General features: G+C 38.2%; 1 long non-coding RNA gene across 1 annotated transcript; it reads left to right on the forward strand.

The window, feature by feature from the left end:
• The first annotated feature begins 23,912 nt into the window (after positions 1-23,912).
• On the forward strand, positions 23,913-57,196 carry LOC139197887 (uncharacterized). Its single transcript, XR_011583265.1, has 3 exons — positions 23,913-23,968; positions 26,209-26,714; positions 56,746-57,196. It is a non-coding gene; the product is annotated as an uncharacterized lncRNA (long non-coding RNA).
• The last annotated feature ends 14,893 nt before the right edge of the window (positions 57,197-72,089 follow it).

The raw sequence follows: 72,089 nt of genomic DNA on the forward strand, positions 1-72,089 counted from the left end.
AACTCCTCATATGGCTGCCAATATCCTTCGTGTTGAGCTTGTTGAGATTCCCACCACATAGAAGTTGAATGATCACTCCAATCTCTTTGTGGACATTGATTGGCTTGATATCCTTGCCCATAAGATGCACCAAATGTAGGGACACTTTGCATTGTGGTCCTTTCGGCATACTGCGACAATTGAGAAGTAAGAGTTGCCAATTGAGCTTGAATGCTAGCAAAATCCATGTCCTACTTCTCTAGTACCTAAAATCAAAGAAACAAAACTATATCAAATATCAAAAGTAAATAAAACAAAGCAAAACAAAATCAGTAACTAAGATAGAAAACAAACGAAAATAAAAATAAAAAGAAACAACGAGGGATTAGCAAAATTGCTAATCCCCGGCAACGGCGCCAAAATTTGATGCGTAAAATAACTAAACACACAAATTAAACCCTCTTGTTGACAATTGTAGTATGGATAAGTAGGGATCGTTCTTAAACCGGGGATTAGGAGGGATTGCTAAAACACTCTAAACTGACTCAAATATGTAAAACTAGGTTTAAAACACTCAACTAGACTCAAAGAATGCAAAACTAAACTCTAAAACACTAAAACAAATCAAAAGATTCAAAACAGCACCAAAAACACTCAAAACTGCCTTAAAACACTTTCTGGGCAGTTTTGGGACTCTAATGCAAACTTGGACGAATTTTGGTTTTCTAATGACCTAAAACACTTAAAAACATAATCTAAGACAAGTTCTAACTAATATAACTCAAAGAAATAAAGTGGGGTTGATTTTTGACGAATTTAAATTAAATGGCAGATTGTAAAGAAAACAGTAGACAAAATTGTGATGAATTAATGAATGATGGAAGAGCTAAGGGGTTCTTCTCCACACATGAAATATATGCAACGTAAATCAATTTCCAGTTATCAATTCAATAAGTTGTGAACCTCGACACTCCAAGTTAATTAGGTCCGCTTAAATTAACCTTCAGATTTCCCTAGAATCATTGAATTGGATGAATATGCATCGCAAACAAATTATTCCTAACAAGTTCTCTATATGAACAGCATGATAAAGATACAAGTTAGAATCATTACGTTCTTTGGAAATCATAAGCATCGACAAGGCATTCGTAACTATGAAAAGCATGATACTCTTGCCAGGAATCTACTTAACACGATCGTGACTAGCGACCTTCACTACTTGCGAATATAAATTCATAACGATTAGGTGAAATAAACTTATATCCTAGCACCAAATTCAAGCATGCAAATTAAGCGTGCACTCTCAATCAACATACAAGAATAAGTTTTGAATTAAACGGTTAAGCAAATTGTATTCACGACTTATGCAACGATAACTGGAAGTAATCAACTTATTTCACATAAATAAACATGGTTTCGAATACACCCTTAGCCAAAACGAATTTAGCCAATCATACTCAATGAAAAACAAAGATTACAAGAAGTAGACATTGAAATATAAGATAGAATACACCTAAAATTGTTCAACAACTCAGATTGAAGAGCCAAACAATTTTCATGAACTGGCTCCTTCTCTTCTCCTTGCGGCATATTGGGTGAGGATGATTTCTGGGGGTTTGTGTGATGTAGAATGGATTATGGATGGTGTAGGGGCACGGCAAGGCTTGGGGGTAGTGTATGGGTGTTGTGTGGAAGGTGTGGAGATGAAGAATGGTGGTTGAATTCTGGCGTGAATGGAGTTGTATGGATGTGTGTGGAATGTTTTGTGGCTGCACAAGGAGGTTTATTTAAAGGAAAACAGAAATTAAAAACCCTAGGCTAATTAGGTAAACAGAAATTTAAGTCAAAAGCTTCTAGAAATAGGAAACAAAATCAGAAAATTAAAGGAAAGGGCAAGGGAAATTCGGCTAGGGTTTAAAAGGTGCAAGAGATGTGTATTTCATGTCCTAGAATGCTTAGGAAGTCTTCATAATTGCTGGAACTTTTAGGGACATTTAGGAAAAATCAAACCAAAGTAGGAAACTTTGGCTTAACTTTCCTATTTCAAGTAGGAATCCTTGTTCTTCTAGGAATCCTCATGTGATTAGGAATCCATCTTCCATTAGGAATCCTCATGTGATTAGGAATCCATCTTCCATTAGGAATCCTTCTTGGAGTAGGAATCCTTCGTCGATTAGGAATCCTTCTTCAATTAGGAATCCTTCTTCAATTAGGAATCCTTCGTCAATTAGGAATCCTTCGTTGATTAGGAATCCTAATTTCTTCAAGTCTTCAATTCATCCATTCCTTTTGCTCCAAAACGCTCCAAATTACATCATTTTGCACACTTCGGCCTTGGAATCTGAAAACACACAAAAGTAACTTTAAACACTAAAATAGCTAACGAAACATAACATAAATGCACGAGAACAAGCCAATTAAGTCGCATAAATATGCTCCTATCACAGGTACAGATCCTATATCTCTGACTCCTTATAGAATGGCTCCTGCTGAGTTGAGAGAATTGAAAATTCAGTTGCAAGAATTACTTGATAAAGGTTTCATTCAACCTAGTTCATCACCGTGGGGAGCTCCAGTATTATTTGTGAGGAAGAAAGATGGAACCCTGAGATTGTGTATTGACTATAGGCAACTAAACCGGGTGACGATTAAAAACCGTTATCCATTGCCTCGCATTGATGATTTATTTGATCAGTTGAAAGGTGCGTGTGTATTTTCTAAGATTGATTTGAGATCTGGGTATTATCAATTGAAGATTAAGGAAGATGATGTACCTAAGACGGCTTTCCGAACTCGGTATGGACATTATGAATTTTCGGTTATGCCGTTTGGGTTGACTAATGCACCTGCAACTTTTATGAGACTGATGAATGAGGTATTCCAGAAATATCTTGATAAATTTGTTATTGTTTTTATTGATGATATTCTGGTATACTCTAAATCCCAATCAGATCATATCCGACATCTTAACTTGGTGTTAAGGAAATTAAGGGAGCATCAGTTGTATGCAAAGTTATTAAATGTCAGTTTTGGTTGTCTGAAGTGGCATTTTTGGGGCATGTGGTATCGGCTCAAGGAATTCAAGTTGATCCTCAAAAGATAGCAGCGGTGGAGAATTGGGAGCAACCTCGAACCGTCACTGAGGTACGCAGTTTTCTGGGTTTAGCAGGTTATTATCGACGGTTCGTTCAGGATTTCTCTATGATTGCTTTACCGTTGACAAAGTTGACCAGGAAGGATGTTAAATTTGAGTGGGATGAGAAATGTGAGCGGAGTTTTCAACAATTGAAGTATTGCCTAACCCATGCACCGGTGTTGGTACTTCCTGATGATAGCGGTAATTTTGAGATCTATAGTGATGCTTCATTAAATGGTTTGGGATGTGTTTTGATGCAGCATAATAAGGTGATTGCCTATGCTTCTAGGCAGTTGAAAAATCATGAAAGAAACTATCCTACTCACAACCTTGAATTGGCAGCAATTGTTTTTGCTTTAAAGATTTGGAGGCATTATTTGTATGGTGAGAAGTGTAAGATCTTCACTGATCACAAGAGTCTTCAGTATTTGTTTACTCAGCATGATCTTAATCTTCGTCAGCGAAGGTGGATGGAATTGCTAAGTGATTATGATTGTACTATTGAGTATCATCCAGGTCGTGCTAATGTGGTAGCGGATGCACTGAGTAGGAAACCTCAAGGTAGGCTTAATGCCTTGTATGCTAGTCGTGTCCCTCTTCTTGCTGAATTGAGGACAGCGGGGGTAAGGTTGGAATTTGAAAACCAAAATGGAGCATTTCTTGCTAGTTTTCAAGTCAGGCCAGTTTTGGTTGATCGTATTCTTACAGCTCAGATGGTGGATGAGGAAATTCAGGAGTTGGTTCAGTTAAGAAGTGAAGGGAAAAAGAAAGACCTCAGAATCCGGGAATCAGATGGTATGCTCATGCAGGAAAACAGAATGTATGTTCCGAATAATGAGGAATTGAAGAAGGAAATTCTGGATGAAGCACATTGTTCAGCTTATGCGATGCACCCGGGAGGAACAAAAATGTATCATACCATTCGACCATTTTATTATTGGCCGGGTATGAAAAGAGAAATTGCAGAATATGTGAGCAGGTGTATTATTTGCCAACAAGTGAAAGCAGAAAGAAAGAAGCCTTTTGGGCGAATGCAGCCACTTCCCGTTCCCCAGTGGAAATGGGAAAATATAACCATGGATTTCGTGTATAAACTTCCTCGTACACGAAATGGGTTTGATGGTATTTGGGTGATTGTGGATCGACTCACCAAATCGGCGCATTTCATTCCAGTGAGGGAGAAATACCCTCTGAATAAATTGGCTAAGTTGTTTATCTCGAAGATTGTCAAGTATCATGGAGTTCCAGTAAATATTATCTCTGACAGAGACCCAAGGTTTACTTCTAAATTCTGGGTGGCCTTTCAGGAAGCCCTGGGTACACAATTGCTTTATAGCACAGCTTATCATCCTCAAACTGATGGGCAATCAGAGAGGACCATTCAGACATTAGAGGATATGTGGAGATCTTCAGTACTGCAATTTGGTGATTCCTGGCATGATCGTCTAGACCTGATGGAGTTTGCTTATAATAACAGTTTTCACTCAAGTATCGGTATGTCACCATTTGAGGCGCTTTATGGTAGGGCGTGTCAAACGCCATTATGTTGGTCTGAGGTTGGTGAAAGGGTATTAGAAGGCCCAGAGATTGTAAATGAGACTACTTAAAATGTTCAGGTAATTAAGTCAAACCTGAAAGAAGCCCAGGATCGACAGAAGAGTTTAGCGGATCGACATACTACTGATAGAGTGTATGATGTGGGTGATTGGGTGTTTTTGAAATTGTCACCTTGGAGAGGTGTGGTACGCTTTGGAAAAAGAGGAAAACTAAGTCCGAGATACATTGGACCTTATGTGATCATTGAAAGAGTTGGTGAAGTTGCCTACCGGTTGGAGCTGCCTCCGGAGTTATCTAAGGTCCATAATGTGTTTCATGTCTCTATGCTTCGGCATTATATTTCTGATCCTTCTCATGTGATCCCTCCTCAACCGCTAGAGATTAATCCGGATTTGACTTATGATGAGGAACCAATCACAATATTGGATTGGAAGGATAAGGTTCTAAGAAACAAGACGGTGAGTTTGGTGAAGGTGTTGTGGAGGAACCATTCTATTGAAGAAGCTACCTGGGAAACGGAAGATCGGATGAGGGAGATGTACCCAAGACTATTTTATGAATATTAAATGGATTATCTGGTTCTGGGAATTTCGGGGACGAAATTCTATAAGGAGGGAAGATTGTCACAGCCCGTCCCGGAGGTACTGTTGACGGGAATGTGAAATGACGGAAGTGCCCTTGGCGTTATTAAGGTGCGTATGTTGTGGCGTTATTTTGGTCCAAATATTAATTTAGCTAGAAGAAATATTAGTGAGTTGGAAATATTGAAGGTTTGATTTCTTTTGTTATGTATGGCTAGGATGAAATGGAGGGTGTGGGTTAATCTGGACCACACAAGACCTTTCCTTCCCTCTCCTTCCCCCGTGCCTTCCCTGTCTCTCCCTCTCCCTCACGAACTCACGCACACACACCCATTGTACGGCACACACCCAAAATCCTTCAAAACTCGACGGATCGAGGCAAATAAGGTATGTATCTTCATCCTTTTGACGTCCTGAGTTCATTGGTGCTAGTTTTAGGAAGTGAAACCTTCGATTTCGCGTGGAATCCGAAACCTCCATTTTTGGGTACTGTTCATGCGAACGTAAAATGTTGTGTTTCAGGGGAATTCAACCTTATAGCAAGCTTAGTGAGGTCCTAAGGAAGCTCGGGGACGTTCGTTTGAAGGATTTGGACGTCGGGATCGTGGGTTTCAAAGTTTGCCGAATTCTTGGATTTTGTTCGGTGAGATTTCTTGATTTTTAGACCCTAAGACTAGTCCAACGCGATAGTGCACTCTTAGGGCTTCAATTTGGTATAAAATACGAAGAAATTGGGTGAAAAACGAAGGAGAACAAGAAGTTTGAAAACTGGCCGGAATTGGGTCGCCGGAAAAACCAGTCCGGCGAACCCTGGGGAAGACGATGACACGTGCCGCGCGTGGCTGCGCGTGACCTGCGCGTAGGGCCGAGCCCTAGCCGGCGCGTGAGGGCGCGTGGGGAGTCCAAATCAGTTTCTAAAAATTTCTCGACGCTCGTGACGTCGAGTAGGTCGATGTGGTATATTCATATACCCAAATTGAGCATCGTATGAGAAGTTATTTCGAAATATTGGTGATGTGTTTAAAATTAACGTTTTTATAGTTATTTCGCATATAGGTGAGACGTATCCCGAGGACGACCGCATCCAGGGACGCCACGGGGGTTACGACCCGTCGACTTACCAGTGAGTGGGCAGTTTTGTTTTCGTATTACCTTTATACTATTAATTTTTCCCAGAAAATTGAATTTATACGAATTTATGTTTTAAAAATGCCATGCATAGAATTATTTGATAAATATGAATTTCACATGAGATATATGATTGATATATGATGCATACATGTTGCATGGTGCTGTGGAGGCACAGGTAAGTCAGGTGAGTTCATTTATTCATTGAATTGTTGTTGTTGAGATGTTTTGAGCTCATAACCTGCACCCTAGGTGTTAGTGCTTATATTATTCACCACACCGCACGCTCGCCTTGGATCCAAGTAGGTGGATGTCGTACAGACCATGTGAGGGTTCCGACATGCTAGTCGTATAGATCACTAGGCGTGATTCCGACTAGTGGGTGATCTTAGTTATGCGCGCTGATGATATGATGAGAGAAGCACTAGAGCGTATTTTTACACCTTTCATCGTATAGACTACCTTACGTAGTTCCGAGTGATGTGCAGAGTAGGGCCGTACAGGTCACTGTGGTGACTCCGGCTTAGTGGGATTTTGAGCTATTGAATTAATCGTATAGGACCAACTGCAGGGTCTCCGATTGATTCCTCATTTCACCTGATTTATATTTTGATTTATGGCATGGCATGTTTTCTTGAAAATGTTAAAGATTTGGGATTTAAGTTTTGAGATTTTATATGGTTATATATATATTTCTGGGAAAGTATACAGGTTTTTACGGCGAGGGGATATAATTGTTTTAATGAACTGTTTGGAAAACTAATTTGTTTTACTGACCCACTCATTTTGTTTTGCGCCCCTCCAGGTTCTAGTTTAGCGGTGGTTGGCTCACAAGGTCCTTTTTCCGGCTTTCTGACAGACCTTGGACATGTAGGACTCACCTGAGGGTGATGTATTCTTATTTTAGTCCTACTTGACTGCAGTTAACCTATGCTCTGAACTTATGTGTTTACTTGTCAACTCGTATGGTTATGTTCGTAGGTGGTTATGTTTGATTTTTGTTTGAAATTCTGCTGATTTATGTTGCTTTTCCGCTTCCGTGTCGTGCTTATGGCTACGTCACGCCCACGTGACGGCCAGCACACCTGGATCCTCCGGATCGGGGTGTGTCATATATAACTCACAATGTAACTACTAGTTATGTTTTGTGGTTGGTTCTAGCATGCATGTCGGGTAACAAAATTCACATGTTTATTGTAAAAAAAAAAATTAGGTTTGTCAGTTTTATATAACTCACAATGTAATTGCTAAAGTTGTTGTGGTGGGTCCGACATGCATGTCAGATAGTGAAATTTACATGTTTATTGTGAGAACAATAATATATTTTTGAGTTATATGTAAGTTCTCAATGTAATTGCTAGGTCTGTCGTTGTGGTGGGTCTGATATGCATGTCAAGTAGTGAGATTCTCATGTTTACTGTGAGAACAAAAATATGTTTTTCAATTATATGTACTCTGAGAATTTATGTTTAACATTATATATATTTTAATGCTATTAGGGCCCAACATGCATGCCATGTAGCGAATTTTTACATGTTTATTGTGAAGATAACATTGTCTTTTAGTTATATATATTTACAATGTAAATACTAGTGATGGATCTAACATGCATTTGATGGAGCGAATTTCACATGTTTATAAGAACAAAGTTATAATTGTCAGTTTATATACTTCACATGAACAAACTATCACATATATATTTGTAAATAATGTTAAAACTTGTTTCCTGTATGCATGTAAGTTTATGTTGTTATGAGGGAAAACGAAAAAAATGTGTCATGATGAGTCCCGGCATGCATGTGATGTTATGCACTGAATTGTTCAAGTTTATTGTAGTAACAAAATATAACCACATATGCATCGTTTTAATTTTACACTTAGCTAATTACAAGTGCATATATCGGCGAAATGCATGGTTATGTACCAAGACATGACCATCATGCTTCACATGATAGATTCATATCGACAAATTATTAGGAGTAAATTACATTTTATCCCCTCAGGTTTGGGTGCAATTGCAAACTTATAAACATCTTTAAAATATTTATTATTCATTTCAATGACCATACATCTGTTACAATTTCTGTTAATTTTTCTGTTATCGGCCACCTGGAAAAAAAAACTAAAAAAAAACCCATTTAAAACAAAACTTGTGGTCAAAAAGTAGTTTTATTTTAAAAACTTAAAAGAAAAAACAAATAAAAATTTGAAACACCTTTGCACCCTTTCATAAGTCTCTGTTCATTGCTCTGCTCTCCCTCAAATCCTTCTCAATGACCCTCTTTCCTCCTTCCATGATTGGGTTCTCCCTAATTCTCATCAAAACAGCGGCATCTTCGGCCTATTACCTTAAGAATTCATGAAGATCCCAGGAGGTCCATATTAGATTTTCACGACTCAACGATGCTAGGTACTCACTTGGTGATGCATATCTATATGCAAATTAAGTATTACTTTAGTCTAAAGAAGGCTTTTCAATTGTACTGTACAAATGAACAGTGTTTTGAACCACATTTCAACGTATTTACAAGATTGCCAACACCTTTTCAGTTTCAGATTGAAAATTTTGATTTATTTACGAAATTGCCACCCTTTAGAGTGCACGTGTCGATCATCTTAGAAAGGGTGGGGGGATGGTGGCAAACCCGATTTTGTTCCAGATATCTCTTCGACGACAAACCCAGTTTGCTCCAGAGCTCTTCAACGACAAAGTCAATTCGGCGCCTCACCGTTGCATGCCTTGCCTTCCTCTCGCCATCGCACACCTCGCCCTACCTCGCCGCCGCACTCTTTACCAGAACTCGAATCAATGGTAACGTGCCAACTGTATATATTTTTTGTCGATTTTATCATTATTCTGGAAATTAGGGTTTGATCTAAATTTGGTGTGGCTGTGCTTCAGCCAAAACTCACGGATTAGGCTGAGAGAGATATATATAGGAGGATTTGTGGACGGATTTCAGGGAGAGAGGTGTGGGATGGCAGGGAAGGGAAGGGAGATGGAGGAGTGAGGCTGCCAAAAAGGGGGTTAGGGTTGATTTTTTCTCCTTAAATCAATTGTTGGTGTCGGTGATTAAATGAGCATTGGTTAGATAAGAACTTTCATTTCCTTTATTTTTGAACTGGAATGGGGTCGATGGGACCATGCTCTGTTGCACGTTCAGACGAGTGATTTCAGGGATTTGGGGGTAGGGAGAGTGATTTCAGGGATTGGTAATTTCTCTTTCACTCTCTTTCACTCTCTTTCAGACTCTTCCTTTCTCCCAACTCTCCATCTCTCTCAACTTTAGTGCTAACCCTAATTTGTTCTTTCATTCCTCAATTTTCTCCATCCAAGCAATGAAAAATCGAACTGGGTTTTCAGATTATTGATGCTTCACGGACAGAGAATGGAGAGAGTTGATTGAGGAATTGGTGAGTATAGGCTTGCACAGAGGGAACTGCTCTTCCTTTCTCTCCGCTCCCCGTATCTCTCGATGTGAAGCCCACAAACCAAGTAGTGATGGTTGAAAGCCTCAAACATGTCGGGCGCAAAATGGTGGTACAGTGACGGTCGACAACCGCATCCGTTGTCTATGAATTTGGCGATCAGAAAGCGTCTTACAATATGGTGAATTTCTCCAATTTCCCTTTATTTGGGTTTCCTCTATCCTTTTTGCGTTTGATTGGGAGTTTATAAATTAGGGTTCTTGGGATGTGAGAGTCGATCTTCCTAATGCTAGCGGCGACAGCCAAAAACAACATCGGCAAAATTCTGCAGAAGAAGGGCACCGTCGTTCTTCCTCCTCTCTCTTTCAAGCTCAAGGTAGGTACTTCCTCATTTTTTTTGTTAGCCCATTTTGTCCTTTTTGATTTTGTGATTGCGTTCGAATGGGGTTGAGTTGATGGTCTCAAATGACTCCTTATCATCTTAGGCATCTTCTAGAACTTTTGCATGTGAAAATTTACTTCAGATGGAGTTCTTCGTTTAAATTGGGTTTTATTAAGTTTTTCATGTTTTTGTAGAATTCTTCGTTTCAATTTTTTTGTCTTTGGAGTATTGTTCATTTAAATTTTCTTTTGATGTGATTCCATTATATCTGAATCATCATTTAATTTATGAGATTTTTAATGTAATTTTACATGAATTTTAGTAATTTTTCTAAGTTTTGTATAAATCGTCGATTAATTTCTGGGTGGTTATTAATTATATGTTTTTTATTGAATTTGTTTTCAGAAAACTACAAGTAAAATATCCTTAATTAGTCGTCAGTTTTCATGTTTTGAACATCGTTTATACAAGCTATTGATAGGAGCATATTTATGCGACTTAGTTAGCTTGTTTCTTGGCATTTATGTTGTTGGTTCGTAGTTATTTTAGTATTTTAAGCTATTTTCATGTGTTTGTAGGTCCAAAGGGTTAATGTGGCAAAAAAGTGCATTTTGGAGCATTTTGGAGCATATGCTTGGAGCAAAAGGAATGGACAAAATTTGAAGTTTGTGCATCATCCTCTCCCTATAAATAACCATTTTAGCATACTCATTTCACCCAACACATCCATTCACCTACCACTAGATCCATTCATTTCACCTAACACATTCACCTACCAATACATCCACTCATTTCACCCAACACATCCATTCTCTAAACATCCATCCACTAGACCCATTACATCCACTCATTATCACACACTCATCCACTACACCCATTACATCCACACACTACACCCATTACAACCACTCATTACCAAACACTCATCCACTACACCTATTACATCCACTCATTACCACAACACTCACCCACTACACCCATTACATCCAGTCATTACAACTCTATACACTCCTCTCCCTAGCCTATGAATGCATCAACCCTTCACCATAATTTGGGGGCCATCATCCAAAGACACTACATTTCACATCTCACAACTTCATTCACAAACACAATTTCCTCGCCGTGACCTCCATCCATTCATCTAGCCATACTACATCTCACCAATCCATACACTTTCATCTCTTAGCCGTGCAAATCCATTCCATCCATATATCCATACACATCCTAGACACTTGTTCTACAACAAGGTGGTGAAAACAAAGGTCCTTAACGTTTCAAGCTTGGAACTTTGGAGCGTTTTAGGTGTACTATGTTCTTGCTTTCAATGTCTACTTTGTTATTTTCTAATTTTGTTGCAATTATGAGTGGCTAAACCCCTATTTAGTTAGGGGGAAGTTTGAAGCCATGAACATGCTTGAGATTTTAATTGATTTCTTCCAATTGTGATTTGATAAGTTGTGATTGCAATTCAATTATCTATTTTATTCATAACTGATTCTTGTATGTTTATTAAAGATGCATACTTAGTTTTCATGCATGAATTAGATGCTAGAATATAAATGAGTTTCACCTAATCGTTACAAGTTTATATTCATGAGTAGTGAAGGTTGTCTATCATAATCGCGTTAATTGAATTCTTGGCAATTGTATCATGCATTGATAGTTATAATTGCCTCGTCAACACTTATGATTTTCATTGAACGTAATGAACTCTGATTGTATCTTTATTATGCATTCATATAGGGGACTTTTAGAGAATGATTTGGGTTGTCGCATGCATTCATCCAATTGAATGAGTAAAGGAAAATCTGAGGGTTAATTTGTGCATCACGGTTAATCTGGGGTGTTAAGTATCATAGTTTATTGAAAAACAATTGGAAATCGATTCATGTACAAGTGTGTCAAGTGTGAAGAACGGACCTCTAATTAATCCATCTATCATTTTATTTCTCAAATTCATTTTATAATTTGCCTAGTTTTATAACTTGTTTGTTTATTTCAAATTCATCCAAATCAAAACCCCCATTTTACTTTCTTGTTCCAAAGTGTTTAAAGTCTGTTTTGTTTGTGTTTTAGAGTGTTTTGATTTAAGTCAAAACACTAAATTCGTCCAAAGTTGTGTTAGAGTCAAATCTGCCCAGTTTGTGTTTTTAGGCAGTTTTGAGTGTTTTTAAGTTGTTTTGATTCTTTAGAATCTATTTTGAGTCCCTTGAGTCTATTCAAACGTTTTTAACTTTGTTTTTATGTTTTTGAGTAAGTTTAGAGGCTTTAGCAAGCCCTCCTAATCCCTGGTTTAGAACGATCCCTACTTGCATTTATACTACAATTTGACAACAAGAGGGTTTAATTTGAGTGCTTAACTCTTATCGCATCAAAGTTTTTGGCGCCGTTGCCGGGGATTAGCAACTTTGCTAATCCCTTGTTATTTCTTTTTGTTTATTTTCGTGTCATTTGTTTTTAGTTACTGACTTTGTTTCTGTTTGTGTTTTTTTTTGTTTTACTTTTGATATTTGATTTAGTTTTGTTTCCTTGATTTCAGGTACTAGAGAAGTAAGACATGGATTTTGCTACCAATCAAGCTCAATTGGCGGAACTTACTTCTCAATTGTCACAATATGTCGAAAGGACCACAATGCAAAGTGTGCCTACATGTGGTGTGTCCTATGGGCAAGGATATCCAACTCAGCAATATTCTCAATTTGCTGCGAATGAAGATGCTTGGGGTTATCAAGGCCATAGCCAATCATAGGACAACATGTTTTCCACCGCTTACAATTCGGATTGGAGAGATTATTCAGATTACATAGAACCTCAACAATTCCAACAAGATGGAAATTGGCAGCAAGAAGAGGAGTTCCATTCAAGACCTATGCAGTCATCATAACCTCATATACAATATGCTCAATCAAACTTAGGTTCGTCACTAGATTATGATCGAATTTTTTATGAAATAAATTCTTTGGTGCAGGGCTCACAAAATCAAACCAAGGAGGCTCAACAAGATAGATATGGGCAGCAATCTGAGGAGTTTTATTTAACACCTATGCAGCCACCACAGCTTCCCCTACAACAATTCCAATCAAATTCAAGTATGTCCACGGATAATGATCAAATTTTTCAATTCCTAACCTCTTTAGTGCAAGGGCAGCAAAATCAAAATGAAACAATGCTCAATCAAGCTAAGGAGATGAGCGAATTGAAAAATCAACTTAGAGAGATTATGGAGTTCACGGCACAAATTCAAGAGCAAAGTGAACTATCCAACTCAACTATTGAAAATTTGAAGGAAGATTTTGAAATTCATGATGCTATCACTTTGGGAAGTGCTATGGAGGTTGGAGGTGAACCCAAGACATCCAAACCAAGCCAAAACATGGATGAACAACTGCTGCTTGAAGAAAAGGAGAATAACAAGGCCACGGCAAGGGAAGAACCACCCTTGCCGCAGCCCCATATGCCCTCTATGCCGTCCACTACAATAAAGGTAAGCCTAAATTCAATTTGTCCTGACCCCGTTTCACCAAATGTTCTTATTCCTTGCAGGATCATGCAATCCAAGGAAGAAGAGGGTGAGAAAGCCATCTTCGAAAGCTTTCCAAAGAATCAAGAGCAAGAAGTGGATGGGGAATGTCTAGAATTCATCAAAGACGATACACTTAAGATGAAAATTCCCAAAGAAGTTGGATTTTATGACACGGGAAAAGTCATAACTCTCAAAACACCAAATCTGGCCAAGTCCCATATCCCTAATATGGTGTTCATAATTGAGTTTGTGTTGGAACAAGCAAGTAAGCCATCTTCTCCAACTTCGATTTTATTATATACTAACTTGCTGATTTTGATGATTCAAGCACCTACACTAGAATTTAAACCATTGCCGGATCACGTCAAGTATCACCTTCCATTCAAGGATCAATTCCATGCTATGGGCCCTATCCAAGTTTAGAAGAAAGTTTCGTCCGGCTGGAAGACATTAAAGCAAGCTCTTCTTGGGAGGCAACCTATGTATTCAAATAAGGAAGATTTTTGAATTGCTCCACGATTGGTTTTGCATTCCTAAAAACCTTCCCTTTTCTGTAGTTTTATTTTGCCATGATTGTCATTTTTATTTGTTGCTTGTTTAATTGTTTTTGGTGTGGGTTTATTTTACATTCATTCTCATAAAAAAAAGGGAACATTAAGCAGAAAAATACAAGAGAGAGCTTTCACAAAGGCTGCTTAGGAGAAGTCTCAGTAGTCGGCGAAGCCTCAGCAGTCGGCGAAGCCTCAGCACTTGGCGAAGCCTTAGCAGTCGGCAGAGCCCCAGAAAGAGGAGGCATCAGAGGTTGATCATTTGGAGCTTCATTACACAGTACAGCCCCAAAAGACGAAGGAAATGCTGTTGGAACAAACCCATAAACCTCTGATGATCAAGTAAAATCTGACCATCAGATTCCTGCATCAGGTCAATCTTCCTCTTTCATGTTTGTAACATAGTTATGTGCGAGCCTGTGCAACTGTTTATTCTCATGCTTGAGCCTTCTAATCTCCTGTTTGAGACTCATCACTTCAGCCGCCAATGATTCAACTTGACGGGTTCGAGAAAATAGGCGTTGGGCCATATTAGACACAGAACTTGCACACTACACACCAAGAGCCAAAGAATCCTTAACAGCCAACTCAGTAGACTGTTTGGAAAGCAGTCTGTTATCTTTGGGAGTGACAAGGTTCCGGGCCACCACCACAACGGTCATATCATTCTTCATCACCGAATCCCCAATGGTAAGAGAACCAGTAGGGGATATGAAGGATGGGCACCATATGTTGTCTGGAGAAGGCATGGCTGCCTCTTCACCAAAGTTCAAGTCAAAACGACGGTCGGAGGGGCCAGACATTTTCAAAGATGTTGAAGAAAGAAGAGGTCGGACAAGTAAAGATTGTAGAAGTGCAAGAAGGGAGTTTCTATAAGCAGAAATTCAAGTGTGCTTTGAAACGTACTGCGCACCTTTATAAAAACCAGCGTTCGACGAGATTTTAGAGATCGAAGAGGCGAGTTCAGAAATTGAATAGGCCAATTCAAAAATCGAAAAGGCACTAGCTTTCTCAAAAGCTGGGCTTGCTCAGAAACCACAGGCCAATCATCTTTTCCAAATTTTTCCACACTTGTCACATGCAACCTCTGCACTCGACGGAGCTCAGAACTCGAAGAGGCAAGCTCAGAAATCAGAGAGGCATATGCTTTTCCAAACGTGTCAGCGCCTGTCACATACACACTCAGCTTTGCGAAAATCACGGGCAGTTTGTCGAAGCGCCGATTCCAGATATCGGAGAGGCATCTGTTTTTCCAAACGTGTCAGCATCTGTCACATACACACTCAGCCTTACGGAAATTACGGGCAATCTGTCGAAGATTTATGGTGAAGTAGAAAGCACGGAAAGTTTACTGTTCAATCATCCAACGGTTGCCGACAAGAGTGAAACAATAGTACCGGTTATTATTTCCTATAAATGTCGACCTTCACCCTCCATAGCAAGGCAGACATACATAACCTTCCGTCATCTCTGAGAATGCCTTCCCAACGAAGTCTCTCGAGTCACTCAGTGTTCCTTATTCCTTGGGGTACCTCTGCAAACAACTCATCCAAAGAAAAAGTATTTCATATCATGAAGGTTGAAAGCAAGAGCATCTCATATCATGATTTCTCCACGTCCTTCTCCTTATCATTGTTTTCATCTACGGGACAAGAAGAAAGAGAGCAATCAGCTAGCACTTGGTATCAATCTTTCGATCTGGAACCGACTGCCTGGAACCCCTTCCTGATTGCTTACCTAGCCCTGCTCTCAAGTACTCATCTTCAACATCTTATGCTTCCTCTTTGTCTACCACATCTGCCTGGGGAACATATAAGGGAAATGAAAATGATACCTCGAAGCATATGGAGACAATGTGCTAATTCATCCTCAGCTAGGGACAAGGAGAAAAAAAGCAAGAGGTGGGCACTTGGAAAGATTGAAGAAAGAAACAGACCTTCACCTCTACCTCGTGCCTGCTTGCCGTACAGAAGAAACAAGCAGAGAAGAATGCAGACTGCACAATCAAATCAACCTAGCAGAAGGAGTCTGATTTGAAACCAAGGAACTCTTGCTCAGAATTCCGAACCAGTTCGAGATCAAAGCTGTGGAAAGACAACAAGATCATTTATCTCCAAAACCAGATTTGCATTCTTAAACTCTACTCTGTCTGGTTTTTACTTTGCCATACTTGTCATGTTTATTCATTGTTTGTTTGATTGTTTGCTTGTGTTTGTGTGAGTTTATGCTTGAAACATTGAGGACAATGTTCAATTTAAGTGTGGGGGGTAACCAAGTTGTTTTGCATGAAATTCGTGGAAGTTTATCACCCATTACTTCTAGTGTTGTTCCTTGCTATTTTTAAGTGTTTTTAAGCTGTTTTGGAGTGTTTTAGTCTGTTTTGACATAAAAATCCAAAAATCTCATAAAATTTTGAAAAATTGTTTTGAAAAACCCAAAAAGAGTTGTTTTTGTGTGTTTGTTTGTGTCTTAGGGTACCTTCCAACACAATGATGAGGATTTGGTTTTTAATTACATGACTGTTAAAGAGTGTTATAAACATGGATGAAAATTTGATTTACTCTTTGGTGTATGCTTGGTTGTGGTTATAATTTATGAATTCACATGCAATCATAAAGGAAAAATCAGTTTTTGTAACATGCTTGAAAGAAGGAACTCAAATGAACGCTACAACCTTGTGAGACTTGAGCTTAAATGTTTATTTGGAGAGTTAATAATATGTGCATCATTGTTTTCTAAAGTCGTTGCATGATTTCATTATTCTTTGCTTGGTTGCTACTTAGAAGGCGTTTTATCATTTAGTTCCAAATGCTAGAACTCATGCCTATTTCATTCAAAGCATGCTATTGATTTGCATAACACATATTCAAGATGAAGTTGTGTAGTGACCACCAAAGCCAAATTGCCGTGCCCCTATTTCATTATGTGTTTAAGTTTAACCCCGTTGAGCCTTGTTAAGCCTATGTTCTTTGTTAGCCACACTATCCTTACCTAGCCTAGTGTTAGGACCATCCATACCCTTGTTCTTGAAGCATAGTAAAGCATGACTTAAAATGAACTCCTTTTTTATCAATGTCTTGCAGAAAGCAAGTGTGGGGGAAGTGATTCTTGTGTGTGTGTGTGTGTGTGTACCAGAGTCCTTAATAAGGCAAGGGTAGAGAAAAGAAAAAAAAAGTACGAAAAAGAGCTCTAAAGTGTTGTTTGTTGAAGAAAGGGTCCAAAACATTGAATTCGGCCCTAAGTGTTGCTTGAATCTTCCCTTTGTGTTTAAAAGTTAATTTCTTCATTATTAAGTGAATTCCAAGTGTCTATTTCATTACTTTGCTTGTTATTCCTTTCAAAACGTTTGTTATCCTTATCCTTTCTTTGTTAGACATTACCCTTAAACCCCGTTACAACCCTTAACTTTATCTTGAGTGTTATGCGTTTCAATATGTGGAGTTTGGAATTGGTTTGAGCATATGGTGTCACTGGTTCTTGCATCTAAGTAGTAGCATTCCATTCATTAGATCATATCTAAACATGCTGAATAACTCCAGAAAATTGCCCTCTTTGTTATACATAAATGTGAGTGTTCCTTTTCATGTTTACATCAATCTTCTCACATATAACTAGTGTAGGGTGTGTAGTCAGAAAATGTGTGTGAAAATAGAGAGTATCTTGTAAGGAATTGAGTAAATTCTCTAAGGCATGTTACTACATTCAAAACATCGTTTTAATTGGTTAATTGTGAACTAGTAAGTGATGACTATAAGTATGTGCTCAAGTGTAAGGATGACCAAAATTTGTGGGAAAGATGATTTTTAACATGTCATGTTTCATTAAAAATCCCTGAGGCAATTGTTGGAAGGTCTAGGCTATGTTTTGTTTTGCTCGAGGACTAGCAAAAGCTAAGTGTGGAGAAATTTGATAGGAGCATATTTATGCGACTTAGTTAGCTTGTTTCTTGGCATTTATGTTGTTAGTTCGTAGTTATTTTAGTATTTTAAGCTATTTTCGTGTGTTTGTAGGTCCAAAGGGTTAATGTGGCAAAAAAATGCATTTTGGAGCATTTTGGAGCATATGTTTGGAGCAAAAGGAATGGACGAAATTTGAAGTTTGTGCATCATCCTCTCCCTATAAATAACTGTTTTAGCACACTCATTTCAACCAACACATCCATTCACCTACCACTACATCCACTCATTTCACCCAACACATTCACCTACCACTACATCCACTCATTTCACCCAACACATCCATTCTCCAAACATCCATCCACTACACCCATTACATCCACTCATTACCACACACTCATCCACTACACCCATTACATCCACCCACTACACCCATTACATCCACTCATTACCACACACTCATCCACTACACCCATTACATCCACTCATTACCAAACATCCACCCACTACACCCATTACATCCACTCATTACCACAACACACTACACCCATTACATCCACTCATTACCAAACATCCACCCACTACACCCATTACATCCACTCATTACCACAACACTCGCCCACTATACCCATTACATCCACTCATTACAACTCTATACACTCCTCTCCCTAGCCTATAAATGCATCCACCCTTCACCATAATTTGGGGGCCATCATCCAAAGACACTACATTTCACATCTCACAACTTCATTCACAAACACAAATTCCTTGCCATGACCTCCATCCATTTATCTAGCCATACTACATCTCAACAATCCATACACTTTCATCTCTTAGCCATGAAAATCCATTCCATCCATATATCCATACACATCCTAGACACTTGTGCTACAACAAGGTGGTGAAAACAAAGGTCCTTGACGTTTCAAGCTTGGAACTTTGGAGCGTTTTAGGTGTACTCCGTTCTTGCTTTCAATGTCTACTTTGTTATTTTCTAATTTTGTTGCAATTATGAGTGGCTAAACCCCTATTTAGTTAGGGGAAAGTTTGAAGCGATGAACATGCTTGAGATTTGAATTGATTTCTTCCAATTGCGATTTGATAAGTTGTGATTGCAATTCAATTATCTATTTTATTCATAACTGATTCTTGTATGTTTATTAAGGATGTATACTTAGTTTTCATGCATGAATTAGATGCTAGAATATAAATGAGTTTCACCTAATCGTTACAAGTTTATAATCATGAGTAGTGGAGGTTGTCTATCACAATCACGTTAATTGAATTCTTGACAATTGTATCATGCATTCATAGTTATAATTGCCTCGTCAACACTTATGATTTTCATTGAACGTAATGATCTCTGATTGTATCTCTATTATGCATTCATATAGGGGACTTTTAGAGAATGATTTGGGTTGTCGCATGCATTCATCCAATTGAATGAGTAAAGGAAAATCTGAGGGTTAATTTGTGCATCACGGTTAATCTGGGGTGTTAAGTATCATAGTTTATTGAAAAACAATTGGAAATCGATTCATGTACAAGTGTGTCATGTGTGAAGAACGGACCTCTAACTAATTCATCCATCATTTTATTTCTCAAATTCATTTTATAATTTGCCTAGTTTTATAACTTGCTTGTTTATTTCAAATTCATCCAAATCAAAACCCTCATTTTACTTTCTTGTTCCAAAGTGTTTAAAGTTTGTTTTGTTTGTGTTTTAGAGTGTTTTGATTTAAGTCAAAACACTAAATTCGTCCAAAGTTGTGTTAGAGTCAAATCTGCCCAGTTTGTGTTTAAGGCAGTTTTGAGTGTTTTTAAGTTGTTTTGAGTCTTTAGAATCTGTTTTGAGTCCCTTGAGTCTATTCAAACGTTTTAACTTTTTTTTATGTTTTTGAGTAAGTTTAGAGGTTTTAGCAAGCCCTCCTAATCCCCAGTTTAGAACGATCCCTACTTGCATTTATACTACAATTTGACAACAAGAGGGTTTAATTTGAGTGCTTAACTTTCATCGCATCAGCTATTATATCTCAATGTTTGAATTTTTTAACTTTGTATTTATTTTGTAGGAATTTCTGCATAGAGAAGAGAATTGTTTTGTTTACGTTTCACTAAAACTGGCAAGTAATAGAGAGCAGTCATACTCTCATGGAGCTATGCTTAGCTATATTACGATATCAGTACATTAACAAATCTCAGTGGCTTAGATTTCTAACATTGGCATTTGTATGAATGAATTTCCATTTTCTCTTCCAAAACAATTTGTTAATTGAAAATTGTTTTCTTTCTGCACAAGGTGGTACTGAAATTGGATTTACATAAGGACAAAGAAAAGCAAGAGGCCTTGAAAGCAGTCTCCAGCCTTACAGGTATCAACTATTTTTTTAAGCATGTCGGTTTAATTTGGCTCCGTGAAAAACTTGGAAAATAATAAAAATGTAAAAAAAATTCTGAATTATTTCATCCATCACCACCTACTCAGTTCTTTGTATTGGTTGAGAAGTTCTCTTAGAAGAGAAAGGATTGGAGCTTGGCTTTTAACTTTTTAGCCATGGTTTTAGGCACATTCATCAGAATCAGACTGAATGGGAATGGAAATTTGTCCAATACTATGTTTTTATAGAAGAAGAAGAAGCTCAGAAGTCTGATACGTTAAGCAACTCCATCTGAAAGCGGAAGAATCCAAAGGTAAACACCTTCGAACTCTTCAATTATGGTGTTCTTTAGTCGATTGCAACTAGAACTTGAAAAACTAACACATGCATATAATTTTTTGTGAAGGAACTGCGATCCAGTGGCTGGATGGAAGAAAAGGACAATGCAAGCTCTCTTTCTCACAGTAGCTCCGTGTTCCTCTCCCCCCAAACCTAATGGCTTCAGCCCAATTTGGAGCCTGCTTAGATCGGGACCCCTTAGAGATTCAGAGCTCCAGGTGAGAAAATTTTCTCCAAATTGTATTCAATTTATGTTGCTTCATTTCATTGTCCATTTTTAATTGGAATTAGTTGATATTTTAGGTGGGTATCACATGTATAACCAGAACAATTTTTGTGTTGGATTGGGGTCAAATTGTCCAACTTTATTAGCTATTTGGTCACCTGTGTATTTGTAATCGGAATAATATGAATTAGAGTTTTTTTGTTAGTGTCCGTTTAGTGAAGAAAGGATGCTTCTTTTTGTTATCATGCATATTTAAGCTGTAAAAATTTGAAAAGCTGCTTAATTGAAGTGAGATTTCCAGTTTTTGAGCTCAATTTCAGGCTTGAGCTTTGAATTTGTTTATATGTAGCCAAGCTGAAGCTATCTATGTCGTAGTTTGAAGTATTTGTATTGGTAACTATGTGTTTTCGTTGCACAATCTGAGTTGCCTCAATATCTTTTATATGCAATTTGGTGTGGACAAGTGGTTTTTGATATTTTGGTGGGTACTGGAAAAAAAAAATGAAATTGATTTGCGCTCAATGCATAATTAATCTTAAAATACGTTCTATTAAATTGGTTTGATGATATATAGGTGGTAACAAATTAACGATGTCAACTCCTACAAGGAAGAGGCTGATGAGAGGCTTCAAGAGCTTGCAACAAGACCCGTCTGTAAGATTAGCAGGGCACCTCAGGATGACAATGTAATGCTGTCGACAAGGTTAGTTATTTTTTAGGCTCTTCTTCTACAAACGTGAACTCTTTACATGGACACCAAATTTTATGTGATTTTTAATAGTTATACATCAAACTCCTCTGCACTAAACTCTGTATTACAACAATTATAATTAGAACTTGGATGAAATGGGCTCCATCCAACAAAGCTACTGCCCCATTAAAAATTAAAAAAACTCAAGAAATTTGATAATTTCATAGTTTAGACCATTTATACAAGTCAGAATGAGAAACACAGATGTTTTCTATATCTTACGCTATATGTTTGGCTGTAAATCGTATGGGGTAAATCTCTTGGTGTCATTCTAAATAAACTGGAAATGTGTCTCATGCAAAATTTACGTTGTTGTTTATTAATGGAAATAAGTTTTAAAGTGATTACCTTTCTTCATACAAGTTCTCTTCACAAAGAAACCTGTATTATGGTTTCGCTTTTACTTGCTTTCACACTGGGGAGGCTTCTGGGCATGTAATTGATGTGTCATTACTCACTAATTTTTTTTTATTTATTTATTTTATCCTTATCTTCTATGTAATATCACCATTCTCAACCGAAGGTTGCCTCTTCCAAGTCGGTATGTGATGATCTCCAATCCCTTCTGTGCGATTTCTCCGATCTGAATCTTGGATGGTTCCTCAATGAGGGCAGATTTGTGGGTTTTTGGTTTATAGGGTTTTGTGTCTTGGAAGTTTTCTTTATTTTTTGGGTATAAATCTCAGGATTTTGGGGTTTTTACAATGGTGGGTTTATGGAAATTCAAATTCTTGCATTCGCAAATCCATGTAAAACCCTTCAATTTTGTTTTGTTTTAGCTTTTGAGGTATGGTTTTATAGAAATCAACGGTTGGAATTAACTTTAGTAATCTTGATTTTGGTTTGGTTCGGCTAGGGTTTAGACGAGTCCACCTGTTATGGTGAAAATGGAAGATGCTAAATTTTGCTCAATTTTACATATTTTTTTATTGTGAATTTAATACATATGTGGTTGCCCTGCTTGGCTTTGGGGTTTTGATTTGGTGTTTGCTTGGATTTGGGAATTATCATTGTTGGATAGCATTCAAGCAAGATGCATAACTCATGTGCACAATTTTTTTTTTCTTATTCCTTTTCTACCATTTCTTATTTAGATTTGTGTAATTGGTTGGCTTAAAGATAGTTTACAGGCAGGGCTCTATATTCATCTTCAGATTGGTCCATATATTTGTTCAGAATGGAATTTTGGGTAATGATCATTTTCCTCAGCATTTTTTTGTTTCATCAAAGATTTAGTCCGACAATTGCTCGGGTGACAATGTCCATTGGTGAGATTGGTTGGATTAGCCCACTTTTCTGTTGGTATATATTTACTTATGCGGCTTTCTGTATATATTAGACTTTTCATGCTGTAATTTAACAGATTTAATAGTTTATTCAGTGAATAGCTCATCAGTATCCATTTTGAAATCAACATCGTTTACTTTCATATTGATTTACCGTCACCTAACAAGGTTTCTTTGGACCCAAAACCAATCATAATTAACTATTCGCTAATCTATTCAAGAATCAAGGAACCTTGCGTTTATAATTTAATCCTAATTTTTTTTCTCTTTGCAGGACAAAAAACTACCTGGGAAGGAAGAGACTGCCAAGAAAGTAAAACCCAGACCGGAGAAGACAAGCAATGGCGGAGGAACCAAGGCTGTAGATCTTTGATAAAAGGTATAAGTCCTTTTCGTTTATGGTAGTTTGCCCTTGCCTAAAAATGTGAAATTTAATATGGTGTTGATGAGCGTGTTTGAAGGCAGAAGAACTGATCCTGTAATTTGATTGCTTTGTCACACTCGAAATCATTTATCAATTTTGTTAAGTAATGTTTATATCTGCACCGTCTTCTAACTTTTTTATAAATGTTTTAACCCTGATCTATTGTTTGATGATCGTTTTGTAGCACTGATAATGTCATCGCTCTTTCCATTCCTTTATTTTTTGGTGAGTGCTCACTGATTAATATTGTTGTTGCTTTTAGTTTTTAAATTTTATGAAAAATGCAACCTTCAAACCCTGTTGAAGTCGATTTGGTATCTCAAGATTCCAAATTATTGTTTACAGATTAGGATTTGCATATTGCTAAAGGAGAGGAAGACATTGGCTACTGTGCTGGATATGTAGGTGAGTTGATGATTGTTGATGCGAAATATATAAGCACACAAATTAAACCCTCTTTTTATCAAATGTAGTAAAGTATGTAAGTAGGGATCGTTCTAGGCCGGGGATTAGGAGGGATTGCTAAATCACTTGGAAACTGACTTGAAAACGTAAAAACAAAGTTTAAAACACTAAACTGGACTCAAAGAATGCAAAACTATACTTTAAAATACTAAGATAAACAAAAAGATTCAAAACAGCAACCAAAGACTCAAAACTGCCTTAAAAACACTTTCTGGGCAGTTTTGAACACCTAACACTAAATTGGACGAAATTGGGTTATGACTTGACTCAAAACACTTAAAAACACAAACTAAAGTGATTACTAACTAATCTAACACTTTGAAATAAATGGGAGATTGGTTCTTAGTATTTGAAAACAAAACAAACTTTGTAAACAAAACAGATTGTAAATGAATTTGAATGAAACTTATGGATGGAAGGCTAGCTAGGAGGTTCTTCTCCACACATGTTACACTTGCATACAAAACGATTTCCAGTTGCTTTTCGATAAACTATGAATACTCAACGCCCCAAATTAACCGTGAATTGCACTAATTAACCCTCAGTTTTTCCACAAGTTATTGGGTTGGATGATTGCATACGACAACCTAAAACATTCCCTACAAGTTCCCTACATGAATTGCATAATAGAGATACAAGCAAGAATCATTAAGTTCTATGAAAAACATAAGCATTAACGAGGCACTCGTTACTATGATTTGCATGAAACTTATGCCAAGAATTTACTTAACGTGATTGTGACTAGCAAGCTTCACTACTTGTGAACATAAGTTCATAACGATTAGGTGAAACTCCCTTATATTCTAGCGTCAAATTCATGCATGAAAATTAAGCGTGCACTCTCAACCAACATACACAAATAAGTTTTTATACGAACGGATAAGTAAATTGAATTCACAACTTTTGAATCACAACTGGATGTAATCAAATCATATTGCAAGCATGAACATAGTTTCGAATCACCCCCTAACTAAGAAGGGTTTAGTTCCTCATGCTCGCAATTACACAAAGATAACTTAAATTAAACATTGAAATCAAAGATAGAAAACACCTAGAAACGCTCCAACACTCCCAAGGCTTGGGCATAGGCACATCACAAGATGTTCCTTCTCCTTCCTTCCTTGCAATAGTCACGGCATAAAAGATTTAGAACAGGTTTTGGGTGGTTTTTATGGTGTAGAATGGATGGGGAATGGTATGGAAAGGTTTAGGGTTGATGGGTGGTGTGGCTAGGGGTGGTGTTTGGCTGAATTTTTAGAGAATGGTGATGGAGAGGTGCGGCTAAGGTAAGGGATCAAAATCTGTTCTTTGATGAATATGGGAGGTGGTATTTATAGGCTTGAGAGAGGACCACTCCATTTCCTTTGCATGTGCAGCTTGTGTGGGTGTGAGTTGTCATGTTTCCCCTTTACATTTACACACACATGCTTCATCATTTCAACCACAAAACACACCAATTTTCTGCCCATGCCGTGTGCTTTTCTTCCACTTTGCATGTGGGTTTGCTGCCATGTTATCATCCTAGCTGTTATACTTGCACACACACATGTTCTTTGCATCATTTCAACCACAAAACACACCCATTTTCTGCCATGTTTTCCCCTTTACATTTACACACACATGCTTCATCATTTCAACCACAAAACACACCATTTTTCTGCCCATGTCGTGTGCTCCCATGTGTGTGCTGCAACATTCTTTTCTTTGCCATGTGTTTGCTGCAACAAGGGGTTTATTTAAAGAGATAAAGGAAATAAAACCCTAGGTTAACTAGGTAAACAGAAATTAAGTCTAAAGCTTCTACAATTTAGGGAAACAAATCAGAAAACTAAGGGAAAGTGCAAGGAGGATGCGGCAATAACTAGAAAATTAAGGGAATGTGATTTCCTTGCATGCTTTGGTCTTCAATTTCGTCCATCTATATTGCTCCAAGCATAAGTTATTCAATTCATGCCCAAAACTGCTCCAAAAGGCTCCATAATGCATCTTCTTGCACACTTTGTCCTTAGAATCTGAAAACATACGAAAATGACTTTAAATACTAAAATAACTATGAAATAATAATGTAAAAGCACAAGAACAAGCCAACTAAGTCGCATGAAAATGCTCCTATCAATTGTCACTACTTACCTTTCGTATTCTTCACCATTTTGTTCCTTAACAAGTGTCTTACTTCAAAGGGGCTTCATAGATGCTTGGCAGAGTCCTGACATCTATTTTTTGGGGAATGGTGGCTGATATTGACTCAGATGAAGCCCCTATTTATATATCCTAATCATTTTTATGTTCTATCTTTTCTGACTTGGATGATATTGATCAAATGAATGAGTTAGAAACTGAAAATTACATTTGTTCCATCAATATGTTGATCAAATGGATGAGTTAGAAGCTGAAAATTACATTAGTTTCTTGCTGCTTTTATGTGTAGTGCTTTATTTTCAAGGTTATTTCTCTCAACACCATGTGAATGTAATGGTTCTTTCCCAATTCAACCAATTTAAAAATTGGGAATTTAACTGATGTTCGTCCATGGTTCCTTACTTTCCAGATATTGAAACATGCATAAATTCACCTGGAAATTATTCATGTTAATGTCCCAAAGGATACAAACATGAAGGCATGGATGAAAAGAGTTGTATCAAAGACAACAAATGGTCAAAGGCCATTCTCCTCATTATTTCATTAGGTATGCATGTTTTTTTTCACATGTTAATATATTCCATATACGAGCCTAAATTTATTTTATTGGAGCCACTTTTGGATCCAAAATTCTCATTGATAGGAGCATATTTATGCGCCTTAGTTAGCTAGTTCTTATGCATTTATGTTGTGTTTTCTTAGTTAAGTTAGTCTTTTTAGCTATTTTCATGTGTTTTCAGGTTTTAAGGACAAAGTAAGCAAAAAGATGCAATTTGGAGCATTTTGGAGCAAAATTGAGCTAGAATGGAGCTCATGCATGTGGAGCACAAAGAATGGACGAATTTGAAGGATTGAAGAAGCTAGGAATGTGTTTCAAAGTTGAAGAATTGAAGATGCAAAGTTTCCTAATTGAAGTAGGAAAGTGCCTAATTGAAGATGAAATCCTTGTTGGAAGTTGATAGGAGCATATTTATGCACCTTAGTTTAGCTTGTTCTTGTGCATTTATAGTGTTTTTACTTAGTAAAGTAGTCTTTTAAGCTAGTTTTATGTATTTTCAGGTTCTTAGGGCAAAGTATGCAAAGAGGTGCGAAATGGAGCATTTTAGAGCAAAATTGAGCTGGAATGGAGTGTATGCTAATGGAGCACAAGGAATGGACGAGTTTGAAGGTCAAAGGAGCTTAAGAAATGAAGAAATGAAAGTGAAGAACAAAGAATTCAGATTTGGAAACCAAAGTTTCTAAAGTTGGAAGTTTCTATTCTTGGAGGTTTCCATTTTCGAGAGTTTCTATTCTTGGCTTTGGGCTTTTAGATGACCTAAACCCTAATTCCTTGTGGACCCTAACCCTAGCCGCACCTAGGCCTCTAGAATATCTGATTTCCTTGCCTTGCAAGGCGTTCTAGAAGGCCCATCTCTAAACCCTAACCCTAGCCGCACCTTAGGCCTTATTCCCACTAAAAATCTGATTGTTTTAACCTAATTTCTAGTGGATTTGGGCTTCTAGAAACCCTAATCTGATTACCCTAGGGTTTTGGATGCCTATATATACTCATTATAACCCCTAGATCAGAATATCATCTCCCATACACAATCATTCACGCCAGAAATCTGCCCTTGATTTCTGCCGCACCTTTCCATCACCAAAGTCCCAAAATTCTGCCCAAAATCATCCCTAGCCGTACCCCCATCAACCCTAAACCTTTCCATACCATTCCCCATCCATTCTACACCTCAAATAACCCTAAAAACCTGTTCTAAAGTTCTATGCCGCAAAAAGGAGGAAGGAGAATTCGTTGATGAGCTTGCTGCCAAGTTGGAGCGTTCTAGGTGTTTTCTTTCTTTGGATTTTAATTTCTAAATTTATGTATCTTTGCTTTGCAAGTATGAGGAACTAAACCCCCATTGGTTAGGGGGTAATTCGAAACCATGTTCATGCTTGCAATTTGATTCGATTACATTCAGTTGTTATTTCATAAGTTGTGGATTCAATTCGTTCATCTATTTGATTGATAACTTATTTGTGTATGTTGATTGAGAGTGCACGCTTAGTTTTCATGCATGAATATGATGCTAGATTATGAGGGAGTTTCACCTAATAGTTACAATCTTATAATCACAAGTAGTGAAGATCGCTTGAAAACGATCGCGTTGAATGAATTCTTAGCATAAGTTTCATGCAATTCATAGTAACGAATGCTTCGTCAATGCTTATGTTTTTCATAGAACGTAATGATTCTTGCTTGTATCTCTATTATGCAATTCATGTAGGGAACTCGTAGGGAATGTTTTAGGTTGTCGTATGCAATCATCCAACTTAATAACTTGTGGAAAAACTGAGAGTTAATTAGTGCAATTCACGGTTAATTTGGGGCGTTGAGTATTCATAGTTTATCGGAAGAACAACTGAAAATCGTTTTGTTTGCAAGTGTGACATGTGTGGAGAAGAACCTCCTAACTAGCCTTTTATCCATCTAGTTCACCAAAAATCGTTTTTACAATCTGTGCTAGTTAAAGTTTCTGTTTTGTGTTAAATTTTCGTCCAAAACAAATCCCCTTTTATTTGAAGCCTTAGATTAGTTAGAAAGTGTTTTGATTTGTGTTTCTAAGTACTTTGATTCAAGTTTTCATCAAATTTCGTCCAAATTAGTGTAGGTGCTCAAAACTGCCCAGAAAGTGGTTTTTAGGCAGTTTTGAGCCTTCTAGTTGCTGTTTTGAGTTTTAGGTTTGTTTAAGTGTTTTAACCTTTAGTTTTGCATTCTTTGAGTCTAGTTTAGTGTTTTAAACTTTGTTTTATGTTTTTAAGTCAGTTTTCAAGTGTTTAGCAATCCCGCCTAATCCCCGGTTTAGAACGATCCCTACTTACATCTTTACTACAATTTGACAAAAAGAGGGTTTAATTTGTGTGCTTATCTATTTCGCATCAAATTTTTGGCGCCGTTGCCGGGGATTAGCAATTTTGCTAATCCCTTGGATTGTTTTTGTTTCTTTTATTTCACTTTGTTTCTGACTTTGTTTAAGTTTCTGACCTAATTTTGTTTCTTGTTTCTTAGGTACTAATGTATGACTAGAAGCTCTCAACCGATTCGTACAAACATCTTGGATTTTGACGACGATTTTGAGAGGAAGTTAAGAAGAGCTAGAAACCAGCAAGAACACCATCCACCCAATTCCGAATCTGACCTTGAAGAAAACGTACAAGAAGAGGAGGAGGAAGCCACGGCAGGGATATTTGAAGAAGTCCAAGGCATGGCCATGGACAATCGTACACTCAAGGAGCTTTCCGCCTCGGGTTTGGATAATGCCGCACCCTTGTGCATTCAATACCCCATGGCTGCCCAAGGTAAGACGGATGAGTTTGAATTAAAGTCAAGTTTGCTTCATCATATTCCTAAATACCATGGCTTGTCCATGGAAGATCTTAACAAACATTTGAAAGAATTTGAAGTAGTTTGCTCTAGTATGACTCCCGTCAATGTTGACGGAAATATCTTGAAGATGAAGGCTTTTCCATTCTCTTTGATGGATAAAGCCAATGATTGGTTATACGAGTTAGCTCCCGGCACTGTCACTTCTTGGGAGAGTATGAAGAGAGCGTACTTGGAGAAGTTCTTTCCAACTTCTCGCACCATCCTCCTGCGCAAAAAGATAAGCGGAATTCAGCAAGAAGAAGGTGAGTCTTTTCCTACATATTATGAACGATTTAAATCACTTGTTGCTTCTTGTCCACAACATCAGATGAAGGAGGAGTTGCTTTTGCAATATTTCTATGAGGGCCTCCTACCTCTAGAACGTCAAATGCTTGATGCTTCGGCGGGGGGAGCATTGGTGGATAAAACACCCATGGCTGCCAAGGTCTTGATTGCTAATAGAGCGTTGAACGCTCAACAGTACGAAGGTGTAGGCCAAAGAGGACCCTCACGGCACCAAGTACATGAGGTAAGTGCGACTTCCGATCTTCATTCACAATTGGCTAATCTTACTTCTATTGTTTCACAGATGGCCGAGGGAATGAAGATGCAAGGACCTGTGGTATGTGGCGTATGTTCTATCCAAGGACATGTCTCCAAAAAATGTCCTCAACTCATCGAGAATGGCGGATGGGAGAGTGCGAATGCCATTGGGTTTCAAAGCCAAAATCAGTCAAGACACGATCCATACTCCAACACGTATAATCCGGGGTGGCGAGACCACCCAAATTTCAAGTGGAGGGATCCCCAACAACCTCAAAACCAAGGAGGCTTTAGGCAACAACCCCCGGGGTTCTTTCCCAAAACCTACGGCCCACCCCAAAATCAAGCCCAATCCGGCCCAAGTGCCTCAGGTACGTCTCTTGACAATGATGCACTTCTTAAGATACTAACTAAGTTGTCTAATGGGCAGGAAGATCAAGCGAAGGCTATGCAAAACCAAGATAAGAGGGTGGATCAACTTGAGAAACAAATTGGGCAGATTGCCGAGTTTGTAGGTAAGTTTCGCGATCCCGGACAACTCCCTAGTTCCACTATTCCAAATCTGAAGGGAGGGTTCGAAAGTGCCAAAGCAATCACCCTAAGAAGTGGTAAGGAAGTTGGGGCAGATCCTACATCAAAAACAGGTCATAACGAGGATGAAATTCTGCAAATGGAAGAGGAGGAATCAAGGTTGCCCACGGCAAAGGTGGTTCCACCTTTGCCGCAAGCTCCTAGTATCCCAAATCTGCCCAATTTGTCCCACAAAGGTAAGAATGTGTCAAATTCGGTTCATACTAATGTTTTCCCTTCAAATGTGCCTTTTCCTAGTAGGTTCATGCAAACGAAGAAAGAAGAGGCAGAAAAGGATATCCTTGAAACCTTTAGGAAAGTTCAAGTTAACATACCTCTATTAGATGCAATCAAGCAAGTTCCGAGGTATGCTAAGTTCTTGAAGGAGTTGTATACTACGAGGAAGAGGATGGCGACCAAGGAAGTGGTAAAGGTAGGTGAGAATGTGTCCGCCATCTTGCAACGCAAACTACCTCCCAAATGCAAAGATCCAGGTAGCTTTACCATTCCTTGTGTCATTGGGAACACTAGATTTGAATCTGCCATGCTTGATTTAGGTGCTTCTATAAATGTTATGCCATATTCCATTTATGCATCTATGAACTTAGGAGCGTTGAAAAATGATGGGGTAATAATACAATTGGCCGATAGATCTAACGCCTATCCAAAGGGAGTTTTGGAAGATGTTCTTGTGCAGGTTAATCATTTAGTTTTCCCGGCGGATTTCTATGTCCTCGAAATGGATGAATCGGACCATGCTCCTTTGCTGCCCATTCTACTTGGAAGGCCATTCATGAAGATGGCCCGGACGAAGATTGACGTGTATAGTGGAACTTTGTCCATGGAATTTGATGGGGAAGTTGTTAATTTTAATCTTTCTGATTCCATTAAATACCCTAGTGAGGACCATTCATGTTTCTCTATTGATATAATTGACTCTTTGGCGCAGGGATATCTCGACGATTTGAATGACGATGCGCCTGAAAAAGTCATTACACAAGGCATGGAACTCAAAACAAAGGGGGCTGATTGCATGCATGCCCACGGCATACATGAGTTATCCCATGCCGTGCCCCCTAGTGAGGAATTACTTGAAGTTGTGGCTGCCCTTGAGTCCTCACCTAAGCTTGATGGTAAGTATACTAACCGTGAGTCCATTCCCATTTCGACTAACAAATTGCTTCCATCTATAATTCAGGCACCTATCCTTGAACTCAAGCCTTTGCCAAGCCATCTGAAGTACATTTTCTTGGGAGAAAATGAAACACTACCTGCCATCATTTCCTCCTCCCTCACGGCACAAGAAGAGGAGAAGTTGCTTCGAGTTTTGAAGGAGTTCAAATCTGCCCTAGGTTGGACATTGGCCGATATTAAAGGTATAAGCCCTACGACTTGTATGCATCACATATTTCTTGAGGAGGGGGCCAAACCAACTAGAGAGGCTCAACGCCGTCTTAACCCTCCGATGATGGAAGTAGTGAAAAAGGAGATCATAAAGCTTCTAGATTGCGGGGTTATCTATCCAATCTCGGATAGTAAGTGGGTTTCGCCCGTTCAATGCGTGCCAAAGAAATCCGGAGTGACGGTGGTAGCTAATGCCGAGAATGAGCTTGTTCCTCAACGTATTCAAACCGGTTGGAGGGTGTGCATTGACTATAGGAAGCTAAACACCACCACGAGGAAGGACCACTTCCCATTGCCATTCATTGACCAAATGCTTGAGAGGTTAGCGGGTTATGCTTTTTATTGTTTTCTTGATGGTTATTCTGGTTATAATCAAATTGTCATTTCACCCGAGGACCAAGAAAAAACCACTTTTACATGCCCGTTTGGTACCTTTGCATATCGTCGCATGCCTTTTGGTTTATGTAATGCACCTGCTACATTTCAAAGATGCATGATGAGCATATTTTCTGATCACGTAGAAAAGATAATTGAAGTGTTTATGGATGATTTTAGCGTATTTGGTGATTCGTTTGATAGTTGCTTGCATAATCTAAGTTTGATCCTAAAACGTTGTGTTGAAACTAACCTTGTACTTAATTGGGAAAAGTGTCATTTTATGGTTAAACAAGGTATCGTTTTAGGTCATATAATCTCTGAAAAGGGCATTGAGGTTGATAAGTCGAAAATAGATCTTGTACGTCACTTACCCTCTCCGACTTCGGTTAGAGAGGTTCGTTCGTTTCTTGGCCATGCAGGATTTTATCGTAGGTTTATCAAAGATTTCTCGTAGGTAGCACAACCTCTTTGCCGGCTCCTACAAAAAGAAGTGGCGTTTGAATTCACCAAGGAGTGCACGGCATCATTCAACCAACTCAAGGAGTTGTTGACCACGGCACCCATCATTGTTCCACCGGATTGGAGTCTACCGTTCGAGCTCATGTGTGATGCGTCCGACTATGCTTTAGGAGCTGTTTTAGGACAAAGAAAGGACAAGAGGCCGCATGTCATTTACTACGCCTCACAGACGTTGAACGATGCACAATTGAACTACTCCACTACGGAAAAAGAACTTCTTGCCGTTGTCTTTGCTTTAGATAAATTTCGATCATATCTAATTGGAACTAAAGTAATTGTTTTCACTGGTCATGCAGCTCTGAAGTACTTGCTCACCAAAAAGGAGGCCAAGCCACGGCTAATTCGATGGATATTGCTACTTCAAGAGTTCGACATAGAGATTCGGGACAAGAAGGGAAGTGAGAACGTGGTGGCTGACCACCTAAGCCGAATGGTGCATAATGAGGAGTCTTTGCCGATTTTGGAGACATTCCCCGATGAACAATTGCTGTCCATTAAGGTTAGTGCACCTTGGTATGCCGATATTGTTAATTTTTTGGTGTCGAAAGGTATTCCAAGTGAGTTCACTAGGCACCAACGTGATAAACTTAGGCATGATGCACGGTTTTATGTGTGGGATGATCCGTACTTATGGAAATTTTGCCCCGATCAGATTATACGTCGTTGTGTGCACGATTCTGAATGTCATTCCATTTTGAGTTTTTGTCATACATATGCATGTGGAGGGCACTTTGGCACACAACGCACTGCCCTTAAGGTGTTACAATGTGGATTTTATTGGCCTAGTATTTTTAAAGATGCTAAAACTTTTTGCTTAACATGTGATAAATGCCAACGAATGGGCGGTATTAGTGCTAGGGACCAAATGCCGCAGGTTTCTATCCTAAATGTTGAAATTTTTGATGTTTGGGGTATTGATTTTATGGGTCCTTTTCCTTCTTCGTATGGTTTTACATATATTTTGCTTGCGGTTGATTATGTGTCGAAGTGGGTGGAAGCCAAGGCCACCCGGACTAATGATTCTAAAATGGTTGCAGATTTTATTAGAACTAACATTTTTGCAAGGTTCGGAATGCCACGAGTGATCATTAGTGATGGAGGGTCACACTATTGCAATCGGACCATTGAAGCGTTGTTGAGGAAATACAGTGTCACCCATAAGGTTTCTACACCTTACCATCCTCAAACTAATGGGCAAGCCGAGGTTTCCAACCGTGAGATCATGCAACGACTTAGAAAACAAAGAATGCACAGATTTTAACTCTCCAAATAAACGTTTAGGCTCAAGTCTCACAAAGTTGTAGCGTTTGTTTGAGTTCCTTCCTTCAAGCATGTTACAAAAACTAATTTTTTTCTTTATGATTACATGTGAATTCATAAGTTATAACCACAACCAAGCATAAACAAAGAGTAAATCAAACTTTTATCCATGTTTATAACTCTCTTTAACAGTCATGCAATTACAAACCGAATCCTCATCATTGTGTTGGAAGGTACCCTAAGACACAAACACACACACAAAAACAACTTAAAACAATTCTTTTTGGGTTTTCAAAACAATTTTTCAAAACACACTAAAACACTCTAAAACAGCTCAAAAACACTTAAAAACAGCAAGGAACAAGTCTCTAAGTAATGGGTGGTACAATCCCACGAATTTGCATCAAAAACACTTATTTAGGTTTGTTTAAGTGTTTTAACCTTTAGTTTTGCATTCTTTGAGTCTAGTTTAGTGTTTTAAACTTTGTTTTATGTTTTTAAGTCAGTTTTCAAGTGTTTAGCAATCCCGCCTAATCCCCGGTTTAGAACGATCCCTACTTACATCTTTACTACAATTTGACAAAAAGAGGGTTTAATTTGTGTGCTTATCTATTTCGCATCAAATTTTTGGCGCCGTTGCCGGGGATTAGCAACTTTGCTAATCCCTTGGTTCTTTTCTTTTTGTTTAGTTTGTTTCTGTTTTAGTTTCTGACGTAATTTTGTTTTCCTTGTTTTGTGTTACTTTTGATATTTGATTTAGTTCTCTTTCTTTGATTTTAGGTACTAGAGAAGTAAGACATGGATTTTGCTAGCATTCAAGCTCAATTAGCAAATCTTACTTCTCAATTGTCACAGATTGCCGAAAGGACCACAATGCAAAGTGTCCCTACATTTGGTGCGTCTTATAGGCAAGGATACCAAGCCAATCTATATCCACAAAGCGATTGGAGTGATCATTCAAACTCTATGTGGTGGGAAGCTCAACAAGTTCAACACAAAGCATATTGGCAGCCATATGAAGAGTTCTATTCAAGACCTATGCAGCCACCACAACCTTATATACAATATGCTCAATCAAATTTAGGTTCGTCAATAGATTATAATCAAATTCTTAATGAATTAAATTCTTTGTTGCAGGGCTCACAAAATCAAGCCAAGGAGGCTCAACAAGGTGGTGATAGGAGCATATTTATGCGCCTTAGTTTAGCTTGTTCTTGTGCATTTATAGTGTTTTTGCTTAGTAAAGTAGTCTTTTAAGCTAGTTTTATGTGTTTTCAGGTTCTAAGGGCAAAGTATGCAAAAGAATGCATTTTGGAGCCTTTTGGAGCAAAGTTGAGCTTGGAATGGATGTCATATGCTTGGAGTCAAGAGGATGGACGAAATTGAAGATTTGAAGATGATGTTTCCTACTTGAACAAGGTTTCCTAGTCGAAGTAGGAAAGTGCCTAAGTGAAGATGGAATCCTAGTTGAATTAGGATTCCTAGTCAAAATGGGTTTCCTAGTTGAATTAGGATTCCTTGAAGATGAAGATTCCTACTCAAACAAGGTTTCCTACTTGAAGTAGGAAAGTTAAATCCAAATGGCATCAAGTTGCAGCTACAAAGAAGATTTCCAAGTCCAAGAAGGAGAAGGAATCCAGAATGAAGAAGGAATGACAAAGACAAGGTTTCCTAATCCTAATAGGCAAAGTTTCCAAATGCAATGAGGAGTCCTTATCCATTTAGGATACCTTATCCTTGTTCTAGAAACCTTATCCATCCTTGCCGTGAGTTTTCCTTGCATTAGAGGGTTTCTAGAAGCCCTAATCTGCCCTATCCTTTAAAGTGCCGCACCTATCCCTTCTAGAAACCTGATTTCCTTGCCTTGCAAGGCCATCTAGAAGCCTTATCCACCTTATCCCTATCCAGCCGCACCTAGGACCCCTTTTCCCTTGCAAAATCTGATTGTTAGACCTATTTCCTTGTGGATTTGGGTTATCCAAGTCCATATCTGATTACCCTAGGGTTTTAAGTGCCTATATATACTCCTATTAACCCCTAAATCAGATCACCACTCACCACAATTCAGAATTCACTCCAGAAATTCGTCCAAACTCTCTCCACACCTTTGCCGCACCATTCCCTTCCCCTAAACACTACTACATCCATCCATAACCATGCATCCATACACCTAAGGTCCTAAACTAGTCCCTAGACCCTTTGCCGCACCAAGGAGGAGGAGAAGGAAGCTCGGAAGTTTATGCAATTCAAGTTCGCGTCGCTGGAATTTCTAGGTGTTTCTTTTCCTTTGATTTCAATGTTTAAATTCAATTCTCTTTGTTTTGTGCATATGAGGAACTAAACCCCCCTTGGCTAGGGGGGGGATTCGAAATACATGTTTATGCTTGCGTTATGATTTGATTACTTCTAATTGCGTTTCATAAGTTGTGAATTCAATTTACTTATCTATGTGGATTACATTGATTTGTGTGTGTTGGTTGAGAGTGCACGCTTAATTATCATGCGTAAATTGAATGCTAGGATATAAGGAAATTTCACCTAATCGTTATGGAATTATATTCACAAGTAGTAAAGGTTGATGATCTCAATCGCGTTAAGTAAATTCTTGGCATAAGTTTCATGCAATCATAGTAACAAGTGCTTCGTCAATGCTTATGGTTTTCATAGAACTTAATGATTCTTGCTTGTATCTCTATTATGCAATCATGTAGGGGACTCGTGGGGAATGTTTTGGGTTGTCGTATGCAATCATCCAATTCAATAACGTTAGGAAAATCTGAGGGTTAATTTAAGCGGAACTAATTAACTTGGGGCATTGAGAATTCATGGTTTATTGAAAAGCAATTGGAAATCGTTTTGTATGCAAGTATAACATGTGTGGAGATGAACCCCTTAGCTAGCCTTCCATTCACCCATTTAAATCAAATTCGTTTTTATAATCTGTTCTAATTTACAAAGTTTGTTTTGTTTTTAAATTCGTCCAAAACCAATCCCCCTTTGTTTTAAAGTGTCAAATTAGTTAGTAAGTGTTTTACTTTGTGTTTTTAAGTGTTTTGATTCAAGTTAAAACCCAAATTCGTCCAATTTGGTGCTTAGTGTCCAAAACTGCCCAGATTGTGTTTTTAAGGCAGTTTTGAGTATTTTGGTGCTGTTTTGAGTCTTTTGGTTTGTTTTGGTGTTTTAAAGTTTAGTTTTGCATTCTTTGAGTCTAGTTTAGTGTTTTAAACTTGTTTTTACATATTTGAGTCAGTTTTCAAGTGATTTTGCAATCCCTCCTAATCCCCGGTTTAGAACGATCCCTACTTACATACTTTGCTACAATTGATAAAAAGAGGGTTAATTTGAGTGTCAACATAATTTTCACATCAAATTTTGGCGCCGTTGCCGGGGATTAGCAACTTTGCTAATCCCTTGGATTGTTATTTTCGTTTTTCTTATTAGATCAGATTCTTATGTTATTTTGTTTCTTGTTTTAGGTACTTGTTTATGACTCGGAGTTCTAATCCGGTTCAAGAACATATTTTAGACTTTGACGACGATTTTGAGCGTGAGTTGAGACGAAAGAGGAAGAACCCGGAACCTAGTGAATCAAGTGCAAGTTCCAAGTCCGTTTCTGAAGTTGAAGAGGAAGTGGAAGACATGGCAGCGGACAACCGAACGATCAAGGAGCTTTCCGCTTCGGGATTGGATAATGCCGCACCTCTATGTATCCAGTACCCTAGGGCGGCTCAGGACAAAACTGCCGAGTTCGAATTAAAGTCAAGCTTGTTACATCACATTCCGAAGTACCATGGGCTGTCCATGGAAGATCCAAACAAGCACTTGAAGGAGTTTGAAGTCGTTTGCTCAAGCATGACTCCGGTAAACGTGGACAGGAGTATATTGAAGATGAAGGCTTTCCCCTTTTCTCTTATGGAAAAGGCGAAGGATTGGTTATATGAATTAGCTCCCGGAACGGTCACATCTTGGGAGAGCATGAAACGGGCTTTCTTAGAGAAGTTTTTTCCAACCTCTCGAGTCATTCTCCTACGAAAAAGGATAAGTGGAATTCAACAAGAAGAAGGTGAGTCTTTTCCTACATATTATGAACGTTTTAAATCTCTTGTTGCTTCTTGTCCACAGCATCAAATGAAAGAGGAGCTTCTTCTGCAATACTTCTACGAGGGACTTCTACCAATCGAACGACAAATGCTAGATGCCTCGGCGGGAGGAGCATTGGTAGATAAGACCCCCACGGCAGCAAAGACTTTGATTGCCAATCGAGCGTTGAACGCTTAACAATACGAAGGTGTTGGACAAAGAGGCACCACACGGCAACACCAAGTGAATGAGGTAAGTGCCATAACCGAACTTCAAAATCAAATGGCTAACCTTACTACTTTGCTTTCTCAGGTTGTGGAAGGGCCAAAAGTTCAAAATGTAAGTGCGTGTGGCGTATGTTCCATGCAAGGACACCCTACGGACAAGTGCCCACAACTGATTGAGAACGGAGGGTGGGAGACCCTAAATGCCGTGGGTTTTGGGCAGCAATACCAACAAAGGAATGATCCCTTTTCTAACACCTACAATCCCGGTTGGCGTGATCATCCAAACTTCAAATGGCGAGAACCCCAACAAGGCCAACAACAAAGCACATTTAGGCAACAACCCCCGGGTTTCTATCAAAAGCCATTTGCACCAACTCAACCCCAAGCACAACCCACCCAAAAATCAGGTTCGTCTATTGATAATGACCAAATTTTTAATTTACTAACTTCTATGGCGCAGGGAATGCAAAATAGGGACAAAAAGGTGGACGAGTTGGAGAAACAAGTAGGGCAAATTGCCGAGTTCATGGGGCAGTTTCGAGAGCAAGGAAGATTGCCTAGCTCAACCATTGCAAATCCGAAAGGAGGCTTTGAATCTGCCAAGGCAATCATGTTAAGAAGTGGGAAACAAGTAGGAACAGCCCCACAACCATCCAAATCAGCCCCAAACAAGGTGGAGGAAGTGATAATTGAAGAGGAGGAACAAGGGTTGGCCACGGCAAGGAAAGATGTTCCTTTGCCGCAAGTCCCAATGACTCCTAAGCCATCCAATCTGCCAAATAAAGGTACAATTGTGTCCAATTCCATTCCTACTAATGATTTTCCTTTGAATGTCCCCTTTCCTAGTAGGTTCAAGCAAACAAAGAAAGAAGAAGCTGAAAAGGACATTCTAGAGACGTTCCGGAAAGTGCAAGTCAATATACCTCTCCTTGACGCAATTAAGCAAGTACCTAGGTACGCCAAGTTTTTGAAGGAACTATGTACAACAAGAAAGAGAATTTCAAACAAAGAGGTTGTCCAGGTAAGTGAGAATGTTTCCGCTGTTTTGCAAAGAAAATTACCTCCTAAATGCAAAGATCCGGGAAGTTTTACAATTCCATGTGTTATAGGCAATACTAAATTTGAACATGCTATGTTAGATCTAGGAGCTTCAATTAATGTCATGCCATACTCAATATATGCATCCATGAACTTAGGAGAGCTTAAAAACGATGGTGTTATAATTTAATTAGCCGATCGTTCTAATGCATATCCGAAAGGAGTTTTGGAAGATGTGTTGGTGCAGGTGGATAACTTGATATTTCCAGCGGATTTCTACGTTTTAGAGATGGAGGACTCACCAAATGTCACCCCATTGCCGATTCTACTTGGGAGGCCTTTCATGAAAACAGCACGCACCAAGATCGATGTGTTCAAAGGGACGTTGACAATGGAATTTGATGGGGAGATTATTAACTTTAACATTTCTGAAGCTATGAAATTTCCTAAAGATGATCATTCTTGTTTTTCTATTGATATATTGGATGAATTGGCGCAGGATTATCTTGATATGTTGGAGGACGATCCACTCGAAACAACAATTGCACAAGGATTTGGCACAGAACCCAACATAGCCGTACCAAATGATGAACATGCCGAGCTTGTGGCTGCCTTGGAATCATTGCCAAAACATCATGGTAAGCCGTCTAACCCAATTCCAATTCCCGTTTCCACTAATACGTTGTTACCTTCTGTGATTCAGGCCCCCGTTCTTGAGCTTAAACCGTTGCCGGATCATTTAAAGTATGCATTCTTGGGAGAGGGAGAGACGTTGCCCATCATTGTCTCTTCATCACTCACGGCATTAGAGGAAGAAAAGTTGATTCGGGTGTTGAAAGAGCACAAAACAGCCATCGGATGGACATTGGCCGATATTAAGGGAATTAGCCCTACAACATGCATGCATCGCATCTTCCTAGAGGAGGGGGCTAAACCAACTCGAGAAGCTCAACGCCGGCTCAACCCTCCGATGATGGAAGTCGTGAAAAAGGAGATTATAAAGCTTCTCGACTGTGGAGTGATCTATCCAATCTCGGATAGCCGTTGGGTCTCACCGGTTCAAGTTGTCCCAAAGAAGTCCGGAGTCACTGTGGTGAAGAATGCCGAGGATGAGCTTGTGCCAACCCGTATTCAAACAGGTTGGAGAGTATGCATTGACTATAGGAAGCTCAACAACACCACAAGGAAGGACCACTTTCCACTACCATTCATCGATCAAATGCTAGAAAGGTTAGCCGGTCATTCTTTTTATTGTTTTCTTGACGGTTATTCGGGATATAATCAAATTGTCATAGCTCCGGAAGACCAAGAAAAGACCACATTCACGTGCCCATTTGGTACTTTTGCTTACCGCCGCATGCCATTCGGTTTATGCAATGCACCGGCCACGTTCCAACGATGCATGGTAAGTATTTTTTCAGATTTTATTGAGAAGATTATTGAGGTATTCATGGATGATTTTAGTGTCTTTGGCGATTCGTTTGATGGTTGCTTGGAAAATCTCACATTAATCTTAAAACGATGCATGGAAACTAACCTTGTTTTAAATTGGGAAAAGTGTCACTTTATGGTAAAACAAGGCATAGTTTTAGGGCATATTGTTTCTGCAAGGGGAATTGAGGTTGATAAATCGAAAATAGATCTTGTACGCTACTTACCCTCTCCAACTTCGGTTAGAGAGGTTCGTTCGTTTTTGGGACATGCAGGATTTTATAGGCGATTCATCAAAGACTTTTCAAAAATTTCCACACCCCTATGCCGACTTCTCCAAAAGGATGTGACCTTCGACTTCAACGAGGAATGTGAAAAGGCGTTCAAACACCTCAAAGAGATGCTAACTTCGGCCCCCATCATTCGGCCACCAGATTGGAGCATTCCCTTCGAGCTTATGTGCGATGCATCCGATTATGCTCTAGGCGCTGTTTTGGGACAAAGAAAGGACAAACAGCCACACGTCATATATTATGCCTCTCGGACCTTGAACGATGCTCAATTGAACTACTCCACAACGGAAAAAGAACTCCTTGCCGTTGTTTTTGCTTTAGATAAGTTTCGTTCTTATTTACTTGGTACTAAAGTAATCATTTACACTGATCATGCAGCATTGAAATACTTGCTCACGAAGAAGGAGGCTAAACCAAGGCTTATTCGATGGATGCTTCTTCTCCAAGAGTTCGATATCGAAATCCGAGACAAGAAAGGAAGTGAGAACGTTGTGGCTGATCACTTGAGCCGTTTGGTGCATGAAGAAGATGTCATACCTATTCCAGAGACATTCCCGGATGAGCAATTGATGTCCCTAAAGGTTAGTGCACCTTGGTATGCCGATATTGTTAATTTTTTGGTGTCAAAACGTATTCCAAGTGAGTTCACTAGGCACCAACGTGATAAACTTAGGCATGATGCACGGTTTTTTGTGTGGGATGATCCGTACTTATGGAAATTTTGCCCCGATCAGATTATACGTCGTTGTGTGCATGATTCTGAATGTCATTCAATTTTGAGTTTTTGTCACACTTATGCATGTGGAGGGCACTTTGGCACACAACGCACCGCCCTCAAGGTGTTACAATGTGGATTCTATTGGCCTAGTATTTTTAAAGATGCTAAAACGTTTTGCTTAACATGTGATAAATGCCAACGAATGGGTGGTATAAGTGCTAGGGACCAAATGCCGCAGGTTTCTATCCTAAATGTTGAAATTTTTGATGTTTGGGGTATTGATTTCATGGGTCCCTTCCTTTCATCGTATGGTTTCATGTATATTTTGCTTGCGGTTGATTATGTGTCGAAATGGGTGGAAGCCAAGGCCACCCGGACTAATGATTCTAAAGTGGTTGCAGATTTTATTAGAACTAACATTTTTGCAAGGTTTGGAATGCCACGGGTGATCATTAGTGATGGAGGGTCACATTTTTGCAATCGGACCATTGAAGCGTTATTGAGGAAATACAGTGTCACCCATAAGGTTTCTACACCTTACCATCCTCAAACGAATGGCCAAGCCGAGGTTTCCAACCGAGAGATCAAGCAAATACTTGAGAAGACCGTTGGGCCAACACGGAAGGATTGGAGCTTACGGTTAGATGATGCACTTTGGGCGTATCGTACGGCGTACAAAACCCCCATTGGGATGTCCCCCTTCCGACTTGTCTATGGCAAGGCGTGCCATCTTCCCGTTGAATTGGAGCACAAAGCACTTTGGGCCATCAAGAAGTTTAACATGAACCTCGATGAAGCGGGACGTCAAAGGAGATTGCAATTGAATGAGCTTGATGAGATACGGCACGAGGCATACGATAATGCAAGCATTTACAAGCAAAAGACCAAAGCTTTCCATGACAACATGATCCGTGGGAAATCATTCTCAATTGGGCAAAAAGTGCTATTGTTCAATTCCCGTTTACGTTTGTTTCCCGGTAAGTTACGTTCCAAGTGGATTGGACCGTTTGTTATTACTAATGTTTTTGTTCATGGTGCAGTCCAAATCCAAAGCTTGAAAACGGGACACGAATTCAAGGTGAACGGGCATCGTTTGAAGCCCTATTATGACACCTTTGTGGAGCATGCCGTGGATGACATACCCTTGGATGCTGTGGGCCCTAGTAAGGAGTGAATGAGGTCTTCGTCCGGCTGTACGACGTTAAAGCAAGCGCTACTTGGGAGGCAACCCATGCATTCAACAAAGGAGGATGTAGAGAGCACTCCAATTCCAGATTTGCGTTCCTAAACTCTTCTCTTTGTTGTTAAATTCGTTTCTGCTATGTTAGGTTGTTTAGAGGTTGTTTTGTTTGTTTGTTTGTTATTTGTGTGAGTCTATGCTTGAAACATTGAGGACAATGTTTGATTTAAGTGTGGGGGGGTAACCAAAGTGTTTTGATGCAAATTCGTAGGGTTTATCACTCATAATTTCAAATGTTGTTTCTTGCTGTTTTTAAGCCTTTTTAAGCTGTTTTGGTGTGTTTTAATGTGTTTTGAGTCAAAAATCCGAAAATCCCATAAAAATGTGAAAAATTTGTTTTAAAAAACCCAAAAAGAGTCGTTTTTGTGTGTTTGTTTGTGTCTTAGGGTATCTTCCAACACAATGATGAGGATTCGGTTTGTAATTGCATGACGGTTAAAGAGAGTTATAAACATGGATAAAAGTTTGATTTACTCTTTGGTTTATGCTTGGTTGTGGTTATAACTTATGAATTCACATGTAATCATAAAGTAAAAATCCGTTTTTGTAACATGCTTGAAGGAAGTAACTCAACCTAACGCTACAACCTTGTGAGACTTGAGCCTAAACGTTTATTTGGAGAGTTAAAATCTGTGCATTCTTTGTTTTCTAAAGTCGTTGCATGATCTCATTATTCTTTGCTTGGTTACTACTTAGAAGGCGTTTCATCACTTAGAACCAAACACTAGAACTCATGCCCATTTCATTCAAAACATGTCATTGATTTGCATAACACATATTCAAGATTAAGTTGTGTAGTGTCCACCATAGCCCAAAAGCCGTATATCCCTATTCCATTATGTTTTGTAGGTTTTAACCCCGTTGAGCCTTGTTTAGCCTATGTTCTTTGTTAACCACATTATCCTCACCTAGCCTAGATTAGGACCATCCACACCCTTGTTCTTAAAACGTAGTAAAGCATAACGCAAGATGAATTCCTTTTGATCAATGTGTGCGGGAAATAAGTGTGGGGGAAGGATTAGTAATATAGGGATGTGCCAAAGTCTTGAATGAGGCACGGCAAAGAAGAGAAAAAAATGAGAAAAGAAAGAAAAAAATCCGTGAAAAATAGAAAGAAAAAAGAAAAGTTGTGAAAAACATGCAAAATAGTTGAAATGCATGTGAAAAAGAGTTCCAAAGTGTTGTTTGTTGAAGAAAGGGTCCAAAGAGTTGCATTCGGCCCTAATTGATTGTTTGAGTCTTCCCTTCTGTTTTGAATTTGATTTCGGCATGCTAAAGTGAATTCTAAGTTTCGATTTCCATACTTTGCTTACTATTGTTTTAAAGAACGTTTGTTTTCCATATCCGTTTTTGTTAGCCAATACCTTAAGTCCCGTTACAACCCTTAACTTTAATCTTGAGTGTTGTGTATTTCAATTTGTGGAGTTTAAAATTGGTATGAGCATATGGTGTCACTGGTTCTCGCATCTAAGTAGTAGCATTCCATTCATGAGATCATATTTATAAACATGTTATTAACTCCGGAAAAGTGCTTTCTTTGTTATACATATATGTGAGCGTTCGTTTTCATATTTACATCAATCTTCTCACATATAACTAGTATAGGGTGTGTAGTCAGAAAATCTGTGTGAAAATAGAGTGCATATCTAGTAAGGAATTGAGGGATTCTCTAAGGCATGTTACTACATTCAAAACATTGTTTTAATTGGTTAAATGTGAACTAGTAAGTAGTGACTATGATTAAGTATGGGCTTGAGTGTAAAGATGGCTAAAATCTGTGGGAATGATAATTTTTAACATGTCATGTGCATTGGAAATCTCTGAGGCGATTGTTGGAAGGTTTAGGTTGTTTTACTTGTTTTATTTCGTTTTGTTCTTTTGTTTCGTTTCGTTTTGCTCGAGGACTAGCAAAAGCTAAGTGTGGGGGAATTTGATAGGAGCATATTTATGCGCCTTAGTTTAGCTTGTTCTTGTGCATTTATAGTGTTTTTGCTTAGTAAAGTAGTCTTTTAAGCTAGTTTTATGTGTTTTCAGGTTCTAAGGGCAAAGTATGCAAAAGAATGCATTTTGGAGCAAAGTTGAGCTTGGAATGGATGTCATATGCTTGGAGTCAAGAGGATGGACGAAATTGAAGATTTGAAGATGATGTTTCCTACTTGAACAAGGTTTCCTAGTCGAAGTAGGAAAGTGCCTAAGTGAAGATGGAATCCTAGTTGAATTAGGATTCCTAGTCAAAATGGGTTTCCTAGTTGAATTAGGATTCCTTGAAGATGAAGATTCCTACTTAAACAAGGTTTCCTACTTGAAGTAGGAAAGTTAAATCCAAATGGCATCAAGTTGCAGCTACAAAGAAGATTTCCAAGTCCAAGAAGGAGAAGGAATCCAGAATGAAGAAGGAATGACAAAGACAAGGTTTCCTAATCCTAATAGGCAAAGTTTCCAAATGCAATGAGGAGTCCTTATGCATTTAGGATACCTTATCCTTGTTCTAGAAACCTTATCCATCCTTGCCGTGAGTTTTCCTTGCATTAGAGGGTTTCTAGAAGCCCTAATCTGCCCTATCCTTTAAAGTGCCGCACCTATCCCTTCTAGAAACCTGATTTCCTTGCCTTGCAAGGCCATCTAGAAGCCTTATCCACCTTATCCCTATCCAGCCGCACCTAGGACCCCTTTTCCCTTGCAAAATCTGATTGTTAGACCTATTTCCTTGTGGATTTGGGTTATCCAAGTCCATATCTGATTACCCTAGGGTTTTAAGTGCCTATATATACTCCTATTAACCCCTAAATCAGATCACCACTCACCACAATTCAGAATTCACTCCAGAAATTCGTCCAAACTCTCTCCACACCTTTGCCGCACCATTCCCTTCCCCTAAACACTACTACATCCATCCATAACCATGCATCCATACACCTAAGGTCCTAAACTAGTCCCTAGACCCTTTGCCGCACCAAGGAGGAGGAGAAGGAAGCTCGGAAGTTCATGCAATTCAAGTTCGCGTCGCTGGAATTTCTAGGTGTTTCTTTTCCTTTGATTTCAATGTTTAAATTCAATTCTCTTTGTTTTGTGCATATGAGGAACTAAACCCCCCTTGGCTAGGGGGGGATTCGAAATACATGTTTATGCTTGCGTTATGATTTGATTACTTCTAATTGCGTTTCATAAGTTGTGAATTCAATTTACTTATCTATGTGGATTACATTGATTTGTGTGTGTTGGTTGAGAGTGCACGCTTAATTATCATGCATAAATTGAATGCTAGGATATAAGGAAATTTCACCTAATCGTTATGGAATTATATTCACAAGTAGTAAAGGTTGATGATCTCAATCGCGTTAAGTAAATTCTTGGCATAAGTTTCATGCAATCATAGTAACAAGTGCTTCGTCAATGCTTATGGTTTTCATAGAACTTAATGATTCTTGCTTGTATCTCTATTATGCAATCATGTAGGGGACTCGTGGGGAATGTTTTGGGTTGTCGTATGCAATCATCCAATTCAATAACGTTAGGAAAATCTGAGGGTTAATTTAAGCGGAACTAATTAACTTGGGGCATTGAGAATTCATGGTTTATTGAAAAGCAATTGGAAATCGTTTTGTATGCAAGTATAACATGTGTGGAGATGAACCCCTTAGCTAGCCTTCCATTCACCCATTTAAATCAAATTCGTTTTTATAATCTGTTCTAATTTACAAAGTTTGTTTTGTTTTTAAATTCGTCCAAAACCAATCCCCCTTTGTTTTAAAGTGTCAAATTAGTTAGTAAGTGTTTTACTTTGTGTTTTTAAGTGTTTTGATTCAAGTTAAAACCCAAATTCGTCCAATTTGGTGCTTAGTGTCCAAAACTGCCCAGATTGTGTTTTTAAGGCAGTTTTGAGTGTTTTGGTGCTGTTTTGAGTCTTTTGGTTTGTTTTGGTGTTTTAAAGTTTAGTTTTGCATTCTTTGAGTCTAGTTTAGTGTTTTAAACTTGTTTTTACATATTTGAGTCAGTTTTCAAGTGATTTTGCAATCCCTCCTAATCCCCGGTTTAGAACGATCCCTACTTACATACTTTGCTACAATTGATAAAAAGAGGGTTAATTTGAGTGTCAACATAATTTTCACATCAGGTGGATATTGGCAGCAAGAAGAGGAGTTCTATCATTGGCCATATGAACTATCACATCCATCACAACAATTTGCCCAATTCAATTCAGGTACGTCTTTGGATAATGATATGTTTAATAAGTTACTCACCTCTTTGTACCAGGAAGTAGAAAATCGAAACAAAGAGATGCCAATTCAAACCAAGAAGACGGGTGAATTGGAGAAGCATATTGGGCAGATTATGGAGTTCATGGCACAAATTGAAGAGCAAAGTGAAGTATCCAACTCAACTATTGAAAATTCGAAGGAAGATTTTGAAATCCATGATGCTATCACTTTGGGAAGTGCTATGGAGGTTGGAGCTGACCTAAAAACGTCCAAACATTGCCTAGAAATGGATGAGGAGCTACTGATTGAGGAGGAGGAAGAAGACATACACACGGCAAGGGTAGAACAACCCTTGCCGCAACCCCCTAAGCCTTCTACCCCACCCACCACAAGTAAGGACGTCCCAATTTCATTTCATTCTAATGTTATTCCTCCCAATGTCCCTTTTCCTAGCAGGTTTTTGATTCCCAAGCAAGAAGAGAGTGAAAAAGACATTGTGGAAGCTCTTCCAAAGGTGCAAAAGGATATTCCAATTCTTGGTGCAACAAAGCAAGTTCTAGATCGTGTTGAATATGTCAAAGGCCTTTGTTTCCCAAGAAGAATGATTCAAGAGAAAGTAGTGGCTAAAGAATGTCAAGACTTCACCAAAGAGGACAAAATTGAAACAACAAAGCCCAAAGAAGTTGAATTTGATGACATTGGACAAGTCATAACCATCATAGTAAATCTGGCCAAGTCCAATATCCCTGAAACTTTCAAAGGAGTGGTGTTTGTCATTGAATTCTTGTCGGACAAAGCAAGTAAGTCATCTTCTCCAATTTCCATTACATTTTATACTAACTTGCTGATTTTGATGAATCAGGTACCTACACTAGAATCTAAACCAATGCCGGTTCATTTCAAGTATCATCGTCCATTCAAAGATCAAATCCATGCCGTGGGACCTAGGAATTGCTCTAACAACCAGATTTGAGTTTCTAAAACCCTTCACTTTGTTGCTTGTTTCTAATCTGCCAGTTTTGTTTTTAACTTGCTGTTTGTGTGAGTTTATGCTTGAAACATTGAGGACAATGTTTGATTTAAGTGTAGGGGGGTAAATAAGTGTTTTTGATGCAAATTCGTGGGATTGTACCACCCATTACTTAGAGACTTGTTCCTTGCTGTTTTTAAGTGTTTTTGAGCTGTTTTAGAGTGTTTTAGTGTGTTTTGACAAAAAAATCCGAAAATCCCATAAAAATTTGAAAAATTGTTTTGAAAACCCAAAAAGAATTGTTTTAAGTTGTTTTTGTGTGTGTGTTTGTGTCTTAGGGTACCTTCCAACACAATGATGAGGATTCGGTTTGTAATTGCATGACTGTTAAAGAGAGTTATAAACATGGATAAAAGTTTGATTTACTCTTTGTTTATGCTTGGTTGTGGTTATAACTTATGAATTCACATGTAATCATAAAGAAAAAAATTAGTTTTTGTAACATGCTTGAAGGAAGGAACTCAAACAAACGCTACAACTTTGTGAGACTTGAGCCTAAACGTTTATTTGGAGAGTTAAAATCTGTGCATTATTGTTTTCTAAAAGTCGTTGCATGATCTCATTCTTCCTTGCTTGGTTACTACTTAGAAGGCGTTTCATCATTTAGTTCCAAATGCTAGAACTCATGCCCATTTCATTCAAAGCATGTTATTGATTTGCATAACACATATTCAAGATGAAGTTGTGTAGTTACCACCACCTTAGCCAAAAAGCCATGAATCCCCTATGTCATTATGTTTTGTAGGTTTTAACCCCATTGAGCCTTGTTTAGCCTTTTCTTTGTTAACCCACATTAACCTCACCTAGCCTAGTTTAGGACCATCCATACCCTTGTTCTTAAAGCATAGTAAAGCATGATTCGAATTGAATTCCTGTTGATCTATGTTGGCAGAAAACAAGTGTGGGGGAAGTATTTCTTTTGGAGATTTTGTGTGCCATAAGCACGGCAAAGAAAAGAAAAAAAAAGAAAAAAAAAATTCGTGGAAAAAGAAAAAATGAAGAAAAAAAATATGAAAAGTATGAAAAAGAGTTGAAAAGTTGAGAAAAAGAGTTCCAAAGTATTGTTTGTTGAAGTGAGGGTCCAAAACAATGAATTCGGCCCTAAGGAGTTGTTCAATTCTCCCCCTTGTGTGTTAAAGTTAACTTCTGCACTCTAAGTGAATTCTAAGTCTCAATTTCATTGCTTTGCTTACTATTGCTTGAAGAACGTTTGTTTACCCTACCCTTTCTTTGTTAACCAAAACCCCAAGCCCCGTTACAACCCTTAACTTCTATCTTGAGTGTTGTGTATTTCAATTTGTAGAGTTTGAATTTGGTATGAGCATATGGTGTCACTGGTTCTCGCATCTAAGTAGTAGCATTCCATTCATGAGATCATATCGAAACATGCTTCTTAACTCTAGAAATTGCTTTCTTTGTGAAACATATATGTGAGCATTCGTTTTCATATCTACATCAATCTTCTCACATATGACTAGTGTAGGGTGTGGAGTTAGAAAATCTGAGTGAAAATAGAGTGTATATCTTGTAAGGAATTGAGGGAATTCTCTAAGGCATGTTACTACATTCAAAGCATTGTTTTAATTGATTACTTGTGAACTAGTAAGTTGTGGCTTTAATGAAGTATGTGCTTATGTGTAAAGATGACTCAAATTTGTGGGGATAACAATCTTTAATACGTCATGTGCATTGGAAATCCCTGAGGCAATTATTGGAAGGTTTAGATTGTGTTTTTGTTTTGTTTTGTTTCTTTGTTTTGCTCGAGGACTAGCAAAAGCTAAGTGTGGGGGAATTTGATAGGAGCATATTTATGCGCCTTAGTTTAGCTTGTTCTTGTGCATTTATAGTGTTTTTACTTAGTAAAGTAGTCTTTTAAGCTAGTTTTATGTGTTTTCAGGTTCTAAGGGCAAAGTATGCAAAGAGGTGCGAAATGGAGCATTTTAGAGCAAAATTGAGCTGGAATGGAGTGTATGCTAATGGAGCACAAGGAATGGACGAGTTTGAAGGTCAAAGGAGCTTAAGAAATGAAGAAATGAAAGTGAAGAACAAAGAATTCAGATTTGGAAACCAAAGTTTCTAAAGTTGGAAGTTTCTATTCTTGGAGGTTTCCATTTTCGAGAGTTTCTATTCTTGGCTTTGGGCTTTTAGATGACCTAAACCCTAATTCCTTGTGGACCCTAACCCTAGCCGCACCTAGGCCTCTAGAATATCTGATTTCCTTGCCTTGCAAGGCGTTCTAGAAGGCCCATCTCTAAACCCTAACCCTAGCCGCACCTTAGGCCTTATTCCCACTAAAAATCTGATTGTTTTAACCTAATTTCTAGTGGATTTGGGCTTCTAGAAACCCTAATCTGATTACCCTAGGGTTTTGGATGCCTATATATACTCATTATAACCCCTAGATCAGAATATCATCTCCCATACACAATCATTCACGCCAGAAATCTGCCCTTGATTTCTGCCGCACCTTTCCAACACCAAAGTCCCAAAATTCTGCCCAAAATCATCCCTAGCCGTACCCCCATCAACCCTAAACCTTTCCATACCATTCCCCATCCATTCTACACCTCAAATAACCCTAAAAACCTGTTCTAAAGTTCTCTGCCGCAGCAAGGAGGAAGGAGAATTCGTTGATGAGCTTGCTGCCAAGTTGGAGCGTTCTAGGTGTTTTCTTTCTTTGGATTTTAATTTCTAAATTTATGTATCTTTGCTTTGCAAGTATGAGGAACTAAACCCCCCTTGGTTAGGGGGGTAATTCGAAACCATGTTCATGCTTGCAATTTGATTCGATTACATTCAGTTGTTATTTCATAAGTTGTGGATTCAATTCGTTCATCTATTTGATTGATAACTTATTTGTGTATGTTGATTGAGAGTGCACGCTTAGTTTTCATGCATGAATATGATGCTAGATTATGAGGGAGTTTCACCTAATAGTTACAATCTTATAATCACAAGTAGTGAAGATCGCTTGAAAACGATCGCGTTGAATGAATTCTTAGCATAAGTTTCATGCAATTCATAGTAACGAATGCTTCGTCAATGCTTATGTTTTTCATAGAACGTAATGATTCTTGCTTGTATCTCTATTATGCAATTCATGTAGGGAACTCGTAGGGAATGTTTTAGGTTGTCGTATGCAATCATCCAACTTAATAACTTGTGGAAAAACTGAGAGTTAATTAGTGCAATTCACGGTTAATTTGGGGCGTTGAGTATTCATAGTTTATCGGAAGAACAACTGAAAATCGTTTTGTTTGCAAGTGTGACATGTGTGGAGAAGAACCTCCTAACTAGCCTTTTATCCATCTAGTTCACCAAAAATCGTTTTTACAATCTGTGCTAGTTAAAGTTTCTGTTTTGTGTTAAATTTTCGTCCAAAACAAATCCCCTTTTATTTGAAGCCTTAGATTAGTTAGAAAGTGTTTTGATTTGTGTTTCTAAGTACTTTGATTCAAGTTTTCATCAAATTTCGTCCAAATTAGTGTAGGTGCTCAAAACTGCCCAGAAAGTGGTTTTTAGGCAGTTTTGAGCCTTCTAGTTGCTGTTTTGAGTTTTAGGTTTGTTTAAGTGTTTTAACCTTTAGTTTTGCATTCTTTGAGTCTAGTTTAGTGTTTTAAACTTTGTTTTATGTTTTTAAGTCAGTTTTCAAGTGTTTAGCAATCCCGCCTAATCCCCGGTTTAGAACGATCCCTACTTACATCTTTACTACAATTTGACAAAAAGAGGGTTTAATTTGTGTGCTTATCTATTTCGCATCAGAAGTATGCCCACAAAGCCACTCATTTGATGTAATAGCTTTTTGGAATACTTAATGTATTAAACTTTTATATGTTTAATGAAGGGCAAAGCTTATTGTTGATCACTATTTATTGTATCATGTGTTTAAGTAATAAGGGAATCCAAGGGATGTATTTGATCTAAGAGACAAGTGATCTAAGTGAGTTAGATTATCAAGACCATTCTCTTATGTTCATTCCTAAAACGTTCCTAGCCATAGGATTGCCAATTGGGTATTGACAATCCGCTAAGGTTAGTATGTGTTATGTCGACTCAAGCTTGAGTATGACTAGTCTCAAGTCATTTGGTGTTGGACACTAAGACAAACACATAGGTGCTCGAAAGAGTAATCGAGTACACTGAACAACGATCGAAAGAGAGTTCGAACATACATGTCATGCAAGAACTCGAAAGTTGCAATATGCAAAGTAGTCCTTTGACCTGAGGCATCATAGATGTCTAATGGTTAGGTCCTTGATCTTTGATCATGTCAACGGCATTCCATCGGAGTGTCCACGGCATTGTTGGTGTCAAGCTATCTAGTCATGTAGGCATATGAATGCACAACAAGGGATCTCTAACCTTCCATGGTGGAAGGAGAATACTCTAAGATATGATTCGTAAGTCTTTGACCAAAGCAAATGAATATGACTTAGGAAGTTTGTTCCAATTCATATTCAAAGGAATCATATAGAAAAGTATCACATTGGATAGTAGACATGAAACAAACTATCACTTAAACAATGTGATTAAGAGTATTGTATTAGAGAAGGACCGTATTGCATTGTAGTTGTAACTGGATAGGTTCTCCAACCAATTCTACTTAGTTTGGGTAACCATGACATACTGCTAGGTGTCACTCATGGTTTGTGGAAGCCCTAATGACTAGCAAACACTAATCATAAAGGGAGAATTGAAATGTGGTTTCAATTCACAATCGATCGTTAAGAGTAACAATCACCCACTACCTCGCTAATTGGAACCTAATGGATCGTACACCGAGTAAGGGCGATAGTGAAGAAATTAAATGAAATGGATATGCAATTAAATGGTTTAATTGAAGAATGGTCAAGATTAATTAATTAGTTAATTAATTATACGAAAGGTTCGTATTGGGCTTTTAAGTTGGTTTTGGGTTTCGGGGCCCAAAAGTGTTTTGGTCCATAAGGCCCATTATGTTTAAGTTGTATGACAACTAAAACAAAATGGGCAATAAGCCCAATCACAACATATAGGCCGGCCATGGTGAGGAGATGGTGAAAGTTTGCTTAATTGCAAGTTTGCCACTCACCAAAGAAAAGTGTTATAAAAGCAACTTTATAGCTATTTTCTCATTAGGGTTTTCTTTGAGGCAAAGAGGTGAAACATTTTCTCTCTTTCTCTCTACAAAGAGGCCGGCCACTTAGGGAGATTAATCTAGCAATCTCTTCTTCCCTAAGTCATCCATTTCATCTTCACACTTAACCCTTGGTGTGGAGACTTAGAGACACCAAACTTTTGGTGTTTTGGAGATCCTTTCCTTACATCCACAAAGTCCAAAGGAGCACAAAAGGAGAAGGAAATCACAAGCAATATCCAAGGAGCTAGGAGGTGACTTGAAGGCCCTCCACTTGGGTGAATCCCTTGTGCAAACAAGGATGAGCTTCAAGGGTAAAGAAACTCTAAATCTTTACTTCTCTTTAATGTTGTTAAAGAGTTTATTGGTTCACCATATACTAGGCTTTGAAAGTCATGGGTTTTATGAATTGTTTTTTAATGCATGCCTACTTTAAAGTGTTAATAGTTTGCATATGTATTCAAATGTTCTTACTTGTTCTTAGCTAGGACAAAATTTTTCCTTCAATCCTAGTCAACAATGGATTCCTAGTTGAAGTTGGATTTCTAGAGGATTAAAGATTCCTACTCAAACAAGGTTTCCTACTTGAAGAAGGAAAGTTAAAAGCCAAAGAATCAGCTCAAGTGAAGAAACCATATCCAAAACATTATCCATAACCTTATCCTATCCTATCTTATCCTAATCCTAATCTACCTATATTTCAGCTACAAAAGGGATTTCTTTTCCTATTTGGAGACTTAAAACCTGATTTCTAGAAGCCTTATCCCTTCCTACAAAGGTGCCACACCTTATCCCTTGTTTTTCTAGAAATCAGCCACAAAACAACCTTTCTAGAAGGCCTTATCCCTTGTCCTACAAAAGTGACGCCCCAAACCTTTCTAGAACTTCTAGAAACCTGATTATTCATTTCCCCCTTGGTTTCTAAAAGCCTTAGCCTTTTCCTTCAAGGATTGTGTGTTATTATCCTATACAAATTGGGCCTTTCAATCATTTTCCTTTGCTACATAGGGGCTGTGAATTTCAGCCTATAAATACCATCCTTTGCTGCACCATTTAGTCACCACCCTCTACCATATTTTCACTACACCATTCACCCAAACATCCCTCTTGTGCCGTGAGTTTGCAAAGGAGAAGGAAGGAGACTCTTGGAGCCGTGCATGCCATTCAAGGAGCTTGGATTGTTGGAGCGTTTCTAGGTGTTTTCTATCTTTATGTCAATGTTTAAATTTATTTATCTTTGTTTATTTGCGAGCATGAGGAACTAATTTCTTTATAGTTAGAGGGGAATTCAAAGCCATGATCATATGTTTTATATGACTTGACTTCCTCCAGTTATGATTTCATAAATCGTGAATGTGGTTTACTTATCTATTTGATTGATAACATGTTTATGTATGTTGATTGAGGGTCGACACTTAGTTTGCATGCATGAATTTGATGCTAGAGTATAAGGGAATTTCACCTAATCGTTATTAACTTATATTCATAAGTAGTAAAAGTCGCTAGTCACGATTGTGTTAAGTAAATCCTTGGCAAGAGTAACATGCGTATTCCATAGTTATGAATGCCTCGTCAATGCTTATGATTTCCATTGAACTTAATGATCTTTGATATGTGTCTCTATCATGCGTATTCCATAGTTAGGGTCCTTGATAAGAATAATTTGGTTGTAATGCGTATTCCATTCAATTCAATGAATCTAGGGAAATCTGAGAATTAATTGGTGCAATCTAGTTAATTTGGGGCATTGTCATTCATGGTGTGTTGAAAGAGTAACTGGACATCGAGTCGTATGCATATGTTTCATGTGTGGAGAAGGAACCCTCTAATTAGCCTTTCACCATTCTTTTTTTTATCCAAAATCGTTTTTGTTAAGTTTGTTTTCAAAGTTTATGTTTTAACTTTCAATTTCGTCAAAACAAAATGCCCATTCATTAAGTCTTGTTTTTAGAGTCAAAACCTGTTTTCTTTTGGTCTTTTGAGTTTTTTAAGTTCTATTTTCGTCCAAATCACTTATTAGGTCTAGAATTGAGTCTTTTTTATTGTTTCTTGCTGTTTTGAGTGTTTTGAGTCTATAGAGTCTAGTTTAGTGTTTTTGAGTCTTATTTGTGTTGATTAGCATCCCTAGTTAATCCTCGGTCTAGAACGATCCCTACTTGCATCATTACTACAATTGTCATCAATAGGGTTTAATTTGTGTGTCAAGTTAATTTTCACATCACTCATAAAGTATGTCATTGATGAAAGTTATATTCTGGTGTCTTTTAGTGATCTTCATGTTTTTCGTACGAAATAAGATTGTTAGCTTCTACGGTAAACAATATTAACTATCAGGGATTTGTTTTCATATTGCATGAAATTTCCACTTTTTTCATCTTTGAATAGTCTCAAGCACGGTAAATATAATAGCACTAGAAAGTGAGGAAATCCACTTTCTTTGGTCAGGTTGGATTCTCTACTATGACTACCATTTTTATCTCTAAACAAATTTTTAATGGTATGTATGATATAAAAGGGTAAATTTAACTATTTTGGTTTCTTTGTTCTCATACTTTGGTGCCTCGAGTTTTAATTTATCATAGCTGTGTCTGAGTTGTTTTCCAGTTACAATTCGGGTGCCATTGGCAACTTCTAGGGGACCAAAATTGTTTTCAGGTCAAAATACAGGAACCAAGTAGAGCCATTTTATGGTACAATGTGTTTACCGGTTCTCATGTCCAAGTTTTTCTTCTGCTTTCAATTAAGTTTTGTTTGTATGTTATGTTTTCATGGAAACTCTTGCACAGATTTCAATTACATTGTATTTGAATGTCCTGAACTCAAGTCAATCAAGATTTTTTTTGGTTGAAACCATTGAATTTTATTTCATTTGTCCTTAGAGCTTGAGTAACAAGATCATCAAATTCTTATATTCGTTATCTGTGAGAATAAACCTACATGCATAACAATATTGTTACACTTCTACTTTTATTGGGTTTTTATACAATTTGTGTGTTTGCTTAGTCTTGCCTTGGAGTTGGATCTACTTTGTGTAATGGATTGTGATTTGTTTGAAAATATCTTTAGTGATGATTTTGAGTATAATTTGTTTTTCTAATACTATTTTTCTCTCCCTTTGTAATCCAGTCATGCAGAAGACATCTCCATTAACCAGTAACAGATGAAATCATTTGCTGTCGAGATTCCCATGCAGAAGAGTGAAAATGCTGCAAGTGGAGGATATTTAACAGCTCAAGACACATGGTATGAGGGTGCAGGTAAACTGTACATACGCATCTGGAAAAAGTTAAAAGTTAGGCGCGTTGGCTATAGCTTCTCCTTCTCGCCACAACAGGAAATACTTTTGAACTGCATTAAGCTGTTAAAAAATTAAGGTTAAGCTATATTTTACTTATCAAGAATGGGTAAACTATTTTAAATAGGAAAATTAAGTGCTTATATCAGGTAAACTATCAATTTTACAAAGTTTTCTGGTAAATTAGATATATAGTTTAATTTTAGAACTTTTGTCCAATAGGGATTTCAAATAGGGATTGAGACTCTCACATATGAGTAAGATGTCCCAATTGTTCATTGATTCTTAGGTGCTACGTCTTTTTAATTGCTTTGTGTGAAAACTATTTATGCATGTTGCGACTAATACATTCAAGTCCCCGCAGCAACGCACGGGCATATTTTCTCATAATTTTCTAAACTTTAGTTTTCTTTTGAATAAGATCAAGCCGCTACAAACCACTCCATGATAAAGTCTCATTATGTTTCATGCTTTTTATTAAGACAATGGCGCTATCAATAGAACCCTGGGATTCTAATGCATAGATTGGTGATGTCGAAAATCAGGTGATTACTAGCTCTGCCAGCACCAAGTAGTTGCCGAAAGGAAAGAAAAAAAAGGAAATAAACAGAAATATGACAAATTTTTTTGTTCTTAGACCAAAATAGGACAAACCAACACACACTCCATGCTCACCATGCACAAAAGCAAAATGACGAAAATACCCATTATAAATATAAAAACTCACAGTTGATGGCATTATTTTTCTGAGTTCGGAGAGAGGGATGTCGAGAGAGACCTGTGAGCTATGAGTTTTTTGGTTGAGCTCTGATTTCGAAGTGATGGAAGTTGAGAAAGAGCTCAGAAGAGTGAGGTTGGGGTTTTGGGTTGAGCTCAGAACTGTGAGCTCTTATTTCCAACACATGTAGGTTGGGGTTTTGGGTTGAGCTCAGATATGTGAGCTATGTGTGATATTCTTTCATAACCAAACACAACAAAGTCTTCCATCCTTAAAGATAACACGTTTGTATCATATTTTTAGGTTTTGGTCGAAAATATCCATTTTTTCTAACGATTGAAGCTTTGGCGGGCATATTTCAGCACCTCAGGCATCTGCTCGGTTTTGGAGGCTACTAAGGTATGGTATTTAAATCCAAGTTCCTATATTAATGGTTTATGATATATATGGGTTGTTTATAAGATGAATTAATATTTAGAAGTTCAAATAAGGTTTGTGTTTTATGCTGAGGGCTATGGTTGTGGAAAAAACTTGATTTTTGATGTGCTAGAATACTTGATATGTTCCAATTTCTGTTTCAAGTGTTTAGTTATAGAAATTTTAGAAAATTTTCCCACTATGTGCATATGGTGTTCATGGAGTGCATGACCATAACTTAATATGACAAGCGGGAGTGTTCACTAGTTCTAATGCACGTATGTTATATGTTATTTTAGGTTTGTGCAACATAACATGGGGGAAGTACCTGCAATGAATTGTCACAGTGGGAGGTGGGTTCTATCCGATAATAAAATGGAGTACGTAGGTGGTGAAGAAAGGAATTCTTGTGTCTAAATCCATAAAATTCAGGGAGTTTGTGGAGATTATTTTAAATATCGAGTCCAGTGGTATTGATATGATAACTTTTGCCTACTCAGTTCCAATGGGGTCACTGCAAATAAACATGTGATGAATCGAAACGATAGAGACCTGCTGTATTTTTTGGAGTATAGTCGGGCAGTTATTGCTACGAGGGTGACACCTATTTATGTATCGATACTTAACCGACCATTAACCAACCTCCCACTAAGCTCTCACCAATGCTCTGATGCAGTATTTGTAATGACCACTTTCATTGCAGAGGTGCCTTTGAAAGACAGGGATGACATAAATTCGGTTACCATGGTGGACATTGATTCTTGGTAATACAAATTTTATTCAATTGCCATGAACAGCTATACAAATGAACATGTCATGGCGATGCCTCATGATAACGATGTACAACCAAATTAAGGTGTACATATCCAAAACTTAAAGCAAAAAAGAAGTACGTGTGAGGAAGACAACAATGAATCTACCAGCAACTATAATGGTTCCGTGAAAGGCACATCTATGGTGTTTATGGAAATGTGGATTAGCAACCGCATTTGAAAAGGGGCAACCTTTTTGTCGACAAACATGATCTCTCGAAAAGGCTTTAACTGAAATCAATCAAAGGGAATTTTCAATACACGATCGATGCATCTTCGAAGAGGCGTCTCAATATCAAGTGTAAGGATGCCCGCTGCCTTTGGTGGATTTTTGCATACTGGAAAGGTAGTGGCGAGTTTAGGATTGTGAAGGATGAACTTTGCCACCGGTGTGGTTTAGTTTTGTTCAAGGAACATCATCCGCAAGTCAATTCATGGTTTATCAATCACATGATGAAGCATAAAGATGTGGTGCAAGATATTAAAACCACAATTAGCTATAGGATAACATCCCGGGCTAGATTAGTAGCATCGGCATCATGATGAGATTTACCCGAGGAGTTGTATGCCAATCTATCCACGTATTGTGCTGAATTTTAGAGGCTAAATCTGAGCAGCTGATGTGAAAATTAACTTGACACACAAATTAAACCCTATTGATGACAATTGTAGTAATGATGCAAGTAGGGATCGTTCTAGACCGGGGATTAACTAGGGATGCTAATCAACACAAATAAGACTCAAAAACACTAAACTAGACTATATAGACTCAAAACTAACTCAAAACACTCAAAACAGCAAATAACAAGTGATTTGGACGAAAATAGAACTTCAAAGACTCAAAAGACTTAAAGGAAACAAGTTTTGACTCTAAAAACAAGACTTAAAAGCAAGGGGTTTGGTTTTGACGAAAATTGAACTTTTAAAACATAAACACTGTAAACAAACTTAAAGACTCACGAAATTGATGAAATAGAATGGTGAAAGGCTAGTTAGAGGGTTCCTTCTCCACACATGAAACATATGCATACGACTCGATTTCCAGTTACTCTTTTAACAAACCATGAATGACAATGCCCCAAATTAACTAGATTGCACCAATTAATTCTCAGATTTCCCTAGATTCATTGAATTGAATGGAATACGCATTACAACCAAATTATTCTTATCAAGGACCCTAACTATGGAATACGCATGATAGAGACACATATCAAAGATCATTAAGTTCAATGGAAATCATAAGCATTGACGAGGCATTCATAACTATGGAATACGCATGTTACTCTTGCCAAGGATTTACTTAACACAATCGTGACTAGCGACTTTTACTACTTATGAATATAAGTTAATAACGATTAGGTGAAATTCCCTTGTACTCTAGCATCAAATTCATGCATGCAAACTAAGTGTCGACCCTCAATCAACATACATAAACATGTTATCAATCAAATAGATAAGTAAACCACATTCACTATTCATGAAATCATAACTGGAGGAAATCAAGTCATATAAAACATATGATCATGGCTTTGAATTCCCCTCTAACTACAAAGAAATTAGTTCCTCATGTTCGCAAATAAACAAAGATAATTAAATTTAAACATTGACATAGAGATAGAAAACACCTAGAAACGCTCCAACAATCCAAGCTCCTTGAATGGCATGCACGGCTCCAAGCGTCTCCTTCCTTCTCCTTTGCAAACTCACGGCACAAGAGGGATGTTTGGGTGAATGGTGTAGTGAAAATATGGTAGAGAGTGGTGATCAATTGGTGCAGCAAAGGGTTGTATTTATAGGCTGAAAATCACAGCCCCTAGGTAGCAAAGGAAAAGGATTTAAAGGCCTAATTTGCATAGGAAAATAACACACAATCCTTGGAGGAAAACAAATCAGAAATCCAAAGGGAATGGGAGGATAAGGTGCAGCATTAAACTAGGAAAGGATAAAGGCTTCTAGAAACCAAGATCCCAAGGGAATTGGGTAAAAACTCACGGCACAAATTGGAGGGAAAGTGGCTGAATTGCAATGCAAGGCAAAGGTCTTCTAGAAAGGTTCTAGGCGCCACTTTTGTAGGAAGGGATTAGGTCTTCTAGAAATCTGATTTTAAGCGTCCTAATATAGTTAGGAATCCTCTCATGCAGCTGAAATATAGGTGGATTAGGATTAGGATAAGATAGAATAGGATAAGGTTTGGATAAGGTTTCTTCACTTGAGCTGATTCTTTGGCTTTAACTTCCCTTCTTCAAGTAGGAAACCTTGTTTAAGTAGGAAACTTCAATCTTCTAGAAATCCAACTTCAACTAGGAATCATTCTTCAACTAGGAATCCTTCTTCAACTAGGAATCCATTGTTGACTAGGATTTCATCTTCAATTAAGCACTTTCCTACTTCAATTAGGAAACTTTGCATCTTCAATTCTTCAACTTTGAAACACATTCCTAGCTTCATCAATCCTTCAAATTCGTCCATTCTTTGTGACCCACATGCATGAGCTCCATTCTAGCTCAATTTTGCTCCAAAATGCTCCAATTTGCATCTTTTTGCTTACTTTGTCCTTAAACTGAAAACACATGAAAATAGCTTAAAAGACTAACTTAACTAAGAAAACACAACATAAATGCATAAGAACTAGCTAACTAAGGCGCATAAATATGCTCCTATCAAATTCCCCCACACTTAGCTTTTGCTAGTCCTCAAGCAAAACAAAGAAACAAAACGAACCGAAACAAAATATCAAAACATAACCTAAACCTTCCAACGTTTGCCTCAGGGATTCCCAATGCACATGACAAATTAAAAATCATCATTCCCATAGATTTTAGTCATCTTCACACTTAAGCACATACTTAATCATAGTCACCACGTACTAGTTCACATTTAACCAATTAAAACATGATTTTGAATGTAGTAACATGCCTTAGAGAATTTGCTCAATTCCTTACTAGATATGCACTCAATTTTCACACAAATTTTCTAACTACACACCCTATACTAGTTATATGTGAGAAAATTGATGTAAATATGAAAACGAACGCTCACATATGTGTATAACAAAGAAAGCATTTTCTGGAGTTAATAAGCATTTAGTTATGATCTCATTAATGGAATGCTACTACTTAGATGCGAGAACCAAGGATATCATATGCTCATACCAAACTCCGCATATTGAAACACATAACAATCAAGATAGAAGCAAAGGGTTGTAACGGGGCTAAGGTATTGGCTAACAAAGAAAGGTAAGGATAAACAAACATTCTTAAATAATAATAAGCAAAGTAATGAAATTGACACTTAGAATTCACTTTTGCATGCAAAAATCAATTTTTAAACACAAGGGGAAGACTCATGCAACACTTAGGGTCAAATTCAACTTTCTGGACCCTTTCTTCAACAACCAACACATGTGAGGTAATTCTCACTTCTTTTCAACTTTTTTTCCATTCTTTTCACACTTTTTTCTTCATTTTTTCTTTTTCTACGAATTTTGCTCTTTTTTTTTTTTTTTTAACTCGTGCCCTTCTACTTCTTTTGGCACACAAAATTTCCCTTCCCCAACACTTATTTTTCTGCACAATGTTGATCAAAAGGAATTCCCTCTAAGTCATGCTTTATTATCCTTTAAGAACAAGGGTATGGATAGTCCTAATCTAGGCTAGGTAAGGATAATGTGGCTAACAAAGAAAATGGCTAACTAAGGCTCAAAAGGGTAAACCTACAAAACAAATGCATGGTATGAAGGCTTTTTGGCTCTGGTGGTAACTACTAAACAACTTCATCTTGTTATATGTTATGCTAATCAATTTTATGCTTTGAATGAAATGGGTATGAGTTCTAATATTTGGATCTATAATGATGAAAAGCCTTCTAAGTAGCAACCAAGCAAAGAATGATGAGATCATGCAACGACTTTAGAAAACAACAAATTCACAGATTATTAACTCTCCAAAGAATGTTTAGGCTCAAGTCTCTCAGGGTTGTAGCGTTAGTTTGAGTTACTTCCTTCAAGCATGTTACAAAAACTGATTTTTTCTTTGTGATTACATGTGAATTTGTAAACAACAACGATGACCAAGCATAAACAAAAGAGCATATCAAACGTCCATCCATGTGTGTAACTTTCTTTAACCGTCATGCAATTAAAAACCGAATCCTCATCATTGTGTTGGAAGGTACTCTAAGACACAAACAAACACACAAAAACGACTCTTTTTTGGGTTTTTCAAAACAATTTTGTCAAATGTTTATGGGATTTTCGGATTTTCTGTTAAAGCCACATAAAAACACATCAAAACATACTAAAAACACTTAAAAACAATGAAAAACAACCTTTGAAATGTTAGGTGGTAAAATCCTACGAATTTTGCAACAAATATACTTTGTTTACCCCCCCACGCTTAAACCAAACATTGTCCTCAATGTTTCAAACATAGACTCACACAAAAACAAGCAAATAACACAACTAGCAAACATGACAAATATGGCAAAGTAAAAGCAATAAAGAGTAGGGTTTAGGAACGCAAATCTGGTTGTGATGCTGGAGCTTCCTAGGTCTTCCTTATTCGCTTGGGTTGCCTCCCACGAAGCGCTTGCTTTAACGTCTTCCAACCGGACGATGCCTCCAATCAAGCTTGAATAGTGCCCACAGCATGGAGGGAGACTTCCTCCACGGCCTTCTCCTCAAAAGTTGTGAAATATGGCTTCAAACGATGTCCATTGACTTTGAATTCTTGTTGCGTCTTCAAACTTTGAATTTGAATTGTACCATGCGGAAAAACATTAGTAACAATAAATGGACCAATCCACTTAGAACGCAACTTACTTGGAAACAACCGAAGGCGAGAATTGAAAAGTAACACTTTCTGCCCGATAGAGAACGTCTTGCTACGAATCATCTTGTCATGGAATGCCTTCGTTTTCTCCTTGTAAATGCGAGCATTCTCGTAAGCTTCATTCCTAACTTCCTCAAGCTCATTCAATTGAAGCTTTCCATGAAGTCCTGCGGCATCGATGTCCATATTGAATGTTTTGATGGCCCAATGTGCTTTGTGCTCCAATTCAACCGGAAGATGGCATGGTTTCCCATAGATTAGCCGAAATGGGGACATTCCAATTGGTGTTTTGTAGGCTGTACGATACACCCACAATGCATCATTCAAGCACAAGCTCCAATCTTTCCGGTTTGGCCTTACGGTCTTCTCCAAAATCTGCTTGATTTCTCTATTTGAAACCTCCGCTTGCCCACTTGTTTGAGGATGATAAGGTGTTGTCACCTTATGCGTGACATTATATTTCTTGAGTAGCGCCTCAATTGTTCGATTGCAGAAATGGGAGCCCCCATCACTTATCCGCGGTATTCCAAACCTTGCAAATATGTTAGTCTTAACAAAATCTGCAACCACTTTAGAATCATTAGTACGGGTGGCTCTTACTTCCACCCATTTCGAAACATAATCAACCGCAAGTAGAATATAAACAAAACCATGTGATGAAGGAAAAGGACCCATGAAATCAATGCCCCAAACATCAAAAATTTCAACATTAAAGATGGGGCTTTGCGGCATTTGGTCTTTTGGTCCTATATTTCCAGTTCGTTGACAACAATCACATGCTATGCAAAACGTTCTAACATCCTTAAAGATAGTAGGCCAATAAAAACCACATTCAAGTACTTTACGTGCAGTCCTTTGAGTGCCAAAGTGACCTCCACATGCATAAGTGTGACAAAAGTTTAAAATGGACTGAATTTCAGAATCATGCACACACCTACGAATGATTTGATCAGAGCAATATTTCCATAAATAAGGATCATCCCACACATAATTTCGTGCATCATACTTGAGTTTATCACGTTGGTTTTTATTTAACTCACTTGGAATGACTTTAGAAGCCAGATAATTAACTAAATCTGCATACCATGGCACACTAACCTCAATGGACATCAATTGCTCATTCGGGAATGTCTCTGGGATAGGTACGAGATCTTCTTCATGCACCAAACGGCTCAAGTGATCAGCCACCACGTTCTCACTTCCTTTCTTGTCTCGGATTTCGATATCGAACTCTTGGAGAAGAAGCATCCATCGAATAAGACTTACATGAGAAACAAATTCCCCCACACTTATTTTCTGCCATACATAATCAAAAGGAATTCAATTTGAATCATGCTTTACTATGCTTTAAGAACAAGGGTATGGATGATCCTAATCTAGGCTAGGTGAGGATAACGTGGGTTAACAAAGAACGTAGGCTAACAAGGCTCAATGGGGTTCACTTAAACATATAATGAAGTAGGATACACGGCAATTTGGCTTTGCTGGTGGTAACTACACAACTTCATCTTGAATATGTGTTATGCAAATCAATATCATGCTTTGAATGAAATGGGCATGAGTTCTAGCATTTGAAACTAAATGATGAAACGCCTTCTAAGTAGTAACCAAGCAAAGAATAATGAGATCATGCAACGACTTAGAAAACAATAATGCACAGATTATCAACTCTCCAAATAACGTTTAGGCTCAAGGCTCACAAGGTTGTAGCGTTTGTTTGAGTTCCTTCCTTCAAGCATGTTACAAAACTAATTTTTCCTTTATGATTGCATGTGAATTCATAAATTATAACCACAACCAAGCATACACCAAAGAGTAAATCAAATGTTCATCCATGTTTATAACTCTCTTTAACAGTCATGTAATTAAAAACCAAATCCTCATCATTGTGTTGGAAGGTACCCTAAGACACAAATAAACATACAAAAACAACTCTTTTTAGGTTTTTCAAAACAATTTTTCAAATTTTTATGAGATTTTCGGATTTTTATATCAAAACAAACTAAAACACTTCAAAATAGCTTAAAAACACTTAAAAGAGCAAGAAACAACATTAGAAGTAATGGGTGATAAACTCCTACGACTTTCATGCAAAACAATGGTTACCCCCCCACACTTAAATCAAACATTGTCCTCAATGTGTCAAGTATAAACTCACACAAAAACAAGCAAATAAACAAATAACGAATAAACATGACAAGTATAGCAAGGTAAAAACAAGAAAGAATAGAGTTTAGGAACGCAAATCTGGTTATGGAGGTAGATGATCTTGTTGCCTTTCCACAGCTTTGATCTTGAACTGGATTGGAATTCTACGGCGAAGCTTTGCTCTTTGGCGATGTTGTTGAAGCTTCTTGAGTTCTTCAACTTAGACTCCTTCTGCTCTCGAGTTGATTGTGCAGGCTCAATTCCTTATTTGTTCTCCAAGCAGATGTGGCAGCTTCTCTAGTCCTTCAACTCAGACTCCTTATGCTGGGTTGATTGTGCAAGCTGCATTCTTCTCTGCTTGTTTCTTCTGCACGTTGTCTCCACATGCTGCTGGTATCATTTTCGCTTGCCTTATCTGTTCTTCAGGTAGATGTGGCAGCTTCTTTGGAAGTACATCAGCAGTGGAAGACAAGTACTCGAGAGCAATTTCTCCATGTCCTGCAGGTTAGAACAAAGACAAGGAAAAGGACAAGGAGAATGCATGATATGAGATACTCTTGTTTTCAACCTTCATGATATAAAATACTTTTGCTTTAGATAGGTTGTTTGCAGAGGTACCCCAAGGAATAAGGAACACTGAGTGACTCGAGAGGGTTTGTTGGAAAGGCATTCTCGGAGATGAAGGAAGGTTATGTATGTCTGCCTTGCCATGGAGGGTAAAGGTCGACATTTATAGGAAATAATAATCGGTACTGTCCTTTCACTTCTGTCGGCAACCGTTGGATGATTGAACAGTAACTTCACGTGTTTTCTACTTCAACAGAAATCGTTGACAGATTGCCGGTGATTTCCTCAAAGCTGACGAGGCTGAGAAGGACAGATGGTTGGAATCGGCGCTTCGACAAACTGCCCGTGATTTTCGTAAAGCTGAGTTTGCGTGTGACGGGTGCTGACGAGGCTGAGAAAGCTGACACACTTTGATATCTGGAATCGGTGGTTTGTGAGCAAGCCCAACTTTTGAGAAAGCTGGCGCTCTTCGATATCTGGAATCAGTGCTTTGTGAGCAAGCCCAACTTTTAAGAAAGCTGGCGCTCTTCGATATCTGGAATCGGTGCTTCTTCGATTTCTGAGCTCGCCTATTCGATCTCTGAAATCCCATCGCGTGCTGATTTTTATAGAGGTATGCAGGACGTTCAAAGCACACTTGAATTTCTGCCTGTAAGAACTCCCGTTTTGCACTTCTACGATCTTGACTTGTCCGATCTCCTCTTTCTTTAACACCTCTGAAAAATGTATGGCCCTTACAACCGTCGTTTTGACTTGAACCTTGGTGAAGAGGTAGCCCCGCCTTCTCCAGACAACATATGGCGCCCATCCTTCATATCCCCTACTGGTCCCCTTATCGTTGGGGATTCGGTGATGAAGAATGATATGACAGCTGCGGTGGTGGCCAGGAACCTTGTCACTCCCAAAGATAACAGATTACTTGCCAAACGGTCTGATGAGCTGGCTGTTAAGGAATCTCTGGCTCTCAGTGTGCAGTGCGTAGGTTCCGTGTCCAATATGGCCCAACGCCTATTTGCCCGAACCCGTCAAGTTGAATCATTGGCGGCTGAAGTGATGAGTCTCAAGTAGGAGATTAGAGGGCTTAAGCATGAAAATAAACAATTGCACAAGCTTGCACACAACTATGCCACAAACATGAAGAGGAAAATTGACCAGATGCAGGAATCTGATGGTCAGATCTTACTTGATCATTAGAGGTTTGTGGGCTTGTTCCAACAGCATTTGCCTTCGTCTTCTGGGGCTGTACCGCGTACTGAAGCTCCAAATGATCAACCTCCGCTGCCTCCTCCTTCTGGGGCTCCACCGACTACTGAGACTTCTCCTAAGCAGCATTTGTGAATGCCCCTCTTGTAATTTCTTGCTTAATGTTCCCTTTTTTTTTATTTTTTTATTATTATTATTTTTTTTTATTTTTTTTTTCATGAAAATGAATGTAAGAATATCTTGCATATCTATCAATGTTTCGAAAATAAACCCACACCCAAAAATAATTTAAATAAACAACAAAAATAAAAAAATGACAATCATGGCAAAATAGAAATGCAGAAAAGGGAAGGTTTTTAGAAACGCAAAACTGATTGTAGAGCGATTCATAGATCTTCCTTTTTTTAATACATGGGTTGCCTCCCAAGAAGCGCTTTCTTTAACGTCTTGCAGCCGGACGATACCTCCCGTCACATTCCCCTAGGTTCCATGGAAGTGATCTTCGAATGGAAGGTGATACTTGAAGTGATCCGGCAATGGTGTATGGTATGATATTAACTAGCACTCAAATTAAACCCTCTTTTTATCAATTGTAGCAATGTATGTAAGTAGGGATCGTTCTAGACCGGGGATTAGGAGGGATTGCAAAATCACTTAGAATTGACTCAAAAACGTAAAAACAAGTTTAAAACACTAAAATAGACTCAAAGAATGCAAAACTAAACTTTAAAACTCCAAAACAAACCAAAAGACTCAAAACAGCACCCAAACACTCAAAACTGCCTTAAAAACACAATCTGGGCAGTTTTGGACACTAAGCACCAAATTGGACGAATTTGGGTTTTAACTTGAATCAAAACACTTAAAAACACAAAGTAAAACACTTACTAACTAATTTGACACTTTAAAACAAAGGGGGATTGGTTTTGGACGAATTTAAAAACAAAACAAAACTTTGTAAATTGACAAGACTCTAAAACGAATTTGGTTTAAATGGATGATGGAAGGCTAGCTAAGGGGTTCATCTCCACACATGTTGTACTTGCATACAAAACGATTTCCAATTGCTTTTCAATAAACCATGAATTCTCAATGCCCCAAGTTAATTAGGTCCGCTTAAATTAACCTTCAGATTTTCCTAACGTTATTGAATTGGATGATTGCATACGACAACCCAAACATTCCCCACAAGTTCCCTACATGATTGCATAATAGAGATACAAGCAAGAATCATTAAGTTCTATGAAAACCATAAGCATTGACGAAGCACTTGTTACTATGATTGCATGAAACTTATGCCAAGAATTTACTTAACACGATTGAGATCATCAACCTTTACTACTTGTGAATATAAGTCCATAACGATTAGGTGAAATTTCCTTATATCCTAGCATTCAATTTATGCATGATAATTAAGCGTGCACTCTCAACCAACACACACAAATCAATGTAATTCACATAGATAAGTAAATTGAATTCACAACTTATGAAACGCAATTAGAAGTAATCAAATCATAACACAAGCATAAACATGTATTTCGAATCCCCCCCAGCCAAGGGGGGTTTAGTTCCTCATACGCATAAAACAAAGAGAATTGAATTTAAACATTGAAATCAAAGGAAAAGAAACACCTAGAAATTCCAGCGACGCGAAATTGAATTGCATGAACTTCCGAGCTTCCTTCTTCTCCTCCTTGGTGCGGCAAAGGACTTTTAGGGACAGGTTGGGACTTTAGGTGTATGGATGCATGGTTATGGATGGATGTAGTAGTGTTTAGGGGATGGGGATGGTGCGGCAAGACTTAGAACTAGGGGGTATGGTGTTTGGTGGGTGCGGTAAGAGTAAGGAGAGGATTGGACGAATTTCTGGAATGAATTGTGAATTGTGGTGAGTGGTGATCTGATTTAGGGGTTAATATGAGTATATATAGGCACTTAAAACCCTAGGGTAATCAGATATGGACTTGGATAACCCAAATCCACAAGGAAATAGGTCTAAACAATCAGATTTTGCAAGGAAAAGTGATAAGGGTGCGGCAGCAATGGGATAAGGTGATAAGGTTTCTAGAATGCATTGCAAGGCAAGGAATTAGGGTATCTAGAAGCTAGGGTGCGCACCAATGTAGGGATTAAGGATAGGGCTTCTAGAAAGCCCCAAAACTGATAGGAATGGCATGAAACCCACGGCAAGGATGTAAACTTTCTAGAAACTTCTCATTTGTGTCCTACAACACTTAGGAGTCCTTCTAGCATTAGGAAAACATGTCCCAATCCTCTCTTGACTTGGAATTCTTCTCCTACTTCATCTTGGAAACCTTTCCTTCTTGGACTTGGAAATCTTCTTTTGTAGCTGCAACTTGATGCCATTTGGATTTAACTTTCCTACTTCGACTAGGAAACCTTGTTTGAGTAGGAAACATCGTCTTCAAATCTTCAATTTCGTCCATCCTCTTGGCTCCAAGCATATGATGTCCCTTCCAAGCTCTAATTTGCTCCAAAAGGCTCCAAAATGCATCCTTTTGCATTCTTTGCCCTTAGAACCTGAAAACACATAAAACTAGCTTAAAAGACTACTTTACTAAGGAAAAACACTATAAATGCACAAGAACAAGCTAAACTAAGGCGCATAAATATGCTCCTATCAGTGTAAATTCTAGTGTGGGTGCTTGAATCATCAAAATCAGCAAGTTAGTGGAAAACGTATGTAAAATTGGAGAAGATGACTTACTTGCTTTGTCCGACAACAACTCAATGACAAACACCACTTTTTTGAAAGTTTCAGGGATATTGGACTTGGCCAGATTGAATGTGATGGTTGTCTCAAGCACATCCTCTTTGATGCATTCTACATCTTCTCCAGCCACTACTTTCTCTTGAATCATTCTTCTTGGTGTACAAAGTCCTTTGAACATTTCAACACAATCAGGAACTTGATTTGTTGCACCAAGAATTGGAATATCATTTTGCACCTTTGGGAAGGCTTCCACGATGTCTTTTTCACTCTCTTCTTTCTTGGGAATAAAAAACCTACGAGGAAAAGGGACGTTCGGAGGAATAACATTAGAATGAAATGAAATTGGGACGTCCTTACTTGTGGTGGGTGGTTTAGAGGGCTTAAGGGGCTGCGGCAAGGGTTATTCTACCCTTTCCGTGTGTATGTCTTCTTCCTCCTCCTCAATCAGCAGCTCCTCATCCACTTCTAGGCTATGTTTGGATGTTTTTAGGTTAGCTTCAACCTCCATAGCACTTCTCAAAGTGATAGCATCATGGATTTCAAAATCTTCCTTCGAATTTTCAATAGTTGAGTTGGGGAGTTCACTCTGCTCTTGAATTTGTGCCATGAACTCCATAATCTGCCCAAGTTGCTTCTCCAATTCACTAGCCTTCTTGGCTTGATTTTGTATCTCTTTGTTTTGATTTTCTACTTTCTGGTTCAAAGAGGTAACTTATTAAACATATCATCATCCAAAGACGTACTTGAATTGAATTGGGCAGATTGTTGTGGTGACTGTGACGGTTGATATGGGCAGTGATAGAACTCCTCCGATGGTGGCAGATATTCTTCTTGTTGTGAGCCCTGCACCATAGAGTTTAATTCATTAAGAATTTGATTGTAATCTATTGATGAGTCTGAGTTTGATTGGGCATATTGTATATGAGGTTGTGGTGGCTGCATAGGTCCTGAATAGAACTCCTCATATGGCTGCCAATGATATGACATTAACTAGCACTCAAATTAACCCTCTTTTTATCAATTGTAGTAAGTATGTAAGTAGGGATCGTTCTAGGCCGGGGATTAGGAGGGATTGCTAAATCACTTGAAAACTGACTCAAAAAAGTAAAAACAAAGTTTAAAACACTCTCTAACTAATTTGACACTTGAAAACAAAGGGGGATTTGGTTTTTACGAAATTGAAAACAAAACATAAACTTGTAAATCAAAACAGATTTTAAAACGAATTTGGTGAAAGTGAATGGATAGAAAGCTAGCTAAGGGGTTCATCTCCACACATGTTATACTTGCATTCAAAACGATTTCCAATTGCTTTTCAATAACCCATGAATTCTCAACGCCCCAAGTTAATTAGGTCCGCTTAAATTAACCTTCAGATTTTCCTAACGTTATTGAATTGGATGATTGCATACGACAACCCAAAGCATTCCCCACAAGTCCCCTACATGATTGCATAATAGAGATACAAGCAAGAATCATTAAGTTCTATGAAAACCATAAGCATTGACGAAGCACTTGTTACTATGATTGCATGAAACTTATGCCAAGAATTTACTTAACGCGATTGAGATCATCAACCTTTACTACTTATGAATATAAGTCCATAACGATTAGGTGAAATTTCCTTATATCCTAGCATCAAATTCATGCATGCAAATTAAGTGTCGACCCTCAACCAACATACACAAATCAGTTTTAATTCTTGTAGATAAGTAGATTGAATTCACAACTTATGAAACGCAATTAG

The sequence above is a fragment of the Malus domestica genome, chromosome 07, assembly GCF_042453785.1.
Source record: "Malus domestica chromosome 07, GDT2T_hap1".
Lineage (NCBI taxonomy): Eukaryota > Viridiplantae > Streptophyta > Magnoliopsida > Rosales > Rosaceae > Malus > Malus domestica.